The sequence below is a fragment of the Marmota marmota genome, unplaced genomic scaffold (genome assembly GCF_001458135.2).
Source record: "Marmota marmota marmota unplaced genomic scaffold, marMar, whole genome shotgun sequence".
Classification (NCBI taxonomy): Eukaryota; Metazoa; Chordata; class Mammalia; order Rodentia; family Sciuridae; genus Marmota; species Marmota marmota.
Window position 1 is genome coordinate 5,122,246 of NW_026000241.1, and position 55,065 is coordinate 5,177,310.

At 53.2% G+C, this 55,065-nt stretch overlaps 2 protein-coding genes and 1 pseudogene across 4 annotated transcripts; all 3 read left to right on the forward strand.

The window, feature by feature from the left end:
* The first annotated feature begins 3,675 nt into the window (after positions 1–3,675).
* Positions 3,676–7,467, forward strand: Fam32a (family with sequence similarity 32 member A). 2 transcript variants are annotated; one of them, XM_015489205.2, is made up of 5 exons: positions 3,695–3,808; positions 3,912–4,053; positions 6,073–6,126; positions 6,425–6,542; positions 7,103–7,467. In XM_015489205.2, the coding sequence occupies exons 1-4, from the start codon at positions 3,735–3,737 to the stop codon at positions 6,491–6,493; spliced, it is 339 nt and encodes a 112-aa protein (XP_015344691.1). In that variant the 5' UTR covers positions 3,695–3,734; the 3' UTR covers positions 6,494–6,542; positions 7,103–7,467. The 2 variants fall into 2 exon arrangements, with proteins under 2 accessions (XP_015344690.1, XP_015344691.1); XM_015489204.2 differs by lacking the exon at positions 7,103–7,467 and having other exon boundaries at positions 3,676–3,808; positions 6,425–6,674.
* Positions 7,468–10,498: 3,031 nt separating this feature from the next.
* Ap1m1 (adaptor related protein complex 1 subunit mu 1) lies at positions 10,499–36,966 on the forward strand. Of its 2 annotated transcripts, XM_048795487.1 has the most exons (11): positions 10,550–10,721; positions 16,628–16,784; positions 18,944–19,011; positions 19,681–19,811; positions 21,033–21,180; positions 22,337–22,372; positions 31,274–31,400; positions 32,001–32,143; positions 32,573–32,644; positions 33,227–33,385; positions 36,646–36,966. In XM_048795487.1, exons 1-11 carry the CDS (start codon positions 10,680–10,682, stop codon positions 36,949–36,951), a joined length of 1,389 nt encoding a protein of 462 aa, XP_048651444.1. In that variant the 5' UTR covers positions 10,550–10,679; the 3' UTR covers positions 36,952–36,966. The 2 variants fall into 2 exon arrangements, with proteins under 2 accessions (XP_015344692.1, XP_048651444.1); XM_015489206.2 differs by lacking the exon at positions 22,337–22,372 and having other exon boundaries at positions 10,499–10,721.
* A 13,719-nt stretch (positions 36,967–50,685) lies between these two features.
* Positions 50,686–52,497, forward strand: LOC107145589 (annotated as a pseudogene).
* Positions 52,498–55,065: the final 2,568 nt, after the last annotated feature.

The window sequence follows — 55,065 nt, forward strand, 5'->3', positions numbered from 1 at the left end:
TCGGCGAGGAGGGGAGCGCCCGGCAGCTCCCATCCGTCCAGCTTAGGGCGGGAAGCTGAACGCGGCGACAGTGGCTTCGGGCCAGGGGCCAGCTCCAAAGGCCTCCACGGCCGGGCTGCTGGGTTGGAGTCTGTCACAGACGGTGCCACCCGTGAGGGCGCCTCCTGGGGGAGGGGGCAGCGCGGGGTCCAGGCCGCCCATCGCGGCGCCGGGTCGGGCGGCGGTGCCCCCTGCAGGCGGGACGGGGAACGGCGGCCACCGCGCCCTCCTTGTCCTCTGTCCTGGTGCGGATTTGGGGACACATAGTTGCTGCTTCCCTCTCCTCCAACCTCTGCTCCTTCCACCCCCCACCCACGAAAAAAGAAAAGAAAAGAAAAAACCCTCCAGAGCATAACGTTTAAGGATTTTTTAGCTGTGCATGGACACAGTGTCTTGTCTTGTTTATTTTTACGAGGTGCTGAGGCTGGAACCCAGGGCCTCCCACGTGCCAGGTGACCGCTTGTCCAGGGCATGATTTTGACAACGCTCAGAAGTAAAAGGCACGGGTCTGGTGGCCTAGCGCGAGGGAGGACCTCAGAGGTCACACAAACGCAGAGACCTTAGACCAGCAGGGCTCCCGCTGTGGCTCAAGCCGCTCAAGTCAGCCCAGAGGTGGGGGCGCGGGGGCATCGCGGATGGGGACTGTTGTGCCGAGAAGAATCTAAGGGAATTACTCCTCACTTTGGGAGGCAGCGGGAAGGGGGGGCCCACTTTTTTGTCCTTGCTGTTGTTTCCCCTCCCTTTCCGATTCTGCAATGCGTGGTTTCCTTACCTGGGAGTGTGGGGGGTGTTTTAAGGTCAGCAGAACACGGTGGGAGAATTTTAATTTCTTCCCTCTTTCCCTCTGTATTAAAAATCCAGTGATTGATTTTTAAAGAACCTAACACATGAAAGCAGTCACAAAATATTCTGATAGGAGAAAAGTCTATTGACCAAGAAAGTACTAGAGTGAGATCCCACTTGTATTTTTTAAATTATTCTTGTTGAGAGACTAGAAATAGAGGAATCAAAACAATAACATCAGGATACAGCTGGCGCACACCTGTAATTCCAGAGACTTGGGAGGCTGAGGCAGGAGGATTGCAAGTTCCAGGCCAGCCTGGGCAATCAAGTGAGACTGGGTTCAGTCCACAGTTCCAAAATAAATAAATAAATAAATAAGAGGATTGACGGTATGGCTCCGTGGTCAGGTGCCTGTCTAATATGTGTGAGGCCCTGGGTGTGGTCCCCAGCACTGCAAACAAAACAAAAGAGATTATTTCTGGTTGAGAATGATTTTTTTCCGTCTTGTTGGGCTTCTCTGCATTTTTCCAATTATATATCCCACAGTAAATGTTTGTATACCCTTTGTAATGATACAAAAAAATAAGTAAGACATGACACTGTGAACTTACTTAAAAGTGGACCACTTTAAAGTGGTCGCAATGTGAATTTCATGTGCACAATAGAAGTAATGGGAAGGAAAGATGGAAGGAAGGCCAAGTGTGAGATGTTAGAAAGAGACTCCCCCATCCCACAGCGTGTCAGTCAGCTTCACGTCACTATAACAAAGTACCGACACAGTCTACTTATGCAGGAAACACAGGTCCAAGTCCAAGACCAGCAGGTCCTGTTAGCTTGGGCCTCTGGTGAAGGTGGCCCAGCGTGGTGAGAGCACAGGTCAGGGAAAGTGCTCACATTTCAAGCAAGGGACAGAAGCAGGGAGAAGCTGAGAGGCCAGGGACCCACGATCCCCTTCCAGGGCATGTTCCCAATGACCTAAAAATCTCCCATGAGGCCCCACCTCCAAAGGCCCGTAGCTCCTCCCAGTGCTGCCTCCCAGGGACAAAGTTTGTAACATGTGGACCTTTGCAGGAAACTACCATGTTCAGCCCCTGGCACAAGGCGGGAGGCGGGACTTCCCGTGCAGATTCACAAAGGGTGTGAGTCCCAGAGCTCACCTGCAGCTCTTGTTCCCTCGGCCAGAGCAACCTTCCAAATGGAGGTCAGAGACTAGGACAGAAGCTCTGGTAAAGAGATCGGGGGACACCTGGAGGGTGAAGTGGCCATGTTGTAAGTTCCTCCCTGTTCGGGGAGGATGCTACCTTCCACCACCAGGCTGAGCAAAGACGGCTTTGAGANTTTTTTTTTTTTTTTTTTTTTTTTTTTTTTTTTTTTTTTTAGCACTCTCTGTGACTCTTTTCTGTGCTTAAGGCCTCAGGGCCGGAGTGGCTGAGATCAAACATCTTATTCTGGAGAAATCCAAACCCTGCTGCAATTCTGCTTCAAGAATGAACCCATGAGCTGCAAAGCTTATGTCCACACAAAGGCCCACGTTGATGTTCCCAGCAGTTCTTCTCATTATCGCTGCAAACTGGAAACAACCCAGGAATCCATCAACAGGTGAGTGGATAAACAAATGGAAAATATTTGCACAGTGGGAGAAGCCTCAGCAATAAAAATGAATGGACAATTGTTCCGCCCAACCGCAGAGGAATCTCAAACGCATCATGCCGCAAGAATCCCAGCTCGAAAGAACACCTATGGCATGGTTCTAATGGAGTGGAACATTCCAGTCCAACAGACAGCCACCAGGTGGTCTCCTCCACACCCCAGGTCCCTTCCTTTCCCAAGACATTATTTCTTCATTCTTGCCTTCTCCTTTCCACCTTCTGAAAACTGCTTTACCGACATTCTTTAAATTAAATTAGCCAGTCTCTTTCTTACAAGGCTTGCTTCCTGCCTGCACCAATCTGAATTCTTGACAAATGGCAGAAGTAACTTTCCTCCCCACCTGGGGTTTTTGCCTTTAAACCTTGCTTGTGCGACCCCAGAGCACATTTCGGCCTGTCTGAAATTTGTGTCTCCTGAGCTGCAACTCTGAGCAGCCCAAATAACTGTTTCTTAATCAGTTTGTGCACCCATTTATCTCAGAATAAGATAAGATAAACTTATAGAAGTAGAAAGTAGAACCGGTGGTTACCACGGGAGGAGGGAGAGGTTGTGGAGAAGTTGGTCAAAAGATTAAAAATTTCAGTTAGGAGGAATAAGTTCAAGAGCTCTATCGTATAACATATTGAATATTGTTAACAGCAATATAATTAGTTCTTGGAATTTTCTCACAGTAGATTTTAAGTGTTCTCCCCCCAAAATAATGAGATTGCACATTAGTGGAACTCGATTGAGCCATTCCAAATGTATGTGAATTTCCAAACATCGCGTTGTGCACGATAAATATGTGCATTTTTTGTCACTTGAAGAATAAATGAAGGATTCTGAAAGCATTTTTAAACGTACATATTGATGACTCAAAATTCGTTTATTATTTTATTTATCAAACGCTTGGAAATGAATGAGTACTGAATAGGTTACAAAATCAGGTCCAGGGTCTTTCAAACGCTCCACACACGGCAGGGAGCGAAAACGCATCCAAACGACAAGCAAACAACAAAGCGTTGGGTTTTGAACACCTGGGCTACAGCCTGAGAAAGCGGAAGTAGGCGTCAAAACCGGAAGTGTGGCAGCTGAGAGGCTCGGGCACGCGCCTGACTCTCCGCCTTGCCCGCGACCGGAAATGTGGCTAGTCTGCACGCCAAGGACGCCCGCGCGCCTACCACGTCAGCCAATCAAGAAGAAGTGAGGCGGGCGTTGGGACGGAAATAACATTTACAAACAGGAAGTGTGGCAGTCTACCCACCGAACTGCCGGCGGGAGCCATGGAGGCCTACGAACAGGTCCAGAAAGGGCCCCTGAAGCTGAAAGGCGTCGCAGAGCTCGGCGTGAACAAGCGGTGAGGCCCGTGGCACCCGTTCCTCTGTTCCGCTAGAGTATTCCCAGGGCCCCGGGCGCCGGCCCTCTGATCCGTCCTGTCTCCCTCCCGTCTCCCCTCCCAGGAAGAAGAAAAAGAAGGACAAGGACAAGGCGAAACTTCTGGAAGCCATGGGAACAAGCAAGAAGAACGAAGAGGAGAAGCGGCGCTGCCTGGACAAGCGGACGCCGGCCCAGGCGGCCTTCGAGAAGATGCAGGAGAAGCGGGTGAGGCGCCGCGCTGGGCCTGCGGCCCCCGGGACGGGTGCTCGGGCGGATCGGGGGCTGGAAGCTGCACGGGGCGAGGGTCGAAGGGGACTCAGGGCCGGGGAGGCGGTTCCCCTCGCCCCGGGCAGGGCGTGGGCCGGGCTTTCCCACGCTGTGACTCGCTTGCCTTGCGCTTCTGCCCGAGCCTCATCAGTAGGTGTCGGGACAGCACTTGGTCCTGAGGGGTCGGGGACGTTGGCACTAGGTCTGGCCCTGGGCGCTCACTGGGTGTCAGCTGTTGGTGGTTGGCTGTGCTCAGCTCCGAGCCCCCACGGCCCGTTTCTATGACGCCCTTGTTGGGCAGAATCGGATTTGCAGTATTACAAGGCCCTGTGTGTCGTTTCTGTTGGTATTAAACGCTGAATGGATCTGGGCGGCGAGGGAAAGGAGGGTCAGACAGGCTTAGCGGATCATGCCGGAGAGGGAATAACGGTGTGGGTTAGTGCTCCTAGAGGTTCTCTCCCCCAGCACGGGTCTGCCGAGGGAGTGTTGGGGACATCTAGTGGGTGGGGACCAGCGAGGCCATCGCACTTCCTACAATCACAGAACGGTGCCCTGTCCACTGTGAAATGATTTGTCCTCAAATGCCAATGGTTCTGAGGATGAGCCAGGTTCAGGGGTGCTGCGTGTAATCGGGAGGCTGAGCAGAAGGATCACAAGTTCAAGACTAGCCTGGGCAACTTTGAGACGCCCTGTCCAAAATAAAATATAGGAAAGGGCTGAGGATGTGGCTCAGTGGTAGAGTGCTTGCCTGGCATGCATGAGGCCCCAGGTTCAATCGTCAGTGCCATCAAAAAGAGAAACAAATTAGTGCTGAGGCTGGGATGTCCTATCCATGGTCTGTGTGAACCTAAACAGTGACACTGGTGAGAGTTAACTGATTACCCTTGGATAGAATTTGGTCCATACAGAAAACACGTGGCGGGCTGGGGTTGTGGCTCAGTGGTAGAGCGCTTGCCTAGCACTTGTGTGGCACTGAATTTGACCCTCAGCACAGCATAAAAATATATAAACAAAATCAAGGCATTGTGTCCATCTGTAACTTAAAAAATTAGAGAAAAAATACACACAGCTCAGGCAAGACCTTGGTGCCCTGACTCTGTCTGCCGTTTGTTAGTGGCGTAGCTCTGGGTTAGTCAAGTGTCCATCCACTTAAATAGGGCTAAAGTCTTCCTTGTAGGGTTTTGGTGAGTGCAGGTCTGTCCCCAATCTGTAACCTGTAGTTGTAGTTAAAAGCAGGGCTGAGATTTTGTGGCTGGAGTTAGGAAGGGAGGCTAGTGCAACCCTCGGGTGACTACTGAGAGCCCTCAGTATGGAGGGATGGAGAAGGAAGGCAGATGTTTGTCATCAAGAAACATGCCGACCTTCCTCTTAGAACTGCTTTTCCAGACACATCTGATGGGCGTCGCCATGGCAGACTTTGCTCATTGATTTTAGCATTCTTTATAATGAATGCTGGCACGGTCCTCACAACCCTCAGTCCTGGGCCCCGAGTATATATGTCCAGCATTGGCACGTCACCTGGCGCCCCTGTAGCTTCCACAGCTGAGTGAGGACATGTTGTATGTGCCTGTGACCCAGATCCTGTAGCCCTCAGCACTCCAGCTGGAACTCAGGATGGGCCCTTTACCCTCCTCTCTCCCCTCCTTCCTGTAACCCCATGTGGGACTTGCTCTTCTGCAAGCTGCAGTGCTGTCCACTGCCCAAGGGTGCAGGAAGCACGCGTCCAGCTTTCAGCAGAGTCTGCTCATGCTCCGTTGGTGCTGGTTCATTTCCTCCCACTCAGGAAGCTAAGAGCAAAGGTGACCGAGCCAGGTTCTCTGTTGGACCAGGCTGAGTGGATTGAGGGGAGGGACAAGGTGTGCATCCTGAGGTCTCTAGCGGTTCTAGAAGGGAGACCAGGCTGGCTGGGGTCCCATCCTCCTCCTGCCTGGGCCGTGTTGGGCATTCAGAGTCACCTCCCTGTCTCTTCTCTTCCAGCAAATGGAGAGGATCCTAAAAAAAGCATCCAAAACCCACAAGCAGAGAGTGGAGGTGAGTCAGGTGCCTGGTGTGGGGAGACTGAACCGTTTAGGGTCCCAGCTTGGCCCAGAGGCTGCGGGAGGCATTGGAGTGCTGGTGGGGGAGAGGTTTGCTCAACAGGAATGGCACCTCCCATGGCTCCTTCAGGGAGAGCCCAGTGTTCAGGGGTTGTAAGGCCTGTAGGGTGGGTGTGAGGAGGGGCTTGCTGGGCAGAGACAGGACATGGGAGAGGTGGGGCTGGGCAGTGCCACGTGTCCCTAGTGCCCTGGCTGGGCGTGTGCTGATGCAGACCTTCTTCTTCGCTTCCTAGGACTTCAACAGGCACCTGGACACCCTCACAGAGCATTATGATATCCCCAAAGTCAGCTGGACCAAGTAGCATCCTGGCCCTGGCTGTGGAGGAGCATCGAGGGAGAGCAGAAGACAAAGTCAGGATTGTTTGGTTGCTTTGGTGTTTTCTGGAAACATTCTTTTATACCCATGCCTCTTCTGCTGACACAGTGCTTTTAAAACCGTGTCCCCTCAATCTGGAACTTGATTAAAGTAAGACTGCCCTCTTATTTAATTTTGGTCTTTTTGGTAGCACATTGACGGAAACCCATTTTAGTTTGAATTGGAAAGTTCTGGATTTATCCAGATGCTAACCTCAGACTCACTGTATGAGTGTCGTGTTAAAGTTTTGAGAGTGGCATCTGACACTCTGAGGCCAGCCAACTGTCTTTGCCTGGATGAGCTGGACTGCAGAGGACGAGAAGCTGACCTGGCCCGGCCCGCACCACGCAGACCCTGCAGACCCACCCGGGTTGCTCTGACTTGGGACTTACATTCTCCCACCCAGGCACTCAGGAGCCCTCTGCAGCCTTGTGGCCTTCGGGATGCCTCCCCGGCCACCTGATGCCATGCAGCCCGGTAGCAGAGCAGCCACCCAGGGCAGGGATGGACATGAATGTGTGCCTTGTCCCCTTTTAAGCCGGTGGCCTATTTTCAGTCTCTCCCCCTCAGTGAATGCTTTCTGGACGCATCTGATGGTGTTGCTTTGGCAGACGTTGTTGATTGGCCGCAGCGCTCTCTCTAATGGAATCTGGGCACAGTCTCGCACACAGCCCTCATCCCAGCGCTCCACGTGTGTATTCAGAGGCGGCACGTCACATGGAGCCTCTGGTTCCTGACCTTGGACCCTCATGGGGGACCTACCAGGGCAGAGCCCAGCCCAGAGAGACAGGTGCAGAGGAGCAGCAGGGCCCAGGTCCGAAAGCTGAAGAGCTCGAGGCTTGGAGGGTCTGCGTGCACCACAGGAGGATCAAATGGCAGCATGTAAACACAGAATAAAGCAGAACCGCTATTAAAACGGAAGTCTGAGGGTCTCAATTACAGATCGGTTACCACAGAAGCGCCACACCTGAAGGATGTGTGTGGTGCAAACTGTCTCTCAATGGAAAAAAGTAGAACACACATTGGTTTCTACCTGTGGTTTGTATCTAAGAAAGAGGACACGCAGGTTGGGTGTCCCTTATTCCAAATGCCTGGGACCAGAATTTTTGGGATTTGGGGATATTTGCATAAACATAATGAAGTATCTTCAGTATCTAACACAATTCATTGTTTCATATACACCCTATATGTGTAGCCTAAGGGTAATTTAAAATATTTCTAACAATTTTTTAAACATATTTTTTTAGTTTTACATGGACACAACATATTTCATTTTTTATGTGGTGCTGACGATCCAACAGTGCCTCACGAGTGTGAAGCAAGCGCTCTACCACTGAGCTGCAACCCCGGCCCTATTTCTAACAATTTTGTGCATGAAACAGTTTCATGATGTGGAATTTTCCACTTGATGTCAGAGCTCACAGAGTTTTGTATTTTAGAGCATTTGAACTAAGGGTGCGCAGCCTGGAGTCCCATTAGCACTGACTGGCTCCTTTCATCAGTGACTCGCAATGCCTGGAGAAGAGTTGGTCTCGGGCCCTGCCCATTAGCCTGGATCCGTCGTGTGCTGTGAAAACCTTTGTCCATGAGGTGGTAAGATGAATCTTCTAAGTGTCCGCACATTGAGCTCCTGCAAAACAGCGGCTTAAAACATTCATGATCTCAGTTCTGTGGGTGAACAGCTCTGTTGGATGGTTCTTGTGACGTGGTTTATTTCACTGGTATGGCTGCACTGGCTAGCCCGAGGGCCGGCAAGTCCTGGAAGGCTTGTCCTCCTCCAGGGTTTTTCTCCATGCAGCTATTAGTCAGCAAGTCGTAGCCAAATGCAGGGTCTGAGCACCGGGAGGTCTGGTTTGTTGTCACAGTCCATCACGGTGGTTCTCAAATTCTGCACGTTAGTGTTGCCCTGAGTGTGGTGATGGACATCCTGGGGAGCATTAAGAACCACAAATGTCTGGAATCCATGGTCTGGGGTGGGGTTAGGTCATGAATTTTTCAGAGCTCCCCGGGTGACCCCAATATGCAGCAAAGTTTGAGAAACACTGGTCTACACGATAGGTATGGTCTTTCCTGATACTTATATATCTGGCATATATAATAAATGTAAAAGCCAAGGTTGAAATTCAGATGTGACCTGAATTCCCCCATGTAGAGAAGAGGGTTACTAATAGTTTATGTGTAAAGACAGTGTTTACTGTATTGGACTCAACACAAAATTCAGAATACCTACAGCAAGCCAGAAATGTTCCATTGAGTGAGACCTCACCTCTCTTGCTGGTTTTCTTCTTGCCTTGCAGTTTTGTTTTTTTTTTAAAGAAAGAGAATTTTTTAATATTTTTTAGTTTTCAGTGGACACAACATCTTTATTTTATTTTTATGAGGTGCTGAGGATCAAACCCAGCGCCCCGTGCATGCCAGGCGAGCANGACATACATCTTTATTTGCATGTAGTGCTGAGGATCGAACCCGGGCCGCACGCATGCCAGGCAAGCGCGCTACCGCTTGAGCCACATCCCCAGCCCTCTTGCCTTACTTACAGTTTTGACATTTCTTTTTCTTCAGTGAACATGTCAAAACTGTAAGTAAGTAATCTGAAAATACACACGTTTTCTAAATGCAATAATTTGGACATAGTATGAAGCTATGAACAGGGCTTCTTACACATGGCATCAGTCACAGGTACTTCTTTCTGAACGACGGATTTCTTCTTCAGAAGTAGTCACCAGCCTGATGTGTGATCACAGTCCATCTAGAGTGTATCCATCAGACAATTGGTTTCAAAACCTCTTCTTGGCCGAGCTTGGTGGTGCACGCCTGTAATCCCAGAAGCTTGGGAGGCTGAGGCAGGAAGATGGTGAGTTCAAAGCCAGCCTCAGCAATTTGGGGAGGCGCTAATCAACTCAGTGAGACCCTGTCTGTAAATAAAATACAAAATAGGGATGGGGATGTGGCTCAGTGATCGAGTCCCCCTGAGTTCAATCCCCAGTACAAAAAAAAAAAAAAAAGAAGAAGCCCTTCTTGGCTGCTTGCTCTGTGCTTTGTGCAAGAATGCTTCCAGGGCACCGCAAAAAAGCTTCCAACCTAGAATTCGCTTAGTAGCCTTCGAATATTCCATATTTCTCAATTATATTCTGCAATTATATCTCTATCCTAAGCAGAAGTTATATAACCACAGAGTTGCCAAAACCCACTTTCCAGATGCTAAACAGATAAGAGGCAAGACAGAGAGGCATATGTGAGAGAGAGGCAGACTGAGTAAATGCTGTGACACGCCCTTTTGGATGCTCTGAGTGTGGTGATGGCTCAATGGGACAGAATGCAGGAATTTCTCCACAGGCCAAGCATTCATAAAAGCAAACTTGGCTCAGGGGTGGAGCTTTTGCCTAGCATGCCTTAAGACCTTCGTTCCATCCCCAGCACTGCCAGGAAAAAAAAAGTTAACTCCAATCGAATAATTAGCCACAATTTGCATGACCAACAACAACTACAAAAATCAACCATGCTTTTTGCCCACGCTAAGTGGGGCGTGGTTTTCACGAGAGCATTCCAGGCAATAAACTGGCACGCTTCTTCACTGATAAAGGTTGACACTGACAGGTGACACGCAATAACTGTAATATTTAATTGCCATTCAGAGATATTTGACTTCCACGTCATCACCGCCCCTCCCCTTAGGGCTTATCGCAGTCCATTACTATATTTGTTTCCCTGACTTCCCGATCAGACTGCAGGCTCTCTAAGGCTGGCCCCACGTTGGTTCCATCACTAGCCTCTGTCGCCTAATTTGGACCCCAGCTCGGGGTTTCCAGCCGCCGGGTATTCCCGGCAGCTGGGCTACCTGAGGGCTCAGGTTTAGTCAACCTTCTTGGCCCCGCCCCCTGCCATTTGCTTCCGGCGTGTTTGAGACGGAGGCGAGAAATAAGGTCGTATAGGATGTACTGCGTCTGCGCAAACTCTGTCCCGCGCCTGCGCATCCTGGTACCTCCTCCCGACCGGATATAACGGTCCGCGCGCGGCTCTCCGAACCGGAAGTGGAGAGGAACTGTCGCGGGGCGCGACTGGCCTTACTCAACGCCCGGCAGTCTCTGCCGTTGCAGCCGCCCTCGGCGCTGCCGAGGCTTCCCGCAGTCGCCATGTCCGCCAGCGCCGTCTACGTGCTGGACTTGAAGGGCAAGGTACTGAAGGCTCCCCACCCTCCCCGTTGCCAGGCAACCAGTGGGGCCCTCGTCCCTCGGGGACCCACCCTGTTGCTAGGTAACCGGCCAGGGAGCCCCACCCTGGCATTAAGCGTGGAGGTCGATAGGCCTCACCTGAAGGGCCCCGCCCTGTTGCTAGGTAACTGGGCGGTGGTCTTCACTCCACAATCACTGGTCTGTTGCTAGGTAACGCGGTGGGCTGCCACCGCCGCCGTTGCCAGGTAACCCGTGGCCTCATCCCCTTCCGTTCAGTCCTGAGTCCGGGGCTTGGGCCTCCTTGGGAACCCCCCCCCACCCCAACTTGGGGAGGACGGGCTGCAGCCGCCCTCAGAGTCCGGTCAAGCGCCGCCGAGGGGCCGTGCGACCCTTGACCGAGGTAACTGGGCGTGGCGGGGACTCTGTGCCCTCGGGCCAATCCCGCCTTCTGTGGGCGCAGCAGCTTCTGTTTAACCTGCGTATTCTCCCTGTAGCAGTTTCTCTCTGTTCATGGTGACATTTAATTACGAGGGTTAGGGAGGTGAGTGGGGGGAGTGGCATTTTAGGAGGAAAAACTGAGGCACAAAGAGGTGAAGCAGCCTGCCCAAGGTCAAACCGGTCACAGAGAAGTAGCAGGTCTCCAAGTTCCACTTGGAGTCATCTGTCATTCAGTGATATTTGCAGAGAGTCTACGAAGCTCCAGGCATGCTTCTAAGTGGTGGGCCATTTTGGGGGGAGCACAGTCAGTCAGTCCCTGTCCCATGAACTGACAGTCTGGTGAGGGAGATGGACACCAATCTCCAAATACAAATAAGCACAAGTAAATGTCGATCACAGTGGGGGAGCAATGAGCATATAATAGAGAGCCTCAGCTGAGGGGTCAGAGAGGGCTTCCCTGGGGGAGTGACAAAGGGGACTGACAAAGGGGACTGAGACTGAGGGAGTTGGCATAAGTAGGACCAGGCATCTTCCCTAGGGTTGTCAGACAAGAGAAGCTCTTACAGAAAAAAATGTTCAGGCCTTCAGAAGTGGGCTGTTGCCCTCCAAGCCCACCCCAGGTGGAAGACAGGGCCGCCCGGCCTCTTGCATGTGGGAGCAGCAGGAGCTGGCCCAGCAGTGTTAAACAAGCCCCGCATTCATGGGCGACAGAAGCGTGGGTGTTGGGTCCTAGGCGAGGTGGACAGGAGTTGGCTCAGAAGTTGAGGCTGAAGAGGTGAGGTGGCTGCCCCTTCCTGCCCCACCTCCAGAACTTTCCTCAAGTCCCTTGAGTGAGTGCCTGCCTTGGGTGCCACCAAAGGCAACAACTGGTGAGTCCCAGTGCTTCTTCCCCCAGCCTTCTCAGAAACAGGGAGGATGCCCTTCTTAGAGGTGCACCAGCGGGTGGGTGGGTACAGTGCTCCCTAGTCCTGGGGGCATATGTTCTTCCATCCTGGCCACCACATCTCCAGAGATGCCGCAGAATGCCTGTCTCAGCTTGCTTGTTTCTTCAGCAAACGTTTCCTGAGTGCCTGGCACGCACCCAGTCCTGTGCCAACTCTGTGGAGCTAGGCTGAGTGCAAAACCCGTTTCCGCGGTGCAGCTGTGTGACTTCTGACAAATGCATTATCTTCTCTGGGCCTTAGTTCCTCACTGGTTGGAAGAGACCTTTATGGGGTTATTGTGTGGAAATGTGGGAGGCTTGGCCCTGCTGTGGCCCACAGTTCGCATTAGGCTCCACAAGCCCTCTGTCTGGCAGGGGAGGCGCGTGGAAGCCAAGAGGTTACGGATCCAGGCAGCTACAGGCAGGAACAAGGCCCCGGGTGATGCAGTTGCTCAACCTGGTATTTGGCTGTCAGAGGAGTTACAAAAGGCTCCCTGGCAGAAGTTAGTGCCGGAGCTGGTTTTGAGGTGACCAACTAGTGGTCAGGTGGAGAAGAGGTGTCCCAGTGAGTACAGAAGGTGACAGGCAGCCCACGTGGGCTGGCGAATCAGAAGTTTTGTTAATGCCAGAGCCTGGAGGATGGCACCAGGTGTTGAGAATGGTGTTGAGAATGTCCCAATTGGAGAAGGGCACTGAAGGGACCCCTTCAATTCCAGGAGGAAGGAGTCATAATGAGGAGATTGTGGCCTGGGAGAAGCATGATCAGACTTGCCCCTGGGAAGCTCCCCTCCCTCCCTCTGCAACCAAGATGCCCCCCTCCCTCCGTCTGCAACCAAGACGCCCTTTATTCCACCCCCTGGGGACCTCCAGTTCCAAAAGTCGGCCTCCTGAGCAGACTGCACTGAATCAAAAATAATCGAGGAGCTCAGGACCACGTGTCTGCCTGCCAAGCAGAACCTCGGATCCCTGAGGAGACCAGTGTGGCCACATCGCTTGTAGCAAGCCCTCCCTGGACACTTCTGCATCTCTTGCTTCTTAGCAGCAGCTGACGCCACTAGCCACCAGTCATCAGCACCTCCCCCAACTTTAAGGATGTCACACTCTTGATGTTCCTTTTGCTGTCCGCCCCTCCCGCACAGCTGGCTGCTCTCAGGCCTCAGTGTGCTCCCCATGCTGTCCCTCGTGGTAGGTGGGCTTTAATTTATGGCAGTGCCAGTGGCTCTCAGTTGTACTGCAGTCCTGCACTCACCTCTGCCTCTCTGACCATCACTGCCTATCTCTGTTGACTCTGAGGCCTGTTGGCCTCCAGGACACCGTGGAAATCCCAGCCACTGCACACTGGGCATTTCCCAAAATGAACATCCTGTCACCTCCCAGATTTGCTCTGGGTCCGCCTCACTAAGCGGCACAACCGTTCATCCATCCATCCAGTTGTCCCCACTAGAAAGACATTGTTCTGACCCCTCCTCATCCCATGTTGACTCCATGCATGTTTACTGAGCATCTACTATAGGCAGGACCCTGGGTGCTGAGACACAGCCGTGAAGGAGACAGGACTGGCTCCTGGTCCCTGGGAATGTCAGACATTAAAGGAAGGTGCAAATAAACATATGATGCAATGTGCAAGATGGGCACTGAGGACAATGGGGCCAGGGTGGAAGGATGGGACACGCTCTGTCAGCCAGGGCAGGCAGGCAGGACCTGGAGGAGATGCCTTCCGAGCTGAGGCTTGAGAATAGAGGAGGTCAGGCCTTTCTCAGCAGAGGGGGCTGCAAGTGCACAGGCCCCGAGGAGGAGCAGATGTGCATCGCTCCGAGAGCCGGGGGTGGGACTGTGGGGTGTTAGGGGCTGCGAGGAGCCCAACCCGCAGGTACCTTGAGCCGTGGTGATGGACGGGGGGCTTCGTTCTCAGTACCAGGGAGGCTGGGGTAGGTGTCAGTTTCAGCAGGAAGAGAGACTCACTCTGGCTTCTGTTGAGGAGAGCCCTGTCGCATTTTGTGAGGAAGGACCTGGGTTGGGGACAAGGGTGACAGCAAGGAGAGGGGCTGTCACCTTAAGTGTTGCTCCCTCCTGCCTTTACCTCTCCTCTGGCCCTACAGCCCCAGCTCTGAGGCGGTCGTCACTCGGCCTGCCCACTCTTCCCAGACCCCCATGGGCTGTCCCCACCCCACACCTTCAGCCATGCTTGGTCCCCGTCTCTCCTGTCCCTTCAGGCCTTGATTCGAAGGTCATGCCCTCGGGAAGGCCCCCAGTGCCCCCTAAGCAAATGCCTATGCCTTGGCTACCGCCATGCCCCCAGGCCCAGCACAGTGCCACCTTACATGGGCACAGAATGCATACATTTTTAAAATTTTGGTTTTTGTTCGCTGTGGTACTAGGGATTCAACAGGAGCACTCTACCCTGTCCTTTTTGTTATTTTGAGGCAGGATCTCCCCAAGTTGCCTGGGCTGGCTTCGAACTTGCTGTCCTCCTGCCGCAGCCTCCCAAGTAGCTGGGACGACAGGCGTGTGCCGCTGTGCCCGCCAGCGCGTGAGCACCTGGGCAGCCCTGGGGGGGAGGCAGGGGAAGCAAACTGTGCCCTGCTCTTTCCTTTGAGCACTCTGGGGACCCAGAGGCCCCTGTCCAGCCAGCATCCCCCAGACTCTGGATCCCTGGAGAAGAAAGTGGACCATGAGAAACCAGGGAAGCGGCGTTTAGCAGCAGAGGTGGCCCTGGAGCCCGCTGGGGCTGGGGTGAGGCACTGACTGCTTCACTCGCCATGTGACCTCAGGCAGGCAGCTTCACCCTGAAGGCCATCCCGTCTGTCTCTGACGACCACGGGCCTGCCTTAGGGTGATGGCCAGGAGGACAGGTGGGAGTCCCCCGGCAGGGCCAAGGCCCACGAGCTCCCCCACAGGGCCTTTTCCCAGAAGCCACAAAAGAGACCAGGAGAGGCACCCCTCTCCCTCTCCCTCTCCCGCCCTCTCCTGGCTGGAAGCTTTGAAGACTGTGTTTCCTGAGGTGGCAGTTCCGGGCATGGGGGCTGCACCGTGGCTTGGCCCCCAGAGCTCAGCAGCTCCAAACTAGCCCAGGCTGGCCCAGCAGGAGCCGCTTGGCTTCGCATCCTCCGGCCAGGGGTCATCTGCATGTGACAGCTGCACTGAGTTCAGTGTGCGTTTGATGAGATCAGTCACGTGTACAGCCTGGGAAAAGAGCCACACAGCCCAGCACTCCAAAGCGCCCTTTCGCCCCTTTGCTGTCCAGCACTGTCCCCAGCAGCCACTGATGTGTTTTCAAGAAGTTTATGTGTAAGTGCAGCCGCGCCGGCTCTGCCTCCTGTCTGGTTCCTTTCCAGTGCGGAGATTCTGAAGTCCCTCTGTGTGGGTACAGGACAGCTGGCCCGCCAAGTCCTCGGGCTCCACACCCCTGGGTTTACCCTAACATGGACCAAAAGTATCTGAAAAAGGCCAGGGGCGTGGGGCACGCCAGTAATCCCAGCAGCTTGGGAGGCGGAGCAGCCTCAGCGGCCGCGAGGCCCTAAGCAACTCGGCAAAACCTGTCTACAAGTAAGACAAGAAAGGGCTGGGGCGGGGCTCCCTGGTTAAGTCCCCTGGTTCATCTCTGGTACCCGCTCCCCCCAAAATTTACCCACACTGAACATGTACAGACTTTTTCTTGTCATTATTCCCTAAACAATATGGTGTGACAACTGTTTACGTAGCCTGCGTGTTGTCTTAGGTGCTGTGACCCATCAGGAAACGGGGCCGGAGTCTACCGCGGCTGGGTGGAGGTTCCGTGCGGGTGCTGGGCCGCTTGACACGAGGGGCTGGAGCAGATTCTGGTGTGCTGGTGGGGCAGGCCCTGGGACCAGTCCCCTGCAGATACAGGGGGTGACTGTGGTGTGTTCCTTTCTGTGGCTGCTGGCTGTCTGCGGTGCGCATGGGCACGAGTCTTCCCTCTGTTCCGCTGCTGAAGGCCGTGGCCTCCAGGTCTGTCTAGTGCAGAGCTGCTGCAGGCGTGCTCCGACCCACAGTCCCGTTTCTCTGGGGTGGACACCTACGGGAAGGCGGCTCCTGCGGTAACTGTGGCTTGACTTTTTGAGACACTGTCAGATTCCTATTGTGCGTGCTTGCTCCGTTTTTCAGCTCTGCCACATGTGGGCAGAGGGTCCTGATCCATAGGTGGGAGAGGAGAGGGGCTCTCCTGGTCGGGCTGCAGGTGTGATCTAGTAAACTGAACCTTCAGTAGCGAACAGGACCCCGACACGGGCAGGAGAGCAAGTCGCGTTAGCGCGGGACGCCTCCGTGAGGGCCCGTGCAGGGAGCTGCTTGGCCTGGTGTCTCTGAGCCAGCGCTTCAGACCTGGGCCTTCCCTCCAGAGCCCTCTCCTTGCCAAGAACCACAGTTAGTGGGGGCGTCCTCACGTTCACCTGGAGGGGGAAGTGGCCTCTGGTCTAGTTCCTGTCCCCAGGAGGACAGGACAGCTGGCACATCTCGCCCCTGCCTCAGGGCCCAGACTGCAGCACCCCAGATGAAAGCTCCTGTCTGTCCTCTTCCTCCCCGACCCCAGGTGCTCATCTGTCGGAACTACCGTGGCGACGTGGACATGTCGGAGGTGGAGCACTTCATGCCCATCCTGATGGAGAAGGAGGAGGAGGGCATGCTGTCCCCCATCCTGGCCCACGGGGGTGTCCGCTTCATGTGGATCAAACACAACAACCTGTATCGTATCCCTTTCCTGGAGTTCTGTGTGAACACGGGAGTGTGTGTGTCGACACGTGTGTGTTGCCTACACACGTGTGCCCCCAGGGCCGGTCCAGTACCATGCAGGGTACACAGCCCTGTCCTTCCAGAGCTCCCTGCTGCCCAAGGAGATAGGCTAAGAACACAGCATGACAGGTGATGGGTGGGGAGGAGGGGGCAGGAGGGGGCCCAGGAAAGGAGGTGACATCCTGGAAGAGACCTGTAGGAAGGCCAGCATGCAGGGCAGGGGGCATAAGGAACACTGGGCCCAGGTGAAGCTCCTGCGAGGGGCTGCAGCTGGAGCTGGGGGTGCGGAGCAGGAGCAAGGCCGGCGTGGTCAGCGGCTCTGCAGCCGGGTCTAGAGGAATGTCACCCAAATGTGGTGGGAACTCCTGGGAGGGCTTCAGGCACATCTGCATTTCTGGCTGCTGAGTGCACCCTTTTAGGGAAGAGCAGTGGCCACGAGGAGATGCGGAAGAGGCCAGGCCAGTGTCCACATGGGAGGGGAGTTGGCCTGAACCACAGAGGGCAGCGAGCTACAGAGATGGGGAGAGGTTTGCTCAGATCATGGAGTCTCCTCCCTGCCTCCGGCCAAGCCAGACTGCCCATAGGGCCCAGCTGGCCATCCTGCTTCTTGGACCAGATCTCCAAGCACCTCTGGTACCCACACTGCTGCAGCAAGGCTCGGCTGTGCCGTAGCCAGCCCGTCTGGGCCCCTACAGCAGCTGAAGTGGCAGAGGCCGTCCCCTCCTCCCACAGTGCAAGGGAGCAGCAGCCCCCTCCAAGGACCGGGGCGGGTGAGCTGGTGCACACACGGCCCCACTGTGTTTGCAGGGACGCGGGAACTTGCCATGCAGACGCGCTCCATGGGCCACCGCACGCCCAGAGCCTTGGGACCGTGGCCTCCGGCCTCCCTGCCACCTTCCCCCACTCTGCACTGCCAGGAGGCCAGCCTGCTGGTGTGGGGCTCGTCTGCGGTGGGAGGGGGTGGCCCTCCTCTGGCCTCTGCTTAGACTTCGCCCTTCTCCAGCAGGCCAAGACGGCTCTGGAGAGCCTCTGGGCAATCTGTAACTCAGGGAGTTGACCGTTCTCTGAAGCCACCTGGGTCTGGGCCGCACACACCCAGGTGTGGGGAGGGGCCAGGCACTGATGCGAGCTCAGCAGCAGCCATCAGACCAGTGTCCCTCTGGATCCCCACATTCCACACAGGGACAGCTAAGGAAGAGACAGTGAGGGCTCACCCCTCTGGGCGAGTGGACATCCTCCCACCCTAGCCTGGTCCCCAACTTTATCGTCTGGTGACAGTTTCCAGAATGAACCCGACTCTGAAGGCCAGGAAAGTCACCACTGCCCCCTCCCTATGTCTCCGGGAGGCCTGTTGCTGGCTGCAGGAAGGGCCTGCCCTCCTCTCTCTCCACAGCGCCCATTTCCTGACCTCTGTGCTGTGCGGGGGACGGTGGAAGTGAGGTGGACGTGGCCCCTGCCCGCCCGCCCTCCATCCCAGAGCTCGTGCTTGGCACACAAGCCACCTAGCTCAGGCATGTCACGGACAGGGATTTCTGTGGTGCCACATACAGGCCTTAGAGGGACCAACCTCCCTGGTGGCTCCAGACCCATTCAGGAAAGAGGAATAGGAAGTGCCCAGCACCTGCTGGCCCTGTGGAGGCAGGGGCTGGTTCCTGCAGGAGGGGAATCTGGGCCAGGCACCTTACACAGCAAGTCTGCACTCAGGCCCCCATTAAACAGGGAGGGACGTCGAGGTCACGTTAAAAAGATCCGCTTCGGGGGCCACTCCCATTGCCAAAGCCGGCAAGAGCTAGCGGCAGAATTGGCCCCAGCCGTGTCCCAGGGGTCCTGGCCGGGAACCTGACCCATCTTTGGAGGAGCAGGACTGGTCGGTCCTGTCCTGGTTTCTCTTCTTGGAAGAGGCCACTTCACCCAGGCCACTTGTCGTCTCTGTGATTCTCTGTGTCCTCAAGTGCTCCCTGGGGGCTGGTAACTGCTGTGTCCCAGGCCTGGCTGGAGCCCCGGGCCTGCTAACCCCCCTTGCCACAAGTAGATGGCAGGTGGTGTGACGGGACTCGAGAGGCAAGGCCTGTGGGCAGAGCCGCTTGGGAACGCTCCTTAACCAGGCTCCGTGCAGTGGTCGCCACCTCCAAGAAGAACGCATGCGTGTCTCTGGTGTTCTCCTTTCTTTACAAGGTGGTGCAGGTGAGCGTCCTTCAGGGGCTGAGGAGTGACTCTGCTCTCGCGTCCCCGTTTGTGGCCATCCCTAGGGAGTTCTGAAGCCAGAACTCTGGAAGTGGGAAGGGGCACCCTGCCTTCTTGCACTTGGGGTTCTGTGGCCTTTGTAATTTCCCCCCTGGTGAGGTCAGGAAGTGGACAGAGGAGGTGGGGCTGGGACAGGGGCGAGCCCTGAGCCGGGAGGAATGATGGAGGACCAGCTGGCAGTCGGGTTGGGGAGGTGGGTCGTCCCAGGCTCTGCTTAGACTCTTCAAGGCCCAGTTGCTTGGGGCCCACCTTGGGGGGGTGGCTGACACGTGCCAGGTGTCAGCACAATTAAAGAGAGGCTCTGGGGAGGCCACAGGCCCGTCGGGGGAGGGGTGTGGATCTAGGAGGGAGGAGAATGGAACTGTGGGTTGGATCCAGGGCTTCTGGTCAGATGTTGGAGGGCGTGTGCCCAACCCCTGCTGGTTCCCCCCTCACAGACAGCCAGCGCTGTCCTGCCTGCCTTCTCCAGGCCGAGTGCTACAGAGCACGTCACCAAGCCTGGGATGTGTGCGCAGGGCTGTTGGCTCTGCCTGGAGGTGGAGGAGTGTGCGGCCCCTTCACCCCGTCTCTCCTCCCAGCGCTCCTCCCACCCCCACCCCGACACCACAGGTGTTCTCCGAGTACTTCAAGGAGCTGGAGGAGGAGAGCATCCGGGACAACTTCGTCATTATCTACGAGCTACTGGATGAGCTCATGGACTTTGGCTACCCCCAGACCACGGACAGCAAAATCTTGCAGGAGTGAGTGGGTGGGGAGGGCACCATGGGTCAGGTGGGGCCATGGCATGACATCATGTCCTCAGGTTTGCAAGTGGGAGAAGCAAATGTATATCCCTGCTGTCCCCCTCACCCTCCCATCTCCAGCTGGACCTGAGCCTTATTTATTTGTTACTGGGGATTGAACCCAGGGTGCTTAACACTGACCCTCGTCCCCAGCACTTTTCATTTTATATTCAGAGACAGGGTCTCACTGAGTTGCTTAGAGCCTCGCTAATTTGCTGAGGCTGGCTTTGAACTCGGGATCCTCCTGCCTCAGCCTCCCAAGCTGCTGGGATTACAGGCGTGCGCCACCGCGCCCAGTGTGGACATGGGTTTTAGATTGAGCTGTTCTGGGTGGCTTAGGGTCCTTTCTCCACAACATCTCTCATAACATGAACATCATTTCCTGTTGTAGCCACATAAATGCCCTGAATCCCTTGCTCTCGGGAAGTTGCTGGCTTATGTTTCACTTTGGGCTGTGACAGAGTTTTCCTTCTTTGGAGTTTTTTCCATCAAAAAACCAGTCAGTGTGGGTTCAGCACTTACTGGGCCGGATGTTGTGGAGAGCACTTTCCATCCTCTCAGTCCACAGTCCTGGGCACCAGTCTTCTTTTCATAGGAAGCTAGGGGACACCCAGAGAAGCCTGTGTTCCCAACCACTGCACCTGTTGCTCTCCAGGTGGGATCAGTCACCAGGGTGCCCCCGCAGGGCTCAGTTCTGCTCACATGCCCATCTCATAGGCTCTTCTTCTGCTGGGTGCGGTGGCAAGCCTCTAACCCCAGCTACTCGGGAGGCTGAGGTGCAAGGATTGTGTGTTCAAAGCTGGCCTCAGCCCCTTAGCGAGACCGTGTCTCAAAATAAAAAGTTTTTACAAAGGGATGGGCCTTAGCTCAGTGGTAGTGAGCTCGCCCAGCATGCACCAGGCCCTGGGCCCCGCAGCCCTGCAGTCAGTCACACATGCATGCACTTGAACACACATCCCCGAAACACTGTCTCCTTGCTCCCCGAAATAAGTGCTATTGGTTGTCGCTGGATTCTGTCAGCCTGCTGGACAGCACTCAGGGGGTCCTGTCCTGGAGCCCACGCCAGGGAGGGGCTTCCATGTGGCTCAGGACCTGCTGCTTCCACCCTGCCCTGCCCAGATGGCCACCTGAAGCTTCCGTGCCAGTGCAGGTGACACCTCCTTGACTCTGGCCCCACAGGTACATCACTCAGGAAGGCCACAAGCTAGAAACAGGGGCCCCGCGGCCCCCAGCCACCGTCACCAATGCAGTGTCTTGGCGGTCTGAAGGTATCAAGTACCGGAAGAATGAGGTGTTCTTGGACGTCATCGAGTCTGTGAACCTCTTGGTAGGCTTCCTTCTTTCTTGCTTTTTTTTTTTTTAAGTATTTTTTTTTAGTTGGACGCAGTATTTTTATGTGTTTATTTTTATGTGGTGCTGAGGCTCGAACCCAGGGCCTCGCATGTGCTAGGCAAGCGCTCTACCGCTAAGCCACGACCCCAGGTTTCTTCCTTGCTTTTTAAAAAATGTTGTTGAGTGCTCCATCATAGGAAAAAACTAATTTTAATTTTAATAATGGCAAAGCCCTAAGAAACACGGAGGTGTGATAATCGGCATCAGCAGTGTTGAGCCTGCTGCTCAGGAAACAGGTTGCGTTAGCCAGAGAGCACTTGTTCTGACACTCAGTACGTGCAGGTAGTTTAAAAGAAAGAAAGTGTAAAAGGTTAAAAGCTAAAGTTCCTGTCATCAGAATGACCTCCTCCCTGAAGGACTGTCATTGTCACTCCTCGGACCTCATGTTGGATGTCCAAAGGGTGTTGTTTTCCAGGGCGCGGAGAGCGTGCAGGGTGGTTCTCCAGGTGCTGCCTTGGTTTGGAGGGTCTGGGTTGGGTTCTGGTCCACTGTCTGGTGCCTGGCTTCGTTTGCTTTCAGCGCTGGGGGGACCAGGGCCTCGAGCATGCTGGGCCGATGCTCTGCCACTGAGCCGCACCCCAGCCCGTCTGGTTTGTTCCTTTAATTTGCTTTTTAGCTATTGAGTAAAGTTGTTCATTGTGCCTGTGAATGTCAGCCCCCACTCAAACCTGTGCACTCGTCCCCCAGCCAGGGTGGAGACCCTCAAAATGTCCATCCCTCGTGTTGCTCCCTTGTAGCCCACTCCCCTCGTCCCAAACCCCAGGCAGCCACCATCTGTGCTCAGTTACTGTCGCGTGGTCTTTGAGATTGTCACCTGGATGGCATCGTCCTGCAGTGCAGCTGTCAGGGGGTGTGAGGAGCCACACGTTGCGTTGTCAGTGCAGTGCCTCGCGGGGGTCCAGGTTCCGTGTGTCTACCGCTGTTTCCTCTCTGTGCCCTTCTCTTTGTTTTACATTCTGAATGAACCACAGTGTGATTCTCCATTCATTGAAGGACATTTGGGTCATTTGCCAGTTTTTGGCAATAAATGAGTAGTGTTGCTGTGTGTCGTGTTCGGGGTCGTGTGTGGACATGAGTTTTCATTTCTCTAGGGTAAATACCCAGGAGTGGGATGGCTGGGTCACACGGTAAGTGTACGTTTAACTTTATAATAAACCACTGAACTCCCCTTTGCACGCTCACCAGCAGCGGGTGGGGATTCTGGTGGCTGCGCCCCCGTGGTCTTTTTTACTTTGTGCACCCCCTTCTAGGGCGTAAGGAGCGTTCTCTCGGCAGAGTGCCCGTCTGTGTTTTCCCAGGGCTCCATGACGCGCAACATGCCTTTTTGTGTTGCCTTCTCACCCCTGAACCCTCTGTGGAGCAATGTCTCTCTGTGTCTTTGAGCACTTTACAATGGGATTGCTGGTTTTCTTACTGTTGAGTTTACAGGTTCTTTATATCCCAGATACAAGTCTTGGTCAGGTAATCGGACCAGCAAGTATTTTCTTCTCGTCTATAACTTGCCTTTTTATTCTCTTAGCAGTATCTGGCAAAAGTTTTTAACGTTGGTGAAATCCAAGTATCAAAAGCATTTTTTATTGCACTTTGGGTGTCGAGTCTGACTCATTGCCAACCCAAGTTCAGGCCAGCCTTCTTCTGCACTGTCTTCTCAAGGCTCTATAGATTGTATTCAGATCCACAGTCCATTTTGAGTTGGATTTTATATAAGGTGGGAGGTTTTATATCCAGGTTTCTTTTTGCATATACAATAATTTTTTTGCAGTTGTTCCAACACTGTTTTTCTTTTTTAGAAGAGTACCCTTTCTCTATTGAATTGCTTTCACACTTTTGTCAAAATTAACCTCACTCTGTTTCTGGCCTGTCTTCTCTTCCAGTGTCTGTGTAGCTGTTGTGTCTGCATATTCCACTGTCCGTACTGTGCCCGTCTCTTCTGTTGGCCTATGTGGCCTTCTATCCCTACATCACTAACACACCGTTTTGATTGTTGTAATTTTATAAGAAGTCTGAAAATCAGTATGATTTTATGATTTATTCAAAATAGTATTATTTTGTGTGTGTGTGCCGGGGATTGAACCCAGGGTGCTTAACCACTGAGCCACATCCCCAGCCCTTTTTATTTTTTTTTATTTTGAGACAACATTCTTCATTTTAAAATGTTTTATTCTAGTTCCTTTATATAAAATTTTGCAATCAGCTTATCTATATCTACAAAAGTTCTACAGAGGTTGTGACTGGTCTTTTGTTAACTCTATAGGTCAATTTGTTGAGATTCGATATATTTACTAAATTAAGTCTCCCAATCCATGAACAGAGAGGGAGAGAGTGTGTGTGTGGGTGTGCACGTGAGAAAGGAAGAGAGATTGGATTTCTGTCATCAATGTTGTGTAGTTTTTACTGTGACCGCATTGTTAGAGTTATACCTAAGCACTGCATTTTTTCAAGTGATTTATTGACTGTGAACAATAAAAGCCCTCTGTAGGTGAGAAGGACGTTACTTTTCCTGATTCCTGAACTCTCACAAGTGTGGGCTTAGCGGGGCGGGCACTTGAGAGTTTATGGTCCCCTTATTTTCATTCATCTTGGTTTCTTTGTTCGAGGGGGTAGGTAATAGGGATTGAACTCAGGGCCCTCGACCACTGAGCACATTTCGTATTTTATTTAGAGACAGGGCCTCACTGAGTTGCTTAGCTCCTTGCTTTTTGAGGAGGCTGGCTTTGGACTCTCCATCCTCCTTCCTTAGCCTCCCTGCCGCTAGGATTATGGGTGTGTGCCACTGCACTCAGCTTCATCTCTGGATTAGAATGTCAGGTATCAGCAAGAATTTCATCTTTTGAAGCTGTTATAAGTTATATATTTTAATTTAAATTTCCAACTGGACATCACCAGGGTTTAGGAATGAGCCATTTGTTTGCTAACCAGGTCCCGCAACCTTGCTAAACCCACTTATTCTTTTTTTTTTTTTAAGTTGTAGATGGACACAATACTTTTATTTATTTTTATGTAGTGCTGAGGATCGAACCCGGTGCCTCACACGTGCGAGGCGAGCGCTTTACCAACAAGCCACAACCCCAGTGCCCTAAACCCACTTATTCTTGAAGTGCTTTTTGAATTCCTTGGGACTTTCTACATAGATGTATTGGCAATAGACAGGGACAGTTTTATTTCTTCCTTTTAATAAAATCTTTATGCCTTTTCTCTCTTTTCTTGACCTATTACCTCATTAAAACTTTCAGGGCAGTGTTGACTGTGAGCGTTGAGAGCAGACCTTCTTTCCCTGTTCCTGAAAGGAAAGTATTCAGTCTTTCACTGCTAACTAGGAAGGCAGCTGTCAACGTCCTGTTTTCATGTTAGAAGTTCCCTTTTATTGCTAATCTGCTGCAAGATCTTTATCATGAATAAGTGTTGTATTTGTTAAATGCTTTTTCTGTGTGAATTGTTGCCAGCATGGGGGTTTCCTTTTTTAGATTTTTGTTTGATGTTTGTTTGCTTGTTTTTTGCCATGGTGGGGCCGGAGCCTAGGACCTCCCGTGCTAGGCAGGACCTCCCGTGCTAGGCAGGCTCTCGCCAGCCTCACCCCACCCAAGATGTTAACATGGTGGTGTCCGCCAGCATGTTTCTGATGATTGAACCAGGCTTGCATTCCTGGAGTAGATCCAGTTGGTCTTGGTGTGCTATTTTTTATGTATTGTTGGCTTTCGTCTGCCTGATATTGTACTGGAGAGTTAGGGCTCTGTATTCATAACAAAGTCTGGTTTGTATTTCTCGTTTTGTAATACTTAGGTTTGGTTTGGTATCAAGGTAGTGATGTCCTTATAAAATGATCTGGGAAGTATTTCCTCCTCTTTTCTGAAAGAGATTATATAGAATTGGTGCTAATTATTTAAACATTTGTTAAAATTCACCAGTGAAACTATGAAACTAAGCAGTGATTTTTTTTTCAGAATGTTTTTAACTACAAATTTCAACTTTTTATTTCATTACTATTTTTTTATTTTAGAGCTTGGTCCATGTCACATGACTTGTTGAGTGGTGTTTATAGCAATCCTTTAGGTCTTTAATGTCTGAAAGTCTATGCTGGTATTTCCTCTTTATTCCTGGTACTGATCATTTGTGTTTTCTCTCCTTTTTCTTTATCAGTTTTGTGAGGTGTTTACCTATTTTATTGATCTTTACAAAGAATCAGCTTTTGATTTCATTGATCCCCCCCATTTTTCTGTTTTTTTTCAATTTTATTTCTGCATCATCCCTACTATTTCTTTCCCCTTAATGAAGGTTTCTCTTCTCTTTCTAGTTACTTAGGTAAAGCTGTAGATAGGAATTTGAAACTTTTCTTCCTGTCTGAAGTAAACCCTTAATGCTGTAATTTTAAAATCATTGTTATTTAAAACATCTCACAATCAATATGTTGGGGTTTTATTTTTGTTCGAAAATACCTTCAAATTTCCTTCGAGACTTTCCTTTTGACAATGGGTTATGTTTAAATTTCTGAAGGTTTGCAGATTTTTGTCATCCTTTGTCATTGATATTTAACTCCATTGTTGTCTGAGGACATACCTTGAATAATTTCAGTTCTTTAAAATGTGTTAGGTCTGTTTTAAGGACCCAAGAATGCTCTCTCCTGGTGAGAGCTCCATGTGTGTAGCCAAGGAGTGTGTCCTCTGCTGTCCTTGGGTGGCGTGTGCTGTGAAGGCCCGTTAGATCCAGCTGATCGATGGCGTTGTTCAGTTTTTCCAGCAGTTTTGGCAGTGCTCTGCTGCTTGTCACCCTTTACTGACAGAGGGGGTAGGGTGCCTGCCTTCACGGTGGCTGTGTGTCTTTGCCACCCTGCTCTTGGGCACCTACGCATTTAGGCTTCTCATGTCTTCTTGATGAACTGAACCCTTTATTATTATGCCACGTCCTTCTTCATTTCTGATAAGTGTTCTGCTCTGAAGTCCACTTTGCTATCAACACTGTCTCCCCAGCGTTTTGCTTTGTTTGGTTGGAGGTGCTGGGAGTGGAACCCGGGGCCGGGCAGGCGGTTAGGCCCCAGCCCCAGTCTCTCTGGTGCGCTTGTGGTTAGTTTTTTCACGGTGTACGTTTTTCTTTTACTTTTTCTCTCATCCTTTTACTTTAAGCCTTATACACAAAATGACCATAAATTTTTTAAAAGATCTGATGATCTTTTTTTTTTTGATAAAAATAACTAGTTGCCCAGGCTATCTTGAATTCATTTTATCTTCTTGCCTCAGCTTCCTGAGTAGTTAGGATTCCAGACTTGTGCCACCGTGCCCAGCCGTAGTCTCTGTCTTTTAATTGCATGTGTTTAGGCCATTCATACTTTTTGTGACTGAATTTGGACTGAAGTCTACCATTTTGTCATTTGTTTCCTGTTCTCTGTTTTACTAATAGTCATTCACCACGTAATGACATCTTGGTCAACAATGGACTACATATATGATGGTGGTCCAATAAGGTTTTAAAGGAACAGAATATTTCCTGTGACCGGGTGATGTCATAGCTGTCATGTCACGTGTTGGTGATGCTGGTGTAAACACACCTACTGTGGTACCAGTCGTATAAAAAAGTACAGCACATACAGCTGTGTGCAGTGTGTAATGCTTAATAGTGATAATGAACGACTGGGTTATTGGTGCACGTATTTACCATGCCACACTGTTTATCACCATTTCCAAGAGTCCTCCTTTTAGTGTTTTTTTGTTTGTTTTTGGTTTTTTTTTTGGCCATAAAACTGTGTTGTGTGATCACAGCAGCAGTCTCATACGTCTTGTGTTACCACGGTCTCTGGATTGCACCGAGAGGCCGTGTCTAGTTATTGACTTGTGACCTCTATGCATCTAGGTCCGTATGAGTGTACTTATGATGTTGGCACAGTGACAAAGTCACCTAATGAGAACATAGCCTGGTCATTAAACACGGGTGACTGTACTTGTGATTTCAGAGTTACTTGGAACCAGCCTCCTACACTTCCTTTGGTCTGTGTGAACACTGCTATCCCTGGCTGGTAGAGTCGTCCTGTCTGTTACGTCTGCGTATGTGGAAAAGCCCACCAGACACCCGAACTCCTTTCTCAACTGTGAGACCCACTGCTACCTGAGAGGAGAGCAGTCCCCATAGATACCCAGGTGCTCACCAGTCCTCTGGCATCATTTTCCTTCCATCTAAGACGTTTTTCTTAGCGATTTTTATAGTACAGGTCTGTGGGACACCAGTGTCCCTGGTTTTTCCTTCATCTGGGAGTGTCTTCACATTCTGCCTTTGTTCCTGAAGGATCTTTTCAGTGGACACACAACTGTGGATCAACAATTTTCTTTTAGTATTTTAAACATGTTGGGCTGCTGTTCCTGGTGAGGCGTCCCCAGTCGCTCAGGTCCTTGTCCTCTGTGGGTCATGTGTCGTTTTGCTCTGGCTGCTCTCCCAGTCTTTCTTTGCCTTTAGTTTTCAACAGTTAGGTTTTATTTTTCCTGCTGCTGGTGATGAAATCCAGGGCCTCTTGCATGCTCTGCGAGCACTGTACCGTCGAGCCACGTCTGCGTCCTGCCGCAGTTAGACTTCAGACATCAGGTGTGGGTGTCTGTGCGTTCCTATTTGTTTGGAGTTTATTCCCCTGTCTTTCCCCTGCGGTACTGGGTACTGAAGCCAGGTCCTCCCCACGTGCCGGCCGGTGTTCCGCTACTGCGCTCGGCCCAGCCCTTCACTCACCTCCTGAGTCTGTAGGTTTAGTCTCTCACCAAGCTCAGGAAGTCTTCAGCCACGACGTCCTCAGGTATGTTTTTATTTCACTCCATTTCCTTCTGGACTCCAGTGCCATGGGAATGTCAGACTTCTGTTATTGTCCTGTGGGTCCCCCAGACTCTGTCCTTCCCATCTTCTCTCCATTGTACCCACTGGATCATTTCTGTTGATCTGTCTTCCGGTTCACAAGTTCACTGACCCTCTCCTGTGTTGTCTCCTTTCTGCTTTTCATTTTTATTTTAGTTAGTGTATTTTTTTACTTCTAAAATTTTCACCATTTAATTTTTCTAAGTGTCATCTTTTCTTTGCCGAGACTTCCTATTTCAGTATTGGTCACAAGCATGTTCATGATTATAAGGTGCCTGTTTAAAGTCCCTGTCAGATAATCCTGACATCTGTGTGTCAGCAGTAACATCCATAGATGGTATATTTACCACGCAGGTTGAAATTGCCATGGTCTTCATGTGCTGCGTAATTATGAATCATATCCTGAACTCTAAATTACTACATGATGAGATTCTAGGTCTTATTTAAATAATATGGAAAATGTTGGTGCTTTTGTTTTATCCAACAGTTGACCTGGTTTTGTCCAGGCCACAAATTCCAGCCCAGTGCTGTGAGCTGAGTCCCAAGCCTCGGGGCCGTTCACTTTTAGCTGAGCGTGCACTGCCCAGTGGTCATTCTGGGGCCCGGGTGGTCAGCTCGGCTCTGAGTGGGGGGCGAGTCATACGGCACGAGGATCAGACTCTCACGCAAACTCCAGAGTGCTCTGGAGACACGACTTCTGGGTGGCTTTCCTGAGTCCCTCTCTGCGCTCTATCTAGCCGTTCCCTTTCCCCCGACCGAGCCCGGGGCTCCAGCTGGCCACTGTGGGGTTCACCGACGGGCCTCACACAGGTGGGGACAGGGAAGAGCACAGGGTTGCCCATCCTGGAGCAGCAGCCAGCGTCACGGGATGGCCTGGGCCCGGGACATGAGAGAACAGAACAGTTCCCCAGTTCCCCTTCCAGCCCCAAGTGAGCCGAGGCCCTCCAGTGCCGTCTGCCCACAGTGCTCACTTCCTCCAGGGCCTTGTGTCCAGGGCCCGCCATGGCCGTCAGTGCGCAGTGAGGCTGGCGGGGCTGATGGGAGCTGCCGCCCTCCTGCGGCACCCCCAGCCTGGCCTGGCATGGCCTGCTGATCCGTCACGTGGGCCCAGGGTGTGTCCCTCTGGCCGTCACAGCAGGGCACAGGCCATGCTTGCTCATCGGCAGGTGTGTGCTGGCGACAGCTCCCTCACTGGGTCGGGACTTCCAGAGGGTGGGGTCTCCAGGCCTGGAGCTGCCCGAGAGGGGGCTCCTCTAGAAGATCGTTCCACAGCTCACGCTGCGACCCTGTGTGCCGAGAAGGTGACCTCGTAAACCACCGTCCCCTTCTGCCTAGGAGCCCTCGTCTGAATTGTTGGAACTCAGAACACGGCTCTGGGGTCCTCTGGGGTGGAAAAGCAAATCTAGGGGTGCAGTTAGAGCTAAGGGGGACAGCACCTAGCCATAGTGCATTGCTGCGTGTGGCTCTGCCCAGGATCCCACTCCTTCATAAAGGTCACCACAGGGGCCCATGTGAGAGCGTCACCTTCCTAAGTCTAACTGCAGACCTGGTGGCTGGGTCAACATTTGTCTCCAGATTCCTGTCATGTGGATGGAGCAGGGGACCTCGCAGCCAGTCCCCCTTGGTAAACATCTATCTGACCCATGCCCTGTGGAGGGCACTGGCTTCGGGTGGCCGGGCAGCCTCAGCTAAGGCACTTGGCCCGACAGCTGCCCTGAGGCAGAGACCGGCCTCATGAGCTGGGAGGCCTTCTGGCTGCGCTGCCTGGGCTTGCCGGCCAGGGTTCGGGACACCTGCTCAGGTGAGGGGGCAGCTCCCAGAGGAGGGGGCCCGGGGGCCCTGGAGCGAGGCAGGTGGGACCCCCAAGACTTGGTCCTGGAGCTCAGGGGTCCAGGTGCCTGCCTGGTGCTGGCTGAGCAGGGAGCAGCCTGGCCTCCCTCACTGGAGGGTGCTGCAGGCAGACGGCAGGGCGTGGGAGAGACCAGGGTGCTGCCTGGGCACAGGCGACGGGAAGCCAGTGGGTAGGAGTGGACGGGGGACAGCGGCAGAAGGCGGGCCTGCAGGGCCTTGTCCTTTCCTGTGCCTTCCTCAGAGTTGTAGTCCCCTTAGCCCCACCGTTTCTCCCCTCCCCTCAGTGACAGCAGCCTGGTGGGACCTCCGTTTGTCCACCCGGTGCTTTTTAGATGCTTGTGTGAAAGACGGGGCGATGTCCTCCTCTGTAGACACCCCACCTTGGGCCCTCCCTGCACCCTGGGCGGGTGCGCCCTGGCGTGTGGCCCCTGGGTCTGAGCTGACGGCCCTCAACGTGCTTGTCAGCGTGGCCTTGCCCGTGCAGAGTGACCGCGTGAGCTGCGGTTCCCTCCTCCGTCCTCGGCCCAGGGCTTCCCTCTGTGCTGCAAAGTCCTCCTCCCTAACGGGGGCTCCCGGGACGGGTGGTGGGTGCAGGCCGTCACCTGGTGGCATGTAACCGCACTCTCAAGTGTGTCCTGGGTTATGAGTGCAGTGAGTAGCGGCCCCCTCCTGTCACCTCCGGTCACAATCCTTGCCCCATAGGTGCCCCGAGAGTGTGTCGGGTGGCCTGGCACAGAGGCTGCGGTCCTCTGGGGCCTTAGCTGCTGTGACTGGACGTGTTTCGTTAATCGTCACTTTGGATTGAGGGCTCTCAGACTTCAGGGCAGCCCTGGGACGCGGGGAGGGCCAGGACCCGGATGTTCCACCTCTGACCACCCTGGGGAGGAGGGGCCATAGGCCCAGGTGGAGAATCAGAGACCTGGAGAAAAGTGAGAGCCGCGCCCCGCCGCCAGGTGAGCAGGGCTGGCAGGGTCCTGCCCCGGGTCAGCTGAGGACGCAGCCTCAGAGGAACCAGCTGCTCGGTCTGTTCAGGGGTCACTCAGGGGCTCCCATGTGAGAGCGCCTAGGTCAGTTCCTGGCACTGCATCACCAGGCCCAGTGTGGCCCGAGACCTATGAGGCGGGGCCTGCAGTGTGTGTCCCCCTGGTCCTAGCAGGGGGCTGGACAGAGCCCCTCGAGCCCAGAGCTCTCAGCCTGGCGTGGGTTGGGAGCGGGGTCTGTGCCTGGGCTGCCCCCGCCAGGGCTCATGAGGGGGAGCGTGGAGACAGGAGGGACGCCGAGAAGAAAGCCGTGGGGGTCGCCGCGTGGTGGGGACACTGGCAGGCGGGGCCCCTCACACCAGCCGCCGTCTCCAGGTCAGTGCCAACGGCAACGTCCTGCGCAGCGAGATCGTGGGCTCCATCAAGATGCGGGTCTTCCTCTCGGGAATGCCGGAGCTGCGCCTGGGCCTCAACGACAAGGTCCTCTTCGACAACACGGGCCGTGAGTACCAGGCCAAGTGGGGGGGCGGGCGGCGGTGGCCCAGGGCGGGCTTCACGGGGCTGCTCACCATGGAGGAGAGGCCGGCTCGAGCACATGGCCTGGGGCATCTCACAGGGCTCACAAGATGGCGAAGGAGACGCCAGAGTGGAAATCCCAGAGTCAGGTCCCAGGCCACCCAGGGCTGGGGAAAACCAGGGAGCACTGTAAATGTCAGCGAGAAGCACCGTCAGGCCAGGTCTCTCCCCTGGGCTGTGGGAAGGTCACGGGAAGTGGAAGTGACCTGCAGCACTTCCTACGGTGGCCCAGGATTGTCTCTCCCGGGCATTATTAGCCCATGAGGATGGCTGGGCAGGGGCACCCCCCGGTCCCCTTAGTGAGGTGGGAAACAGGTTCCAGCAGGAGGGCACGGTGGGGCCTGGCCCTTCAAGGAGCCGAGCCACCGATCATCAGCAAGTGTGTCCGGAGAAGCCCGCTGCCAGCCCTGTCCCCAGGACCACAGTAGGCACTCGTCATCAGGTGCCACCAGGGAGGCGAGGGTCAGCAGGGGTGTCAGTGGGCCCTGCTCTGCCGGGAGCCCAGGGCTCACCCTCCCTCCCTCAGGGGGCAAGAGCAAGTCTGTGGAGCTGGAGGACGTGAAGTTCCACCAGTGCGTGCGCCTCTCGCGCTTCGAGAACGACCGCACCATCTCCTTCATCCCGCCGGACGGCGAGTTCGAGCTCATGTCCTACCGCCTCAACACCCACGTGAGTGCCGGCCACCGGCCCTGTGCCAGGAGGCCCAGCGCGAGGCCCAGGCAGGCCCCCTGCTCCTCCCAGCAGGGCAGGACAGCCCCTGTCCCCAGGGGTGTCTCGCTCCACGAGGTGGCCCCAGGGCAGGCACGGTGTCTGGCCCACCCCCACTCCATGGGCAGTGTCCGGCTCCAAGGAGACCAAGTCCCGGGGCCTGAGCTCCCTGAGGAGGCAGGACGGAGCCCCTCCCCCGGCCAGGTGTGGTGGCCCCTGCAGGCCCCTTCTCCAGTCAGCACTCCTCCTGCGCCTGTGCTGGCCGAACACTCTTCCCAGGGCCCGGGGCACTGAGACCCCTCCCTGGAGATGGCCCTTGCCCTAGGCCTCCCCCTCCCACCCGAGGCACTTATGAGATAGGACCCGCTCGAGTGCGTCCCCTCCCCCCAGGTCAAGCCCTTGATCTGGATCGAGTCTGTGATCGAGAAGCACTCCCACAGCCGCATCGAGTACATGATCAAGGTCAGCCGGGAGCCGGGCAGGGCCAGCGGTGTGCCGCCCACTGAGGGCCTTCCAGTGGCCCTGGCCCATCCGTGGCCTCGGGCATTGGCTTCCATGAGGGCCGGGGAGTCACGGGGCTGCCATCTGTGCTGCCTCAGTGTGGGCTCAGCTGGGGGGGTGGCCAGGGACAGGAAAGAGACACCACCCAGGGCTCCCTTCAGATGGTGCCACTTCCTTGGAGGGGCCTGTGGCCAGGCACAGGGAGGCTCCCCAGAGCGGCTGCCTGCCAGGTGGACGCTCACCTCTCCATGACACTCCAGCCCATGCCAGGCTGGGGACACAGACATTGTCCTAGAAGTCCAAGGCCAGGCCAGGGGGAGATCTGGGAAGCCACGGAGGCTTGGGGGACAGGCGGGAGACACCCGACTTCAGAAGCCAGGCTCAGGGGGGTGGGAAAGTGCCTGGAGATACCAGGGCTCATCGTTGGGGAGCAGATCTACAGGCCAGGCTGAGGGGCTGGGGCCCTGGTGGCCCTGGGTGGCTGAGCTGGGCCATCTCACCTTTACCCTCCCAAACCTTGAGCCAAGTCAACCCCCTCTGCAGGCCAAGAGCCAGTTCAAGCGGCGGTCCACTGCCAACAACGTGGAGATCCACATCCCCGTGCCCAACGATGCCGACTCACCCAAGTTCAAGACCACAGTGGGCAGCGTCAAGTGGGTCCCTGAGAACAGCGAGATCGTGTGGTCCATCAAGTCCTTTCCAGTGAGTACCCTCCCCCAGGCTCTCCCTGCTCCTCCTCCAGGAGGTCAGGAAGGCCAGTGTGGCTCTGGTGCTGTTGAAGGTCCCTAGGTGACACCAGCTCTTTGTCCGTTGCTGCTCGCCCTCTCTGGATCCAGGGGCCCAGCTACAGCTTGGAAGTGTGTTCGGGAAACAGGAAGGGCACCTCCTGGCTCCTCCTCCTCTCTCAAGATGGTGTTGCCCTTCAGCTCCCAGTTTTTGTATCTGCACTTACTTATTGGGGTCGCCAGTCACCATCCCCCGCTGCAGGCAACTGCGTTGTTTATAATCTTTGGCTTTAGAGACACTTCAGCGGTTAACCTTGTGCCTGTGTCATCCTGTGTCCTGGGAGTGTGGCTTCAGGGAAGGTGGGTCGCAGCCTGCAGAGATTCCCCAGGGAGGGCAGCAGCAGAGTTGCTGTCAAGCTTTCAGACTTCTAAGCAGAGAGAGTGGACTGTGGCTGTGCCACTGTGACTTGCTCTTCTCCTGTTATCAGCAGTGCTTTTCTTGTGACTAAGGGCCATTTGCATTTCTTTTTCTGGGAACTAGCTGTCTCTTGCTCAATTTTTTTGGCAGGTTGGGTCCTTTTCTTGGTTTCCAAGTGCTCTTTACATATGGGCTGGATGGAGACCTTTTTGTTGGTGTAAGTGGTGTATAGTTCACTTTGGACTTTGTTTCTGGCATCTTCTGCTGATTGTGTCCTTGTTTCATTGTTAATATTGTGGTTTAACGTCATCACATGTCTGTCTTTTCCTTGTGTTGTGTCTGGATTTTAAGTCATGCTTTGGAAGCCTCCCCGTTCCTAGCACAGAGGAATTCACCCACGTTTGCCTCCAGAGCCCGTCGGTGGCATGTCTGGGTCCCCTGGGAGCTCGGCCTGGTACACGGGAGGAGACACAGAGCCGCGTTCTCTGTCCAGAGGTCCATTCAGGTTCCTTTAGTCATTTACTAAGGAGTCTGTCTTCCCACAGTTTGAGATGCCGTGTTCACCAGGTCCAGATTTTCACGTGGCAGTCAGTCTATTTCTGAACTTCCTCTAGTCTGTCCATCCGTGCAGGGAGGCGCTGTCTGAACTAGCGCTTCATTCTGTTTTCACATCTGGCGCCCTGCCCGCCTAACGGCCCTACGCCCTGGGTACCTCCCTCCACTGACCTCCCGGCAGCCTTCGCAGGCTTCCTTTTCCTCCCAAGCATTGGAACCCGGGGGTCTGCACAAGGCTGCTGTTAATGGGGAAGAGTAACGCCTCGATGAGCTGAGCTGTCCTGTCCCCGAGCCACGTGGGCCTGTTTTAGTGTGGTTTTTGATACCAGGGATTGAACTCAGGGGCGCTCGGCCACTGAGCCACATCCCCAGCCCTATTTTGTATTTTATCTAGAGCCAGGGCCTCACTGAGTGGCTTAGGGCCTCAATTTTGCTGAGGCTGGCTTTGAACTCTCCATCCTCCTGCCTCAGCCTCCCAGCTGCTGGGACTACAGGTGTGAGCCACCGCGCCTGGCTTCCTTTATTTCTTGTTTTGTGTATTTTTGACTACCTTTTTTTGGGGGGGAGGGGATAAGGTTACCTAGTGGTTTGTCTGTTTATTTTTTTTCCAGATTTGTTTTTGACTTTATTTGTTGTTTATTTTCCTTTCCTATTTAAGTCTTTAAATTAATTTTATTTTATCTCATTTTTTGCATTCCTGGGGGGACCAGGAATGGCCCACACTCTCCACTGAGCTCCATCCCCAGCCCCGAGTCTTTTTTTGTCTGAGTCACATATTCAATTCACTGATTTTTGTTTTAAAGCTTGTTTTTATACAGGTGTCTACGCTGTAATTCTGGCTTGTAACACTTTACATTATTTTCTAAAATAATGTATTCAGATAGAGGTTGTTTTGTTTTGTCTTTTAAACTCCCTGATGCAGGCGGAGGGAGGCTTCTCTTCCCGTGTCCCCGCCCTGTAGGTGGAGGTGCGGCCACAGTGAGTCCCTGTGCTGTCCTTTATGGACTGAGGGAAGATGAAGGCCTCGTTCTCAGCCCCCAGTGAAGCGCCGTCCACCTGGATGAGGGCCGGGGCCCCAGCTGGTGCCTTCCTGCGGCAGGTGCCCGTCTCGTCCCCTCTGCTCTGTGGAAGTGGCTGCCGCGCTGTTAGGTTCTCAGGAACTGCTTTGTCTTCCCTGGGAGTCCAGGCCTGGGGCTGTGCAGCGGTGGCCTGTCCCCCTCTTCAGGGGGCGTTCTTGCCCAGGTCCCCTGCTGTGACATTAGTGGCCTCCTCTTCCTCTCGTGGCTTCTCATTCTGGCTTGAGTCAGTCTGCAGTCCTCCCCACTGAGGGGGGATGAAGTGGGGGACCCGCCGTCTTGGGGGCCGTCTTCCCAGTGTCCCCTTTCCTGCCTGCTCCCTTTGCTCCCAGGGCACAGTGTGGGTGCAGGTCTGGTTGGGCGGGTGGCGTCCAGGCGAGAGGTGGGCTCCCCTCCTGCAGCCGCTGTTCGCTGTGGCTGTCCAGCTGCCCTCCTGCTTCCTGGCCACACTCGGGGCCGTCGTCTCCCTGGCTCTGGGGGGGGCGGGCAGACGTCTAGGAGGGAGCTGAGGCTTGAGGACGCACCCCCTCTGGGGCCAAACAGACAGCGACCCCTGCTGAGCCTTGGTCAGGCCTCTGGGGACCAAAGACTGTGGTGTCCCAGTGTGGCCAGGGCAAGGAGAGGGTCATGCCGGCCCCCCTGGCCTTGCTCTGGCCCCACCTCTGGAGTCGCTGCTCACTCCTGCGCCTGAGGCTGCTGCCCCCCGACCCTTGGGGAGCAGGACCTGGGCCAGCCCTCGGTCAGCACTATCCCTGGGGTCCTGCTCGTCACCTCTCCCTGTCCACAGGCTTCTTGACTTGTCCCTTTCCCGTTCTGCCCTGACATTGGGCACATGGAGCTGTCCCTTAGACCTTAGGCTGGCAGGTGGCCTGTCCCCCAGCCCCTGCCTGTGCCTTCTGCTCAGTCCCTTGCTCCTCCCCCCCAGGCCACGCTGTCTTGTTGGCCTCCGTGGCAACTCGTCTCCTCTTCCTGAACCTTCTGAAGCCATTTTGCTTCTGAGAACTCATTGCCTTTCCTCAGAGCGGCTCTGGCTGCCCACTGGGGCCTGTGGGGGCAGACGTCAGGCATGGGGGACAGGCCCGGCAGGGAAAGTGGGGCGCTGGGCAACCCGAGCAGACAGGCGGGGTCCCGGGGCCAGCGCAGTGTGGGCTGCTGTGGCGGTGCTGGCTGACTGTCCCCCCTGCCCAGGGCGGCAAGGAGTACCTGATGCGGGCCCACTTTGGCCTGCCCAGCGTGGAGGCCGAGGACAAGGAGGGCAAGCCCCCCATCAGCGTCAAGTTCGAGATTCCCTACTTCACCACCTCAGGCATCCAGGTACGTGGGCTGCAGTGGGGCCGCGGGGACTGGGCGTCAGCGAGCGCAGGCCACACGCACTGGGCTTGGCGCGAGCAGCAGGAGAGGGCCGCCGCTCAGCCTGCCGCGGGCACAGGAGGCTCTGCTCCCCGGGCCCAGCCCCACCAGGGAGAGGCCTGCACCCCGCCCTGCAGCGCGTAGCATGGCAGGCTCCCCTCAGAAAGCGCACGGGCAGCTGAGGGTCACGGAGGGTCTGGGCGGCCTCTTGTCCAGGAGGCAGCTGCCCGGCGCACAGCCTGGCTCTGGGCCTCCTGTACCCAGGGCTCCGACGCTCACCTTGGCCTCCTGCTGTCTCTTATACANGGGGGGTCCCCGGGCAGAGGCCGGGGTGGCGGCCAGGGTCTGGGGGGCGGCCCTCCTCATCTGGCGGGCTTGGCAGGTACGACCCGGTGCTCCCACCAGGAACCCCGAGGCCGGCAGGGCCGGGGCGTTGGCTGTGGTGGCCCCTCACTGGGTCCGGAGCTGGTAATCTAGGAGACAAGAGGGAGGCGTCCACCCTCGGCTCCGTTCCCAGGGCCCCGCTCCCACCCGGGTCTGCCTGGTGACCCCTCGGCACCCCCAGGCAGGGCACGCTCACCTCCATTCTGGGTGATGTAGCGGACCCAGGGCAGCGTCCGCCTCGCCCGGCAGCAGGGACATGGTTTTGTTGCCGTTTTGTTGAAGATGTTGTTTATCGCTGTTCCCAGAGCTCGGCTTTGTGCGTTTCTTGCTGCTCCTGTGCCCGCCTCCTGCCTCAGGGCAGCTCTCCGGGGCGCCCTCACCTGCTCGCCACCGCCCGCGGCCCCCTCCCACGATGGCGATGACCTGCTGCCCTCAGCGGCTGCCTCTCAGGGGCCCTGGCCTGGACTCACAGCCTCCCTGGTGGCACCCACCGTCCCAGGGTCACCCAGACCTCATGGTGCCGTCCCTCAGCCAGATCAGTGTTTCCCCAAAGGGGAGGACGTCTGAGAGCGGCCCAGAGGGTGGGTGGTCACCAGCCCTGCCTGGCCCTGCCCTCCCACCGTGCTTGTCACAGCTGCATTAAATGTCACCATTGCAGCCCCCACCCGCCTTCTCTCGGATGCAGCAGGGTAGGTGCTGCTCCACGGCCACCTGGGCCCACCTGGCTGTCACTGACCTTTGGTGTGGCCCCATGAGGCCTACTGTCCCCTAGCACCTCCCCTCAGCCCCCAGCTGAGAAACAGGAACAGGTATTGTCAGGATGACACACCATGACACACCCCCTTCCCTGGACACTGGGCTGCCCCTGGGCCCGGGGCCACCAGGAGGCCCTCAGGCCGTTCTCTTCCCTTGAGGGATGCCTTCAGCCTCCAGGGGCCACAAGCTGCCCCGCCCTGTGGTGACGCCTTGGAGTGCAGTCCTCGTACCAGTGGCCAGCAGCCCCACCGCCCTCTGGACACCAAGTTCGGGGCCCACCCCGCTGCCAGAGCAGGAACCTCACCAAGCGCCAGGGGTGCCGAGGGGCACCGCAGGCTGAGGATCACGCCTGGTCTGTGGTGGGAAACGGGCCTGCGGCAGAGTCTTTTGTCCCCCCAGGCCCACAGCAGCCACCCTAGGGCCTCTCTGCAGAGGACCCTGCTCTCACCCACCGTGGGGGGCGGAACTGCAGCTTGGGCTCTTGCCAGCCGCACTCTGCAGAACCCTATGGCCCAGGAAATGGTGCCGGGCAGGTCAGGGCTCCAGTCTCCATTGACCTGACCCCCCCCCCCCCCCCCCCCCCCCCCCCCCCCCCCCCCCCCCCCNGTCACGCTCACCTCCATTCTGGGTGATGTGAGGGGATGGGGGCCGCCCTGTGGCTCAGCGGCAGAGCACTTGCCTGGCCCGTGCAGAGCCCTGGCTGCCAGCCCCCGCACTGTGCCCAAAAGAAAACAAGTCACTGTCCAAATGCAGAACTTCTGCACCTCGGAGAGCAGAGACAGAGCAGGCCCCAGCAGGGCAGCCCCTTAGGCAGAAAGCGGACGTCCCCAGAGGAGCCGCGCAAGTCAGGAGAGGAGAGTGCACAGGTGGGAGGAGGCGTCTCAAACTGGCAAGAGAAGAAGAAGCTAGAACTCCATGCCCCTGCCTAGAACTTCTCCCCATAAAAGACCCTTAAAGAGAAGGAGCGGTGAGACCGTGTCCAGCACTGAACAGCAGCCGTTGGTGACCGATGCTGTCCCAGTGACGTCAGAAGGCACGCGGAAGGGGGCAGGTGACTGCTGAGTGCCTTCCAGGGGCTCTGGGCTGATTGGGAGGAGGGGGAATTTTAAAGTGTAAAGAGGCTGCGTGTTCACTGTCGCCCCCAGACAGTGCTGGGAGAACAAACACGGGGTGTTCTGACACTTTCACAATAATAGGTGGTCCCCAGAGGCACCAAGTGGGCGCGGACGCCACGCAATGGGGTAGGGAGGCTCTCCCGGCACCAGCAAGGCCCAGGGCTTCGTCTCCAGCACCCCAAGGAAACAACAGCTACACTAATACTTTGGGATACCCTGTCCCCCACCATTAGAAGCCCAGAATAAGAAGCCCAGGTGTTGCGACTCACGACGGTGTAGGAGGGCCAGAGCTGCAAGGTAGGGGCTGTGCCACAGAGTTCAAAATCCAGCTGCATCGTCTATAGGACACCCCCTGAAAGCACTGACAGGAAGAGCATAAAGATGTTAAAAGATACCAAAAGAAATGCCTTTAGTTACATAAATATCAGACAGAATAGACTTTAAGTGGGGAGCAGTCAATGTCCCAGACCCCCCAAAAGGTCCCACAAAGCCCCAAGCATTACTTATTTTTCAGTAATGGGGAAAGGACCAGGGATGCTTTATTGCTGAGCTAAACACTCGGCCTTCTTGTATATTTTATTTTAAGACGGGATCTCATTAAATTGCTGAGGCTGGCCTTGAACTTTATTTTTTTTTGGTACTAGGGATTGAACCCAGGGGGCGCTTAACCACTGAGCCACATCCTTAGCCCTTTTTATATTTTATTTAGAGACAGAGTCTCACTGAGTTGCTTAGGGCCTTACTCAGTTGCTGAGGCAGACTTTGAACTCAGATCCTCCTGTGTCAGTGTCCCAAGCCATTGGGATTATAGGCAAGCACCACCGTGCCTGGCCTGGCCTTGAACCTTCAATCCTCCTGTCTCAGCCTCCCAAATTGCTGGGATTACAGGTGTGTAATCCCACCTTCTAATTATTATTATTAGAATCCACACTCTCTAGGGGATTCTCAACAGAAATGAGTTCAACAAAGAAAAAAATAAAAGTATTTCCTAATATAAGAGATTTTTAAAGCACACTTCTAAACTACCAGGTGATGAAGAGGAAAGTGTAGTGAAAATTCGAAAAACTGCTAAGGTTTGCACGTGTCTCCCCCAAAATTCAGGTGTTGGGCCTTAATGGCCATGTGATAGCCTTAGGAAGTTGTGCCTTACGCCAGGCTCTGGCACACCCCTGTGGTCCCAGCTACCTGAGAGGCCGAGGCCGGAGGATTGCAAATTCAAGTCCAAAATAAAAAAAACGGGGTGAGAATGTGGCTCCGTGGTAAATGCCTCTGAGTTCAATCCCCTGCTCTGGGAGGGGAGACAAAAGGAGGTTGGGCCTTTAGGAGTTCAGGTCCTGGGACTCCTCGCGCCACCATAAAGGGCTGGTGGAGGGAGTTCTGCCCCCTGCCCTCTGCCCTCCGCCATGTGAGACGCAGCAGGGAGGCCCGGTGGCACCGGGTGCCGCACCTGGATCTTAGATTTCTTAGCTTCCAGGACTGAGCAAAGTACACTTCTGTCCTGTGCCAGTCGCTAGTCAGTGGCGTTGCCACAGCAGCCCAGTCAGACTCCTGGGGGAAATACTCAGAGGGCGGGAGGTCCCTGAGGCAGCCGGGGAGAAGTGGGGCCATAGCCGGTTTTCAAAGGAAGCCAGGAGACAGCTGAGTGACTTTGGTACCGCCACCTACACCAGAAGGCACCTCAGAACGCGCTGCACGCGCCTGCCAGCCGGACTCCACCAGGGACAGTCCTGACCCCGGTGGAAGGAAAAGATGCGAGAAGAAGAAAAAGCAAAGGAGTGGACCCCGCAAACGGGCCTAAATGACGGTGTTCCCAGGAAGCGCAGCGGGATCAGGCTGCACCAGAGAGGGCCAGCAGGCGGACGTGACCCAGGCCCCAGCTGGTCTGGGAGGAGGGCTTCCAGGCGGCCTTTGCATCACTGTGACCAAAACACCCGACCAGGAAAACTCAGAGGAGGGAAAGTTCAGGGGTGGCTCAGGGGCCTGGGTTCCATCCCTGGCACCACATAAAGATAAAAACAAAATACAGGTATCGTGACCACCTACAACTAAAAAATTACTAAAAAAAGCGTTGACTTGGGGCTCATAGCCCCAGAGTCACCTCCACCGAGGGCCACTCCATGCTCTGGGCCCAGGGGGAGGCAGACGTCATGGCGGAAGGGACAGCGGAGGACAGCTGCCCCCTCGGGGCAGGGTCGGGAAGCAGAGAGGAGGGAGAGGCCCAAGGGAAGAACCACCCTCCAGGCACCCCCCAGTGAGCCGCCTCCTCCCCAGCCCCCCTGCCCCGGTTACCGCCCGTCGTCGGCTGCTCGCCCCAGGATGGACCCCCTGGGCCACGGATCAGGATCTGATCACCCCACCTCCGAGTACCCCGGTACCCCCATTCACAGGAGCTGTGACACGGGGCCTGACAGCCAAACGCTGACGGGAGGGAAAGGACTAGATCCCTGTGTTCAGTTAGGGTGCCCACTTAGCATCTTATGTCCCCAAGGCCCCTTGCTGAAGTCTTGGTCACCAGCTGTGGTGCTCCTGGGAGGTGGAAGGACCTTTAGGAAGTGGAGCCCAGTGGGGAAGGTGGTCACTTGGGCACCAGGCCCTCTCTCCCTCTTTCCTTCCTAGAGGCCGTGAGGGGAGTGGCCTCCTCCACCGTGGACTCCCAGCAGAGGCTCTGTGCTGCCGCGGGCCCAGGCAATGTGTCCAAGCAACCGCGGACTGAAACCAGGAGGCAGAACAGGCTCTTCCTCTTTATAAGGTCATCCTGTCGGGTGTTTCCTTGCAGGGATGGAGAGCTGGTCCACACTCCAGCATGCACTTGTGAGTCGGGGTGGGGGCCAGGGGCTGAACTCGGGCTGTACCACTGAGCTACACTCCCAGCCCTTTTTATTGTATTTTGAGACAGGGACTTGCTAATTGCCCAAGTGGCCTCAAATTTGTGATCCCCGGCCTCAGCCACCCATTGGCTAAGTATGCATTTAAACTTGTAAGGGAGTCACTAAAATGATCAAAGCAGAGCTGTGACTTCCAAAGGTTCAGAGGAAAACCATGATTGCTGTTTTTTTGATATTATTAATTGTAGGTAGACACATCTTTATTTTATTTATTATTTTTTATGTGGTGCTGAGGATGGAACCTAGTGCCTCACGCGTTAGGCAAGTGCGCTCCACTGAGCCACAACCCCAGCCCCCAATGATTGCTTTTCAGAAGTCACAAATAACATAAAAATACAGAGGTGACACAAAAAGAATAACATAGAAAGGTTTGAAAAATGAACTAAGGGGCGCTGGGGTTGGGGCTCAGCGGTAGAGCGCTCACCTAGTACATCCGAGGCCCTGGGTTCAATCCTCAGCACCACATAAAAATAAAATAAATAAAATAAAGACATTGTGTCCAACTACAACTAATAAATAAATATTTTTTAAAAAATTAACTAAGGGCTGGGGCTGGGGCTCAGCTGTGGAGCATTTGGGTTTGATCCTCAGCATCACATAAAAATAAAAAGGTAAAAAATATTATTAAAAAAAAGAAATAGAAGAAAAACAGAAATATAACAAACCTAAAAGCACAAAAAGAAGAAAATAATAGCCAAAATGAAGGGAATGGAAAACTAATCTTCAATAAGAATCATTAAAATCGTAAGTTGGTTATTTAGAAAAATGAATGAAATTGAAAAGCTTCTTGGGAGGGTGTTCAAAATGGAAAGAAGGTGGCAGTGATCTCAGCTGCTGAGGCAGGGGGATTGCAAGTGTGAGGTCAGCATCAGCAACTTAGCAAGACCCAGACTTAAAATAAAAAGGGCTGGAGATTTAGCTCAGATCTGAAAAAAGATCACTACCACTATAGATTTAAAGACATTAAAAGGCTGGGGTGTGACTCAGGGGTAGAGCATGTGTTTAGCATGCAAGAGGCCCTGGGTTCTATCCCCATTAAAATGATCCAAGCGAGGTCCTGGAAACCTTCAGGGACACTAGTCCACAGGGCAAAGACTCTACTGCCTTAGCTCCATACCCACCCACAGACGGTAGACACCAAACAACATGAAGAGCAAGGGAAAAATCGCCCCCAACAAACCAAGATTCTCCAATAACAGAATCCATCAGCGCCATAGTGGAAGGTATGTCAGAGAAGGAGTTCAGAACGTGCCTGGTTAAACTGACCTGCGAAGTGGAGGAGGTGTAAGGAGTGACATCAGAGAGGAAATACGGGAGGTGAAAGGTCACTTTAGTAAAGAAGCAGAGATTCTGAAATAAAGAAAAAAAAAGAAAACAAGCAGAAATCCTTGAGATGAAGGAAACAATAAGCCAAATAAAAAATTCAATAGAAAGCACCACCAACAGACTACATGACTTGCAGATAGAACCTCAGGCAATGAAGACAAAATACATCATCTTGAAAACAGAGTTTACCATGGAGAGATGTTAAAAAACCATGAACAGAAGTTCCAAGAATTATGGGATAACATGAAAACTTAAGATTTATTGGGGACTGGGAATAGCTCAGTTGGTAGAGTGCTTGCCTCGCATGCACAAGGCCCTGGATTCAATCCCCAGCACCACCAAAAAAAACAAAATTAAAATATTGGGCTGGGGGATGTGGCTCAAGCGGTAGCGCGCTCGCCTGGCATGCGTGCGGCCCGGGTTCGATCCTCAGCACCACATACAAACAAAGATGTTGTGTCCGCCGAGAACTAAAAAAAAAAAAAAGATAAATACTAAAATTCTCTCTCTCTCTCTTCAAAAAAAACAACTATTTAAAAAAAAAAAAGATTTATTGGGATAGATGAAGGAGCAGAGATACAGACCAAAGGAATGCACAATCTTTTCAGTGAAATGATGTCAGAAAATTTCCCAAATCTAAAGAATGAAATGGAAAATCAAATACAGGAAGCTTACGGGACCCCAAATGTGCAAAATTACAACAGCCCACACAAAGTCACATGATAATGGAAATGCCCAACCTGAAAATTAAGGATAGAATTCTAAAGGCTGCAAGAGAAAATTATCAGATCTGTACTGGTCCCCAGCTGATTTCCCAACCCAGATTCTCAAAGCTCGGAGGTCCCAGAGTAACAGACACCACGCTCTGAAAGGAAATGGTGCCAAGCAAGAATCCTATATCAGCAAAATTAAGCTTCAGGTTTGAAGATGAAATAAAACCTTCCATGATAAACAAAAATTAAAAAGAATTCACGGGCTGGGGATGTGGCTCAAGCAGTAGCGCGCTCGCCTGGCATGCGTGCAGCCCGGGTTTGATCCTCAGCACCACAAACAAAGATGTTGTGTCCGCCGAGAACTAGAAAATAAATATTGAAAAATTCTCTCTCTCTCTTCTCCCTCTCTCTCTCTCACACTCTCTCTTTAAAAAAAAAAAAAAAAAAAAGGGAATTCACAACCAGAAAGCCTGCATTTCAGAATATTCAACAAAATATTCCATGAAGATTAAATGAAAAAAAAAAAAGTGAAAACCAGTGAAGGGAGTCTCTACACTAATGGAATAGTCAATCAGAGGAGAAACTAATTTAAATTAAAACTAGAAGTAAGCAGCTATAGTTGTTGCTCAGTGGTAGAGAGCCTGCTTGGCATGTGTGAGGCACTGGGTTTAATCCTCAGCACCATGTAAAAATAAAAAAAAATAAAATAAAATACAGTATTGTGTCCATCTACAACTAAAAAAAAAAAAAAGAACCTTAAAATAAATTAATTAAAAACTAGAAATAAACCAAAACGACCAGGAACACAAATCATATCTCAATAATAACCTTGAATATAAATGTCCTAAACTCATCGATCAAAAGACATAGATAGACTGGCAGATTGGATTAAAACACAAGACCCAACAATAGCTGTCTCAACAGACTCATCTCATAGGCAAAGACATCCACAGGCTGAAGGTGAAAGGATGAGAAAAAATATGTCACTGACATCGACTGTGTAAACAAGCAGGGGTTTCTACCCTCATATCAGTTAGAGTGGACTTCAAGCCAAAGTTAATCAGAAGGGACAAAGAAGGACATTTCATACTGCATGAGGGAATCATACATCAAGGCTTTCAAAGATCTTCAAAGAACATTTATACCATGAAATAGAAAAAGAGGAACCCTTCCAAACTCATTCTATGAGGCTAATATCCCTCTGACCCTAAAATCAGACACAGACACATCAAGGAAAGAAACCTTAAGACAACATCCCTGATGAACACAGATGCAAAAATTCTCAATAAAATTCTGGCAAATCACATACAAAAATATATTAAAAAGAGAGTGCATTACAATCAAATGGGTTGGTTTTTAAGGTTGATTCAACATAAGGAAACCAATAAGTGTTATCCATCACATCAATAGACTTAAAAACAAGAATCGTATGATTATCTCAATAGATTTCAAAGAAAGCATTTGACAAAATACCCCCACCCCTTCATGTTCAAAACATGAGAAAAACTAGGGATAGTAGGAATATACCTCAACATTGTAAATGCTATCTGTGCTAAGCCCAAGGCCAACATCATTTTTTTTTAAGGTGGACACAGTATCTTTATTTTACATTTATGTGGTGCTGAAAATCGAATCCAGTGGCTCACGCATGCTAGGTGAGCGTGCTACCACTTGAGCCACATCCCCAGCCCCTCTTTATTTTTTAACATTTTTTTTTTTTTAGCTGTAGTTGGACACATACCTTTATTTTGTTTATTTATTTTTATGTGGTGCTGAGGATCAAACCCAGGGCCTTACACATGCTAGGTGAGCTCTCTACCACTGAGCCCCAGCCCCAGCCCCCAACATCATTCTAAATGGAGGAAAATATAAAGCATTTCCTCTAAGAACTGGAACAAGATAAGGATGCCCTCTTTCACCATTTTTATTCGATATCATCCTTGAAACTCTAGCCAGAGCAATTAGAAGAAAGAAATTAGAGGGATACAAATAGGAAAGTTTGCCAATGACATTATTCTATATTTAGAAGATTCAAAAAGATCTACCAAAAACATTCTAGAACTAATAAATGAATTCCACAAAGTAGCAGGATATAAAATTAACACCCATAAATCAAGTGTGTTCCTATACATCCACTGAAAGAGAAATTAGGAAAACTACCCCATTCACAATAGCCTCAAAGAAAAAATTTGAGATCTAACAACAACAAAAAAAAAGAAAGAAAGACCTCTACAGTGAAAACTATTGAAGAAGACCTTAGAAGATGGTAAGGTCTCCCATGCTCCTGGATAGGCAGAATTAACATTGTCAAAATGGCCGTACCGCCAAAAGCGTTATACAAATTTAATGCAATTCCTATTAAAAGCCTAATGACGTTCTTCATAGAAATAGAAAAACAATCATGAAATTCACTGGGAATAGTGAAAGCAATCCTCAAGAAGAGTAAAGCAGGAGGCATCACAATACCAGACCTTAAATTACACTACAGAGCTGCAGTAACAAAATCAGCATGGTATTGGCACCAAAATAGACATGCAGACATATGGTACAGAATAGAAGACACAGAGACAAACCTGCATAAACACAGTCATCTCATACTAGACAAAGGTGGCAAAAACACACAGTGGAGAAAAAAATAGCTTTTTCAACAATAGTGCCGGGAAAACTGGAAATCCATGTGTAGCAAAATGAAACTAAACCCCTATCTCACCCTGCACAAAAATCAACTCAAAGTAGATCAAAGACTTAGGCACTAGAACAGAGACCCTGCACCTAATAGAAGAAGAAGTAGGCCCATATCTCTGCCACTTTGGTTTAGGATCTGACTTCCTTAACAAGACTCCTAAAGTGCAAGAAGTAAAATCAAGAATCAATAAATGGGATGGGATCAAACTAAAAAGCTTCTTCACAGCAAAGGAAAGAATAACATGAAGATAGAGCCTAAAGAATGGGAAAAAATCTTTACTACATGCACCTCTGATAGAGCATTAACACCAAAAAACCAAATAACCCAATCAATAAATGGGCTAAGGAACTGAACAGACACTTCACAGAAGAAATACAATCCATCAACAAATACATGGGAAAGTGTCCAACATCTCTAGCAATTAAAGAAATGCAATCAAAACTGTACTAAGATTCCATCTTACTTCAGTCAGAATGGCAATCATCAAAAATACAACAATAAATGTTGGCCAGGATGTGGGGAAAAGGCACACTCATACATTGCTGGTGGGACTGCAAATTGGAGCAACCACTCTGGAAAGCAGTATGGAGATTCCTCAAAAAACTTGGAATGGAACCACCATCTGACCCAGCTATCCCACTCCTTGGTCTATATCCAAAGGACTTAAAACCAGCATACTACAGTGACGCAACCATATCTATGTTTGTAGCACCTCAATTTACAATAGTTAAACTATGGAACCAATCTAGCTGCTCTTCAACAGAGGAATGGATAAAGAAACTGTGGTATATATACACAATGGAATATTACTCAGCCTTAAAGAAGCATGAAATTATGGCATTTGCTGGTAACTGGATGGAACTGGAGAATACTATGCTAAGAAAAATAAGCGGATCTGAAAGAACCAAAGGCCGAATGCTTTCTCTGATATGCAGATGTTAATTCACAATAAGGGGAAGGGGAGAATAGAGGTACTTTGGATTAGACACAGGGGAGTGAAGGGAGGGGAGGGAGCCTGGGGGTAGGAATGATTACGTGACCTGTGTATCTCTACATCATGTACAACCAGACGAATGAGAAGTTGTATCCATTTATGTTTGATGTGTCAAAATGCATTCTACTGTCATAATAGCTACTTAGAACAAATTTTTAAAATCAGGCAGATCAAGTCAACCAAATGAAGTCGGAACTTCGATAGAGGGTGAAGCACATCTGGGCATATTTAGATCTGCTTAGGGTTCTGTGAGTGAGTCTGCAGTGGGACACAGCCGTCTCTACAGCACACACCGCGCTCCTCAGACTCAGGGCTGACTTTCTGCCTGTTCTGCTCTAATGATCCACCTGGTTATTTCTGAGACACTATCAAACCGACGGTCATGTGGCTTTAAAGTGGATTAATAGTGACCAATACAAATAGCCATTATCATTTTTAAAAAATTTAGTAGTTGAGGGCCTTTATTTTTATCTGTTTACTTATATGTGGTGTGAGGATGGAACCCAGGGCCTCACACGTGCCAGGTGGCGCTCTGCCACTGAGCCAGCCCTGGTCCTGGGTTTACTGGCCTCTGTCACACACACACTTTCTCTTCTCGGCCACTTACACATAAATAACTGATGCGGGGGCACATCTGGAGGGAACTGACCGGCACTGTGCCTTTCTTCCCTGTCCTTGTCACCCAGGGGAAATCTGACCTATGTACCCAGGCACCTTCCGCTGGCCCTCCCGCCAGATGCTGTGGGACGAGGGTGGACACAGACTGGGAAGGGCAGGCTGCAGCAGCTTAGTAACTGAACGGGGTCGCGGGCCGGGTGGCCTGGGCGGTCTGTGTGCTCTTGACGGTGTTCCGGGGGGACACTCTGGGGAGAGCTCCTGCCACCTGGAGAGAAGCCCTCAGGTGACCGTCTGCAGACGGGGGCAGCCCCCTGAGGCCTGGCCACGTCTCTGTTGTCGAGATTCTGTGGAATCTCCAGTCCCTTTTTTATTTTGAGACATGGTCTTGCTGAGTTGCTGAGGCTGGCCTTGAACTTGCAATCCTCCTGCCTCAGCCTCCTCAGTTGCTGGGAAGACAGGCTGAACCACGGAGTCTGGTCCAGTTCTATTTCTTGACCGAGTTGTGGCAATCGCTTCACGGTTGGCTGACCTGTAACTTAATGCTCTGCGCCTTACAGCAGGACGTCACCCCCCAAACTTTAACGCATTGAACGTGGGGACTGGGAGTGGCTCAGCGACAGGGTGACCGCCCAGGATGTGCCAGGCCCAGGGTTCCGTCCCCAGCACCTCAAACAAGACAGAGGAACAGAAGGCGGCGACTTCCCAGGGCCAACGGTCCCCCTCGTCAGGAGTGCCGACGGGCGGGGCGAGTACCGCGATGGTGTCCTGGCACCAGGAGGTGCAGGACAGGAGGCAGAGGCCGGTGGGCGTGACGATGGGTGCACTCTCCTTCCCTCCTGCCCCGGGTGGCACCTCGGTCCCGTCCACCCTTGAAGCGAGCTCAGAAGGACAGGTTCAAACCGCTCAGCGCCTCGAGGGCTGCACTTGGGAGACACCCGCGCCGGCCAGTGGGGAGACGGTCAGTGACATGGGGTGGCACCCCGCGCGCCCAGTGGTGTCTGCCGCACCCCACATCCTGTCCTGCAGGGCCACCCTGGGCACCCCGACGGCCTGTGTCCACAGGGTCCCTGGACAGGAAGGTGCCCACCAGGGGCCGGGCCCAGGCAGGGGCAGCAGCGGCCACAGAACCTCAAGCCCCTCCAACAGCCCAGCAGCCACGGCCACCCCCCAAGGCCAGAAGGGCCGCTGGTGCGGGGGCCATGGACGGGGAGGGGCAGCGGGAACCTTCCAGAATGACGGGCAGCTCTGCAGTCGGTCTGCACCCCCGGGGCTGCGGGCTCAGCCCTCGTCTGGGGCCTGCTCTTAGGCTGGGAGCACGAAGGCTCCAAAGCCCCAGCACCTCAGGAGGCGGGAGGCTGAGGCAGGAGGATTGAAAGTTGAAGGCCGCCTGGGCAGCTGAGCAAGGCTCCGACTCAAACAACAAAACAAAAAGGGTCAGGATGCTGCTCCTCAGGAAGGAGCCCCTGGATTCAGGCCCCAGTGCCAAGCAGACAAATGACAAGTAGATCACAGAAAGACACTGTCCCCATTACATATATAAAACTCAAAAGGATGCAAAACAAGACTAGTGTCCCCTGTGGCCATACAGGAGGGCCCCAAACCAGTGTTTTACGGCGGCCTAAGGCAGCCCAGGTCCTGTGCCTCCCTGCTCTCCAGCACAGCTTTGTCCCCAGAGGCCCCCCAGGTCTCCCCTCCCCTCCTGGCCCCCTCCCGGGGTCCTCTTGGTGTTAGGGCTCAATTCACATGTCACCGCCCTCCCACACACTCAGCCGCACCGCACAGCCGCCACTTGGTCCACTTTTGCCTGCGTCTTCCTAGAAGTTTCCCGGAGGTGACCTCCCTCCTGCCCTTGTCACTGCAGAGCGCGGGCTAGGACAGGGCTGGGGACAGGGCCGTGCAGACAGCCCACAGGGCCCCGCCAGTCCTGGCCACCAGGGGGCGCTCACAGGTAAGAAATGGCTGCTCGGGCGCCTGGGGGCAGGAAGGAGGCTGGGTCCCCAGACCCTGCTGGACCGTCTCCTGGGGATTCTCACTGACGCCTGATGGTGACAGATGGGGACACTGAGGCTCAGAAAGGTCACAGTTTGTAAAAGCCCCCCTGCTGCCCAGCTACAGGTGGTCCCTGCCGCCCACAGGGACACTTCACAGAGGTGCCGGGGACTGTGGCCGGGTGAAGCCTGGAGCCCGCCTGGACATCTCCTGACCAAGAAGCCCAGGTCACGGCCCGTCAGGGTCAACGACGCCCTGCTCCCGGGAACCCAGCTCAAGGCAGGCGGCCACCAGCCCCCGGGGTAAACTTGGGGAAACGGGCCAGAGGCTGACAGAGTGGCCTCCGTGCACCAGGACTCAGCAGGTGACCCCACACAGGTGCTGCCCCCTGGGGGGGGTTGGGGCACAGTGTGGGGAAAGCTGGCAGCTACCCCCACCCGCTTCCTTCAGCTCTTACCAGTGGGTGGAGGACGGGTCTATCCCTGGGCCAGACTCAGCAGAGAGCCCCAAATTCATAACAGAGCCCCTCACACAGGTGACATGTCCAGTGGCCTGGCCCTGGGAGTGGGCAGGGGATCCCCTGTGCAAAGCTGTGCTCCACATCCTTGCTGTGCAACCTTGAACAGGCTCCTTACCCTCTCTGGCCCCTTTTCATGCCCACATGGGGCTCTACATGCCAACTCGCTACAAGAGTCCAGAAGAAGAAAAGTCCCAGGTTGTTGTTGACCATGTGAGAACCCTTTAGTTGGAGTGAGAGACCAGGACAGATACCTAACCGCTTTAAAGTGACCGATGCTGTGGCATCGGGACATTCACAATTGTACAATCTCTATCCAGTTCCAGAACATTCCCATCAGCCCCAAAGAAACTCTATCCCCATGAGGGGTCACTCGCTGTACTTCTGTCCCCGTGGCTCTGCTCTGTCCGTGGACTTGCCTGTTCTGGGCAGTCCATGTAATGGGGTCACACACACGTGGCCTTTCATGTCTGGCTTCTTTCAGTTGGTGTCATGTTTTCCAGGTCCACTCACACTGTAGTCTGTTGGTGCTCTGTGCCTGTTCACGGCTGAGTAATACTCCACAGGTGGGAGGACACACTTTGCTTACCCATCTATTGTTGGGCCATTTGGGCTGTCTCCCCCTTCTGGCTATTGTGAGTAGTGCTGCCGTGAACTTGAGTGTGTAAATATTTGTTTGAACACCTGCTTTCAATTCTTTTGAGTGTGTACCCAGGAGTAGAATTGCAGAATCATGAGAACTGAACCTCTTTCTGAATTATCATGTGACAGGTTCTGAGTTTAATGGGGGGGAAAGTGTGGAAAAGGACAAGAATCCAGACTGGTGAATTTACTGATCTTCGCGGCCCTTTCCGCTCTCCGGCCAGCGGGCGCTGCCAGATACTAGAAATAACCACATTAAGTGGAAACTATGTTAAGCAAATTTTGGAGTGCACACTTGTCCATTGAGAAGAAAGGAAAATAGCAAGCAAATATGGCTGATTAGATCCATGAAGATGTAAATGTCAAGCTGGGCTCCTGTGTCACTGATGTGGGGCATATTTTCCTTTTTTCAACCCTGCAACAGTCTCTTTAAACTGTTTAAATGAGAATATCCTTGGCTCAGAGAGTTCTGCTTACCTGGCTCTTCACCTTACTCTTCTTGATCATGTTGGTGTTGATGAGAAGGCACCTTGGAACTCGTTCCTCATATTCATTCTGGATGTTTGACACTCTCCTCCTTGTCATGTTGATTGTGAAAATGGCTGGGCCATGTAAGTCTGGCTTTGACCCTCGACATGGATCACACAATATTAAAAAAAAAAAGCCTGGTACCTCATTGCGATGTTACTTAAATTAGCCTTCTGCCTGGCACTCTGTGCTAAACTGGAACAGTTTACTACCATGAATCTGTCTTATGTTTTCATTCCCTTATGGGCCTTACTGGCTGGGGCTTTAACAGAACTTGGAGATAATGTCTTTTTTGTGAGAGACTGACTTCTAAGTACATCATCTCATTTCTATTGCTGTTCAGCAACCTTTAAAGTGTTCTGAATCTTTGCAAACTTCAATACCAGAGAACTGAGGGAAAATACCAAATGTGATTTTGCACTGCTTCTATAAAACAGGATTGACGAATCACGGACTTCTAGTTAACCCAAAACTGAAGTATTCAGTATTTGAGTTGTTGATATCCTTATTATCCCTATGTAAATAAAGTTTGTTTTTGACCTCATTTTTCCAAATGACTCTTGAATAAACTGTACATACAGAGCTGGGGTTATAGCTCAGTGATAGAGCATTTGCCTAGCACATGTAAGGCACTGGGTTCAATCCTTAGCGCCACATAAAAATAAATAAAGGTATTGTGTCCATCTACAACTAAAAAAAAAAAGTAAATACAGATCTTTTAATCTGTATCTTTGGATAGAAATTTGTCATGGCTCTGATATGACCAAACTACATGGTATTTATGCCTTTAAATTATGGAAGAAAAAAGTTACTCAAGTGAATAGGGGTGACACTTCATGTTTCTATTCAAAAAGAATCTTGAGGGCTGGGGATGTGGCTCAAGCGGTAGCGCGCTCGCCTGGCACGCGTGCGGCCCGGGTTCGATCCTCAGCACCACATACAAACAAAGATGTTGTGTCCGCCGAAAACTAGAAAATAAATAAATTTAAAAAAGAATTGCAGAATCATAAGGGAAAGCTATATTTAACTCTGAGGAATTTCACTATTTTTTAAAATAAAGCTAAAATTCTGGCTCCTGGTCAAACCAGGAAAATAGTGCCTAGAAATTCCCAGCAAGTTCTTTGCAGTGAGCACGTCCTTCTGTATGACGTGACCCTTGTGCAGCAGCCTGTCCCTGCTGGACCCTCCCTGACCCCGCCCCCCCATCATGACCCAGCCAGCCCTGCCTGCCCCCCAAGCCCAGAGCAGGGTCCCCACTCACAGTTCCAATGCCACTGGTGTTTTGTGACCCAAGAGCTCCTGGGTCGTCGTTTTGTCTCTAGATTGGCTTTGTGCTGAGATGTAGCACAGCACAATGGGATTTTTGCTTGTTTGCAGGGCTGGGGATGGACCCGGGGCCAGCCCAGGACAGGCAAGGGCTCTACCACTGAGCCACGCCCCAGTCACAACACTCAGACCTTAGTGTGTGGCTGGACACAGTTCTCCCTCCGCACATGCTCAGATCAACACATAACCTCCTCCACCCTCCCCCATCAGACTCCCTGGTGCCGCCTCCGGGAGAACCACAAGCCCATCAGCTAATACCCTTGGTTAGTTTCACCCAAGACCTGCCAGTCCTTGAACTTCACAGAAGCAGAATCAACAGAGGACAGTTTGGATCTGCCTTCTGTTGCTCAACATGGCACTTTTATGATCCTTCTATGTGACTGTGTGCGTTGGTCCCCCATCCCGCTTTTTCTTCACTGCATGCTACTCCAGCATACAATGATGTGAAGTGTTTGCTCGGTTCTCCTGTTGATGGGCATCTGGGTGTGTCCAGGGCCATCAGGAGCAAAGATGCTCAGGATATGCCTGTCCAGGTCTTGTTGCAAGTGCTCGTAAATACCCAGAGCAGATGTCTGCTTGCCGGGGACGGGAGGTCTGAGCTCAGCCGCAACAGTTTTCCCAAACCTTTCACTTCCCACAGGTGAGAGGGAGCGTTCCGGTTGCTCCACGTGCCTGTCCACACTTTCTGAGATCAGTTTTTAATTCCAGTCTCGCTGGTGGAGCTGGGCTCAGGTACGCCCCAACCCCTCTGCAATCCAGACCCGGAGCCACAGCAGCCTCCCGGACTAGGAAGCCAGAGGGGCTCTGACGACGCCCACCTCTGCCTCTGCCCTCTTCCCTGGCTCTGGCCACATCTCCCTCGGCCTGTCACCGGCCCGTCTGCGGGCTTCATCTCCACGGTGGCAGCTGGACGCTCCCTGCTCTTTCTTCAGCCTGACCCTCCCGGTACCTCCTGATTCCTGGCCAGTGTAGGGTCCGGGGGTCCCTGGACCTTGGCAGCTTCCCCACCCCCTGCTCCTCCCAACCCAGGGGCTCAGGAGGCTCCCCCTACTTTAGGGACCACAGCGCGGCAGGAAGGGAGGCTCACCTGGGCCACGTTAGCCCTGAAGGCCTCCAGCCCCTCCGGCCTCCCCTCCGCCCCACACCATCAGCGTCACTGTGCCCGAGGGATCCAGGTCCCCGCAGCCCCTCTCGGCCGGGGTCCCTTGGACCCACTCGCGTCCAAGAGATGCTTCCGCCACAAGCGCAGCCTGCAGCCTCCAGACCCCAGGCCCCAGGCCCAGCGCACTGCGTGCCCGACCAGCCGGTGCCTCGGCCTCCCCAGCCTCTTCTCCTTCATTCTCTGGGGCATTTATCGAGCGCCTGCTGTGCGCCAGGCCCTGTTCGCAGTACAGGATGCAACTGCCCTTCACGGTAAAGCTGCAGCTCTGGGGAGCTGCGAGGTGGGGGGACAGGTGACATCAAGAGCCACCACGTGGCACGCGGGATTGCATGGTGGCTGGGAGAACCCCGCTGCTTTAGTCAGCTTTTCCTCTGCTATGACATAGGGACCCACCCGCCAGAGCAACTGTAGACGAGGGAAAGTTTGGGAGGGGCTCACGGTTTCAGAGGGCGACTCAGTCCACAGAAGGCCGGCTCCCTCCTGGGGTGACGCAGGACCTCAGGGCAGAGTGAAGTGGCTTGTGGTGACCTGGAGGCAGGGAGGCTCCATGAACCAGACCCAAAATATGTACCCAAGCCACGCCCCCAGCCCCTCCAGCCACACCCCTGCCCTCCCCA

Bases quoted from the DNA above. Each gene is read 5' to 3' on its own strand.
- Fam32a (XM_015489204.2), top strand. From the start codon at position 3,735: ATGGAGGCCTACGAACAGGTCCAGAAAGGGCCCCTGAAGCTGAAAGGC. The intron at 4,054-6,072 runs GTGAGGCGCCGC...CTTCTCTTCCAG, and splicing joins AGAAGATGCAGGAGAAGCGG to CAAATGGAGAGGATCCTAAA. The intron at 6,127-6,424 runs GTGAGTCAGGTG...TTCGCTTCCTAG, and splicing joins CCCACAAGCAGAGAGTGGAG to GACTTCAACAGGCACCTGGA.
- Ap1m1 (XM_048795487.1), top strand. From the start codon at position 10,680: ATGTCCGCCAGCGCCGTCTACGTGCTGGACTTGAAGGGCAAG. The intron at 16,785-18,943 runs GTATCCCTTTCC...GGCTCCGTGCAG, and splicing joins CAAACACAACAACCTGTATC to TGGTCGCCACCTCCAAGAAG. The intron at 32,144-32,572 runs GTGAGTGCCGGC...CCCTCCCCCCAG, and splicing joins CCTACCGCCTCAACACCCAC to GTCAAGCCCTTGATCTGGAT.